Source organism: Giraffa tippelskirchi, chromosome 12 (genome assembly GCF_054371585.1).
Source record: "Giraffa tippelskirchi isolate mGirTip1 chromosome 12, T2T-mGirTip1v1.2.pri, whole genome shotgun sequence".
Lineage (NCBI taxonomy): Eukaryota > Metazoa > Chordata > Mammalia > Artiodactyla > Giraffidae > Giraffa > Giraffa tippelskirchi.
Window position 1 is genome coordinate 30,250,110 of NC_137286.1, and position 72,089 is coordinate 30,322,198.

Consider the following 72,089-nt stretch of genomic DNA (forward strand, 5'->3'; position numbering starts at 1 on the left):
CATGAAAAATGTGTTCTCTTACTACAGTGAAAGGACATTAGAAATAACAGATGCAAACTAGAGAATTTCAGAAATGGGTGGAAACTAAACAGTGCAGTCAAATTCCTAGTGGGTTAAAGAAAAATAAAAAATACTTTGAGATATATGAAGATGAATATACAACATGACAAAAATTAAGGAATTCAGTTAAAACTGTGCATGGAGAAAATTATTATTTATGAATACCTAGAGGCCTCCCTGGTGCCTCCCTGGTAAAGAATCCACCTGCAATGCAGGAGATGCTGGAGACACGGGTTTGATTTCTGTATTGGGAAGGTTCCCTGGAGGAAGAAATGGCAACCCACTCCAGTATTCTTGCCTGGATAATCCTTTGGACAGAGGAGCCTAGTGGGCTACATTCCATGGGAGTCACAAAAAGTCATATACAATTGAGCACACACATGAATAAAACAGAAAGATATCTAATCAACTTCACCTTCCACATTAAGAAATTAGTAAAGAAGCAATGTAAGTCCAAAGTAAGTACAAGGAAGGAAATAATAGAAATTAGAGTGGAAATAAACCAAAGAATAGAAAAAAAAATCAATGGAATCAAAAGTTGGTTCACTAATCTTTCATTAGATTGAACCAAAGAATGAGAGAGAGAATGTGTACGAAGAAATCAAATTACTAAAATAAGTAATTAGAAAGTAGTTGTTACTACTGACTTTATAGAGGTAAAAAGAATTATAAGAATACTATGATCAACTATATGTCAACAAAGTAGAAAGGAAATTTTCCTAGAAACAGACTACTGAAAGTGACTCAATATAAAATATGAAACCTGAAATAAATTGTAACAGGCAAAGAAATTAAATTTGTAATTTAAAAACTTTCCACAGAGAAAAACCCACATCAAGATGGTTCACTGGTGAATCTTACTAAACATTTAAAGAATCAACACCAATTTTTCACGTAATCTTCACGTTATCTTCCAAATAAAAGAAGAGGAAGAAATATTTCCCAACTCATTCTATTAGGTCAATATGACCATACTAAAACCAGACCAAGAAATCATAAGAAAAGAAAGCTATACACCAATATTCCTGTGAACATACATGCAGAAATTCTCAAAAAAATACTAGCAAACCAAATGAGATAGCATATTAAACTAATTATGACACTGACAGCAAACAATGCAGCTAACATCTTACTTAGTGGTAAGAGATTTTCCCTTCTAGAGAACAATTCAATCGTCACCTCTCTCTCCATTCCTATTCAGTATTGTGTGAGAAGTTGTAGCTATAGCAGCAGACTACAAATTTAATTTTAATATATGCAGATTGAAAAGGAAGAAATAAAAGTCTTTATTTGCATGCAACATGACTGTCTGTGTAGAAAATTCCAAAGAATCTTCAAAGAAACCTTGAAACTATGTAAGTATAGCAAGGTCCCAGGATGCACGGTCCATATACAAGGCTCTATTGCTTTTATATATGCCAGCAATGGGGAACTGGAACTTGAAATTCAAAAAGAATCAACCAAAGAATGAAACACTTAAGGATAAATATAAAAAGTATGCATGGTATCAGTATGCAGAAAACAACACCACACTGAGGAAAGAAATCAATATATAAATAAATGAGGTAATCAATTTTCATGAATTAAATAACCCAATATTGATCCCTCTTCATCTATACATTCAAAGCTATCATTAACAAAATCTCAATTGCATTTCTGCAAGAATTGGCAAAGTGATCCTAAAATTTATATGGAAATTCAACGGACCCAGAATAGCCAAAATCATTTGGAAAAACAAAATTGGAAGAGTTATTCTATCTTATTTTAAAACTTACTAAAAAGGTAGAGTGATCAAGAGAGTGTGGTATATATATAAAGGTACATATAAGTGATCAGTTCAGAAAGGGTAACATATAGATTAATTTATGGTTAATTGATTTTTGACATAGGTACCGAGACAACCCAATGGGGAAAAGAAAAACCTTCTGAACTATTGAATTGTGTGAGGACAACTGCATAGCAACATGAAAAGAATGAATCTGGACTCCCTACATCACACCAAAGAAAGTATTAACTACAAATGGCTCACAGACCTAAATGACAGAGCTAAAACTATAAAACTCTTAGAAGAAACCATGATCTTTGTGATTTTAGATTAGACAACAATTTGTGATCATTGTCTAATCTAATATAATCATTAGACAATGATTTATTAGATTATAATACCAAAAGCACAAGTAACAAAAGAAAATAAAAATAAATTGGTTTCAATCAAAATAAAATTTCTTTTTCATATCATATATCCACTATTTTTTTTATATTATTTTCCCATATAGGACAATAGAGTATTGAGTACAACTCCCTGTGCTATACAGCAGGTTCTTATTAGTGATCTATTTTATATATAGTAGTGTATATATGTCAATCCTTATCTCCCAATTTATTCCTCCCCACTTCTTATACCCTAGTAATCAGTTTGTTTTCTGTATCTGTGACTCTATTTCTGTTTTGTAAACAAATTCATCCATACCATGTTTTTTGATTCCACATGTGATATCATATGTTATTTGTCTTTCTGTGTCTGAGTTACTTCACTTAGTGTAACTGATTCACTTTGCTGTATACCTGAAACTAACACAACACTGTAAATCAACTATACTCCAATAAAAATTAAAAAAGAAAAAAACTCTTAGAAGAAAATATGGGGCATAAAGTTCATGATATTGGATTTGGCAATGATCTCCTGGGTATGACACAAAGGATGCAGAAAATAAAAGAAGAAAAGTAGACAAATTGGGCTTCACTAAAATTAAAAACTCCTGTGTATCAAATGGCACAATTAACAGAGTGAAAAGGCAACCTGTGGAATGGGAGAAAATATTTATATATGTATATCTGGTAAGGGATTACAATGCAGAATGTATAGAAACTCCAACCACAAAAAATCAAGCAATTCAATTCAAAAATTGGCAAAGGATTTGGATGATTCTCCAAAGAAGACATACAAATGGTCAACAAACACACGCAAATATGCTCAACATTTTTATTCACTAGGAAGATGCAAATCAAAATCACACTGATATAGCACTTCACATCAAATAGGATCACTGCAACAAAAAGTGTTAGCAAGGATGCAGACTTATATGAGGTATCTAGAGTAATAAAATTATAGAGACAAAAAGGAAAATGATGTTTGCCAGGAGTTGGAAGGAGGGTGAAATGGGGAGTTTATCAGTGAATGAATATAGTTTTAGCCTTCGCAAGATGAGAAGAGTTCTGAAAAGATGGTGGTGATGATTGCATAATATGAATGCATTTAATACCACTAAACTGTATACTTTAAAATGGTTAAGGTGGTAAATTTTATGTTATGTGTATTTTACCACAATTAAAAAAAACTGAGGGAACAAAATGAAATTTCTTTTCTGATTCAAAGGACACCACCAAGAATGTGATAAGACATGAAATTTATACCCAGAATATAAAAAGAATTCTTACAACCCAGTAATACAAAACAACCCAATTAAAAAATAGGCAAAGATTTTGAACAGATGTTATTTCAAAGAAGACAGACAAATGGCTAATAACTGCATAAAAGATGTTCAATATTATTAGTCATTAGGGAATTGCAAATGAAATCCACAATGGGATAGCCACTAAGATGGTTAAAATTAAAAAGAAAGGCAATAATAAGTGTAAACAAGAATGTGGAGAAATTTTAAACCTCATATATTGATGATGGGAGTCTAAAATGGTTTAGCTGCTTTGAGAGACAGTTTGGCATTTCCTCAAAATATTAGATATAAGTTACAGTATAAACCAGAAAACTCACTCCCAGATATATATCAAAGATAAATGAAAAAAAATGTGTACGTTAAAGACCATGTACTTGATTGTTCATAGACTCCTTGTTTATAATGGTCCAAAAGTGGAAACAAACTAATGTCCATCAACTAATGAATGGGTAAACAAAATGTGGTATACTCATACAATATAATATTATTTTGCTACAAAAAAGGAATGAAGTACTGATACATGCTACAATATAAATAAACGCTGAAAACATCCTAAGTGAAATAAACCAGTCACAACAGACCACGTAGTATATGATTCAATTTATATGAAATTTCCAGAATAATAAAATCCATAAGGACAGTAAGTAGATTAGATGTCAAAGTAGATTAGATGTCAGAGGCTGAGGAGATAGAAGGTGAATAATATACATGTGATTTATTTTAGGGGTGATAAAAAAAGTTCTAAAATTAGACAGCAGTGATAATTGTAGAACTCTGTGAATATACCAGACACCAATGAGTTGTGCACTTTGAAAGAGTAATCTTTATGATATGTGAATCCTAGCTAGCAAGTTAGCTAGCTACCTATTTAAAAGGATTAGAGAAGATGAAAGGAAGGCAGCTACAGTTCTCTTATATTTGAGGTTAGATCCTCCTATAATTGCTTGAGTCTCCATAACCACAAAATAACAACTACAATGTTCATTTCCTGATCATGTATAGCCAAAACACTGCATATTTATAACAAAGTACATACACTATATGCTATGCTTGAAGAATGTTATGTCAAAAAAATTAAGTTAATGTATAAGTCAAAAGCAACTTCTGAATAAGAAGTACAGCTAACGAATTTAATTACAACAGAACACGAGATGATACTGTCAGCTCCCTGCTTTCATCCACCAGGGAGAAAAGGAAGCCCAAAACAAGGAAGACTAGAAACACTGACCTGTATAGTTGAACCTTGGCTGATGATTTTAAAGATTTCCAGCATCAGAGCTTCTAAGGGAAGGAGAATTTCTGGATAGGAGACAAGGAGAAGATGTGATTTGCTGTGGACACAAAATAACCTCCAGGGCAAGAATCAATAAAAATACATCAAATGAGAAAGGAAAATAAAATGTTAGGAAAGATTTCTTACACTGTTTTCATTTGCAATTGTTTTTTCATATAATCTATACCAGAGTGATTGCTTTTCCTATCATGTAGCTTACTGTAGCTTACAGTGACTTGCAGACCATTGTTGTTTAGTCACTAAGTCCTGTCTGACTCTGCAATCCCATGAACCACAGCAGGCCAGGCTTCCCTGTCTTTCACTATCTCCCAGAGTTTGGTCAAACTCATGTCCATTGAGTTGGTGATGCCAGCGAACTATCTCATCCTCAGTTGCCCCCTCTTCCTTTGCCCTGAATTTTTCCCAGCATCAAGGTCTTTTCCCAATGAGCTGGCTCTTTGCATCAAATGGCCGAAGTATTGGAGCTTCAGCTTCAGCATCAGTCCTTCCAGTGAATATTCAGGGTTGATTTCCTTTAGGATTGACTGGTTTGAATTCCTTGCTGTCCAAAGGACTCTCAAGATTCTACTCCAGCACCACAATTCAAAAGCATCAATTCTTTGGCACTCAGCCTTTTTTATGGTTCAAACATTCACATCCTTAAATAACTACTGGAAAAACCATGGCTTTAACTATATGGACCTTTGCAGGCAAAAGAGAAGTCTCTGCTTTGTTGATATACTGTCTAGGTTTGCCATAGTTTTTCTTCCAAGGAGCAAGCGTCTTTTAATTTCATGGCTGCAGTCATTGTCCGCAGTGATTTTAGAGCCCAAGAAAATAAAATCTGTCACTGTTTCCACTTTTCCCCCTTCTATTTGCCACGAAGTGATGGGACCAGATGCCAAGCTCTTAGTTTTTGAATGTTGAGTTTGAAGCCAGCTTTTTCACTCTCATCTTTCACCTTCATTATGAGCCTCTTTAGTTCCTCTTTGCTTTCTGCCATTAGAGTGGTATCAACTGGATGTCTCAGGTTGTGGGTATTTCTCCCAGCAATCTTGATTCCTGATTAGGATTCATCCAACCCGACATTTTGCATAATGTACTCTGCATAAAAGTTAAGTAAGCAGGGTAACAATATTCAGCCTTGATGTACTCCTTTCCCAATTTTGAACCAGTCTGTTCTTCCAAGTCTGGTTCTAACTATTGCTTCTTGACCTGCATACAGGTTTCTCAGGAGACAGATAAGATGGTCTGGTATTTCCATCTCTTTAAGAATTTTCCACAGTTGGTTGTGACCCACACAGTCAAAGGCTTTAGCATAGTCGGTTGAAGCAGAAGTTTTTAATATTTCTTTTTCTGGACTTCCTTTGCTTTTTCTATGATCCAACGGATGTTGGCAATTTGATTTCAGTTTCCTCTGTCTTTTTAAAATATAGCTTGTACATCTGGAAGTTCTCCATTCATGTACTGTTGAAGTCTAGCTTGAAGGATTTTGAGCATTACCTTGATAGCATGTGGAATAAGCACAATTGTATGGTAGTTTGAACATTCTTTGACATCACCTTTCTTTGGGATTGGAGAGAAAGCTGACCTTTTCCAGTCCTGTGGCCATTGCTGAGTTTTCCAAATTTGCTGCCATATTGAGTGTAGCACTTTAACAGCATCATCTTTTTGGATTTGGAGTAGCTCAGCTAAAATTCCACCACCTCTGCTAGCTTTGTTAATGGTAATGCTTCCTAAGGCCCACTTGACTTCACATTAAATGATGTCTGGCTCTAGGTGAGTGACCACACCATCATAGTCATCCTGGTCATTAAGTACGGTTATTCTGTGTGTTCTTGCCACTTCTTCTTAATCTCTTCTCCTCTGTTATGTCCTTGCAATTTCTGTCCTTTATTGTGCCTATCTTTGCATGAAATGTTCCCTTGGTATCTCTAATTTTCTTGAAATCTCTAGTCTTTCCCATTCTATTGTTTTCCTCTACTTCTTTGCATTGTTCACTTATGAGGGCTTTCTTGTCTCTCCTTGCTATTCTCTGGAACTCTACATTCAATTGGGTATATCTTTCCCTTTCTCTGTTCACTTTTCTTCTTTTCTCAGTTATTTGTAAGGCCTCCTCAGATAACCATTTTGCTTCTTGCATTTCTTTTCCTTTGGGATGGTTTTGGTCACCACCTCCTGTACAAAGAATCTCCATCTATAGCTCTTCAGGCACTGTCTATTAGATCTAATCCCTTGAATCTGTTTGTCACCTCCAGTGTATAATCATAAGGGATTTGATTTAGGTCATACCCTAATGGTCTAGTGGTTTTCCCTGTTTTCTTCGAGTTAAGCCTGAATTTTACAATAAGGAGCTCATGATCTGTGCCACAGTCAGTTCCAGGTCTTGTTTTTGCTGACTCTATAGAGCTTCTCCATCTTCAAAGGATATAATCAATCTGATTTCAGTATTGATCATCCACTGACGTCTATGTGCAGAGTTGTCTGTTGTGTTGTTGGGAGAGTGTGTTTGCTATGACCAGCGTGTTCTCTTGGGAAAACTCTGTTAGTCTTTGCCCTGCTTCATTTTCTACTTCAAGGCCAAACTTGCCTGTTACTGCAGGTATCTCTTGGCTTCCTACTCTTGCATTCCAATCTCCTATGATGAGAAGGACATCTTTTTTTGGCGTTAGTTTTATGAGGTCTTGTAGGTTCTGATAGAACCTTCATCTTCTTAGCCATTAGTGGTTGGCACACTGACTTGGATTTCTCTGCTATTGAATGGTTTGCCTTGAAAACAAGCTGATACATTCTGTTCTTTCTGAGATTGTACCCAAGTACTGCACTTCAGACTCTTTTGTTGACTATGAGGGCTACACCATTTCTTCTAAAGGATTCTTGCCTATAGTAATAGACATAATGATCATCTGAATTAAATTTGCCTGTTCCTGTCCACTTTAATTTTCTGATTCCTAAGATGTCAACGTTCAATCTTGACCACGTCCAGTTTACCTTGATTCATGCCTTACGTTCCAGGTCCCTGTGCCATACTGTTCTTTACAGCATCGGACTTTACTTTTGCCACCAGACACATTCACAACTGAACATCATCTTGGCTTTGGCCCAGCCTCTTCATTCTTCCTGGAGCTATTTCTCTGTTTCTCCCCCATAGCATATTGGACACCTCCTGACCTGGGGGGGGGCTCATCTACTGGTGTCATATCTCTTTGCCTCTTTGTACTGTACATGGGGTTCTTGAGGCAAGAATACTGGAGCAGTTGGCCATTCCCTTCTCCAGTGGATCCCATTTTGTCAGAACTCTCTAACATGACCCGTCCATCTTGGGTGGCCCTGTATGGCATGGCTCATAGCTTCATGAGTTACACAGGGCTTTGATTCATGTGATAATTTTGGTTAGCTTTCTAAGATTGTGGTTTTTGTTCTGGAGGCTGTGGAATTGTACTTCTTGCATCTTATGTCTGTCTTCTGAAGGATGAGATGGTATAGACTATTATAGTATTATATGTGTACGAATGAAATCTCTAAATTGTTTCCCAATCAAGTTGATCAGAATAATCTGTGAAGTTATTGTAACACAGATTCCATAGCCACATCCCAAATTTACAGAATCAGAATATCCAGAGATGATAACTATTGATGATAATGATCAAAATAATAACATCAACAATAAAAATGAGTAATAATACACTTTGAGTATGATTTTGTGATCAGCCAGGTTTGAAAATCACCAGGCACCATTATGAACAATAAAACACTCACAAATCACAAAGTGCTTATATCTATAAAACATAATCTGAATTGTGTAAATTAAGGGTATAGAGACAAGAATAAGTTTCTGTAATATATGGCCAGTTGGCAGCAATACTGCATAAGAATCTTTCTTAAAATAGTCTTCTACTGATTGGGCTCATTGCCTCCCTTTTTTTTTTTTTTCAGATCACAGATTGTCCATGAAATTTAAGATATAACATTACATAGTACAGTAGTTCCTTGCAAGTAGTTCCTAGCTTTCACATCTCTCTAAAACCAAGGATCAATAAACATTTTCTTTTTGTACATGACAAATATTAGAAAAAGTTTTAAATAATTTTAAATCTCCCTATAGATTTATGAATTTGGAAGACTATTTCACCAGAGGTAAAAATGTGAAGCAGTAAATGGTGACTGCCTTTGCGGAGGAAGATGAAGCTGATACATGTATGTAGAGTGATACACTGTATAAAGCTTTGTGATTTTAATGGTTTCAAAAAGCTCAGATTCATAAATTTGTTTTCACATGTTTTAAAGAAATACAAAACAAGGAAAAAAATAGAATTTAGCCAAGGGAATTTACTAGATCAGTTTTCCTATTGCTGCATAACAAATTAGCATAAATTTAGCAGCTTATAATACATAAATTTATTATTCCATAGTGTCTGTGAGTCTGGAATCTAGTTATATCTTAACTGGGTTCTTGGGAAGAATGCTATTAATAATATAACGGCCAAATCTGGATTCTTGTGTGGAGGATAGAATAGGGAAGACTCTGCTTCAGAGTCACTAGAATTGACAGAGGACTTCATTTTCTTGTGCTTATAAACTAAGGGCCCTGACTTCTTGCTCCTTCTTGGTTGGAAGGTGCCTTCACCTCCTAAAGGCCTCCCTCAGGTCCTTGCCAACTAAGCCTCTCAAAATGGTTATTTACTTCTTCAAAACCAGCAAGGGAGTCTTATATAACATAATCATTGAATGAGCTCATTACTTTTCCCATATTTTATTGATTAAAAGAAAGTCACAGGGTGAATTTTGACTCAGTTTTTCTGGATCTTGTTGGCAGACTATATTTTGAAAGGAAAGAAAATATTGAGACTCAATTTTGTACTCTGCTAAGCACTATAAAATATTTACATATAACATTTCTTACAGCATTCCTATAAAATAGGTACTAGCAGTGCTACTTTCTGATGATTATTTTCCTTGCATGACACAAGTAGCAAGTGTTAGAGCATAAAATTTAACCAAAGACTTCTTCTAGTCAAGGTTTTTCTTTTTTCATTCTGCTGCTGCTGCTGCTAAGTCGCTTTAGTCGTGTCCGACTCTGTGCGACCCCATAGACAGCAGCCCACCAGGCTCCGCTGTCCCTGGGATTCTCCAGGCAAGAACACTGGAGTGGGTTGCCTTGTCCTTCTCCAATGCATGAAAGTGAAAAGTGAAAGTGAAGTCGCTCAGTCGTGTCGGACTCTTCGTGACCCCATGGACTGCAGCCTACCAGGCTCCGTCCATAGGGTTTTCCAGGCAAGAGTACTTGAGTAGGGTGCCATCGCCTTCTCTGTTTTTCATTCTACTACATTATTATATTAGAAGGCTAGAGGCTAATAACTAGTTTCATCTGCTTGTCACTTTGAACAAGACGGTATATGTTAAAAGGGCAGAAGTGAAAAGAAAGGGAAGTGAACACAACAGAAGCATTATTAAATTAACTCTTAAGATTTCACATATGTGAATTCACTTTGTATTATTTTTAATTACTTAATTGCAAATACACAACTTTGATATTGAAGACATTCTTTAGAAATGATCCTTGTGGTTTATGTAGCTCAATGGCTAAATCTGGGTTTTCTAAGGAACAGCTGAAGAACTTACAGCTTTCTCCAAATGGACTTTCTTTGACAATTAAATAGTAATAAAATCTACTTCGAAATATCAAATTTTTTCGTGATTGCCAAGTTTACGTTTTAGACTAATTACTAAGAACTTTCATATCTCATGGGTGGCAACATAAACTTCAACAGAATATTTACTATTAGTTATAGTTTTAATCTTCTATAATAATGGCTGTAAAGTACTATTTTGCAGGTTTTCTGATTTTATTGAGTTCATTTTTTGAATCTATTTAAATGCTTAAAAAAGTAAATGAGCAATTTATCTTGTTAAAGTACAATAGTAAGCAAAAATATAATTCTGTGCCATTTTCTGAGAAAGCTTTTAGCCTTACTATTTAACAATGAATAAAAGAAAATAAAAACTAAGAAAAAAATTTTAAAAAATGATAATTGTTTTAATTGGTATGTTTGGGAAGTCAATATACCACTGTCATAATGGACAACATAAGGAACCTAAGGTAATACTATAATGATCAAATGAATTTTCATCATGTATTGAATTGTCCTCTTTGTATATGTACAAGAATGCCTGTATATGTAATACTGTGTGCAATATTTTCTGATTGAATCAGCTCTCTCAAACTCTATTTTAAAAGTTTGTTCATTTCTTTGAATTTTCAAAGTAGTCAGAGAAATGGTTCATATTTGCATTTTAAGGAATGCCAAAGATTCAACCAACTGTATGCTGATTTTTACATACTCTTTGAAACAGTGGAAAAATTTTCACTCTCCCAGGTGTAATATTTAAATTCTACTTAAATTCAAAAAAGAAAAGAAAAAAAATGACTTCAGTTGTAATTAACCTTAGGTTAATGTTCACTTGGAAAGATGTTTTACCTTAAAGTGTCTCTGAATTTGTTTTCAATTTGTTTTTTGGGGTTTTTTTAGATCTATTTTCTTCTATCTTTTGTATTACATCAGCTCTTGATACTCCACAGTATTCTGGAGAAATGGAATAATTCAGAGAAAGCATCTTGTATTTTAAGATGGGAATATTTGAATATATTTGTCTTCCTTTAGGTATCCTGCTTTATGTTTCAAATGCATGGTAGCAGTTCAACACTCAAATATCTGCCTTTTATAACCTATCTCCTAGGATATGTTCCAAAACAATGAGGTATATTGTTGACAAAGAATTAGATGTAATAATCAGGCAATTAACCAAGGGTATTTGCAGCACTACATAAAAAGACAAATTAAGAAGACTACCATGGTATCCAGAAGCCATCTGTTAACCAATGTCAAATTGATGATAAAGAAAATTGAGTTCCCTTGGCAGTTGGTTTTTCTCCAGCTGCATGCAGCTATAAAAGAGCCATCAAAGACAAATCTGCATTTGTTGTTAATTCAGAAATGCAGTAGGAAGGCATTGGGAAACCTCTAGTGACAACTTTTTATTCTGAAAGTTGACTCTAAGATTCTCAGAAAAGTTATATATCGGACTTTGGATCAGCATTTAAGATCATTTTGATAGTATGAAACTAAGATGTTCAGAACAATTCTCAATATGTGCATTAAAACACACAAATACAGTAAAAATATGTTCAAAGTATGAAATACTGTGTAAATCACTTCTAATCAACCATAGTGATTAGTTAATAAACTTATATAAGCACCCTATTTATCCCATTTATTACTGCACATATCCTAATGTCAGCCTCACTTTAAGGAAAGCCTCACAATAGAGCAGTACCAGAAAATAACCATAAATTTGGATAAATTTGGATTATTACTAAGCCCTGATAAAGACCAATTTGAAAGACATACTAAGGTGCCCTTCAGAACAATTATTATCCTAATGTTCAGTGGAAACTTGAAGAAGTTAAGTTAATGCCTTGAAAGTGGTTAGGATCTGGAGTCAGGCAAAAGTGATGCTTCAAATTCATACTTCATTCCTTATTAGTTATATGACCTTGGGAATAATACTTCATCTCTTCTAATGTGTGTATAAAAATGAAAATGATAATAACCTTCAGGGATGTTGAAAGGATAAAATGAATTAATGTGTGTCAAAACTTATTTCTGTCAAATAAAGAATTAAATGTCTTATCAATGGATTATTGAACCAATACTAATTGCTAAGGACTTTAAGCTTATTGTGGAAAGGTCACTGGGCTGAAGATCAGGAAATCTAGCTTGTTCTTCCAACTTTACCATCAATTAGCTATGTGACACTGTACAATTTACATTTTCTGTACCACAGTTTGCTGCTGCTGCTAAGTCGCTTCAGTCATGTCCAACTCTGTGCGACCCCATAGACGGCAGCCCACCAGGCTCCGCCGTCCCTGGGATTCTCCAGGCAAGAACACTGGAGTGGGTTGCCATTTCCTTCTCCAGTGCATGAAAGGGAAAAGTGAAAGTGAAATCACTCAGTTGTGTCCGACTCTTAGCGACCCCATGGACTGCAGCTGGAGTGGGGTGCCATTGCCTTCTCCGGTACCTCAGTTTACTGTTTCCTAAATTAAGGTTGGGATGGACATGGAATTAAAATTTTCCTATTAATCCTAAAATCCTGTAATTCCGAGTACTTGAATTGGATTTCCAAACAAATGCCAAATAAAAACTCAGAAATTTGTAGGAAATTCAAATCATCACAATCACTTGTATGTGTTTATTATCGATTTACCTTTAAAAGGAAAAATAGTGGAAAAATTTGAAGTTTAAATTTCTTACACATATTATTATTAAAAACATGTAGTTTTAAGGAAACACATATTTAAATTAGTCACTAAAGCTGCTGAGTTGAACTAGATTAACCCAGAATTGTGTTTGACTTGTATTAGAAGTTTAGAATTTTAAAGCTGAAGAAGACAAAATAAAACCAACTACTTATTCACTCTCCAATTTATGTTGAATAAAACAGATACTTTTAAGTGACAGCAACATGGTTCTAGAACCCGTCTTTTGACTCTTAGACAATCTTTTTCCACATCATATTTCACTATTTTTACTTTTAACAGTCTTGCAAATACACTCTCTCTGTCACTTTCTCTGTTCCCAACACCGTATCTGGCATTGTTAACTTTGACTGAAATTACCACATTTAGTTTACTAGTGCAGTGTTGAACAAGCATTTCATATCAAATGGTATCAAATACAAAATATGTTTGGTCTTCCACTGCCAGTTTACAATGCATGCAGAGAAAGAGATTTACCACTATCATGGTATGAAAACTCAGTGATCCTCATTATTTTTAAGTTCATTCCTCAGTATCAAACATTTAACATTTTTCAGGTTATTTTATAGTTTTAACTCAGAAATGCTAACTGTTTCTTCAAAATAGTGATCAATATTTGCATCTTTACTAAAACATGAGAAATTTTCTCCTTTTAGGCACGCTGCTGCTGCTGCTAAGTCGCTTCAGTCGTGTTCGACTCTGTGCGACCCCATAGACGGCAGCCCACCAGGCTCCACTGTCCCTGAGATTCGCCAGGCAAGAACACTGGAGTGGGTTGCCATTTCCTTCTCCAATGCATGAGAGTGAAAGTGAAGTCGTGTTCTACTCTTAGTGACCCCATGGACTGCAGCCTAGCAGGCTCCTCTGTCCATGGGTGTTTCCAGGCAAGAGCAGGCATAGTTAGCCTCTATTTCCATTAGTTAGATGCTATACTGAACCTAAAAGATCCATGAATTTAGAAGGAAATTCTAAAAAGCTAGTAAGCAGAATCGTTTCTGTTTGGTTAGTTACTGATAATGAAGTAGCAAGTTTAAACTAAGGTTAGACTATTAAAAAAATGCATGCAAGACATAATAGTAGTTTGAATATAAGAAACAAATAACAAGAAACATTAAAAAAGTATGTTACCAAACCAGGTTGGTTTTGTCCAATGCACAGCAAGTCAAAACACTGAGGTTTAAGCAAAGAGGGTTTATCTCCAAGGCCAAGGAGACTGGAGAACTAGTCTCGAATCTGCTTCCCTAAAAGCAAGGAGTTCAGAGCTCTTATGGATAATAAATAAAGAAGCAGGGTGATCTGAGGTGTGGGAAAAGGTATAGGAATCATTCCACACACAGACATACCTGAGTTACAGGTCTCTGCATGTTCAAAAGGTCATCAAGCATGCCCAGTTGAAGGGTCAGTGGTCTGTGATACTATCCAGTCTCAATCAACTCATCTTGAACTAGATGCAGCTGACTCCAAGCTCCTGGAAAACAACTTGGGCAAACATCTTACTGCTTAGGCTAGTTGCCGCTTGGCGCCCAAGCAAGTCTTAAAATGACTTGATTAGTGAAGGCAGGTGAAATGGACCAATCATTACACTATTTCAAGTAAAACATTGATCTTTGACAAAGGAGGAAACACAATACAATGGAGAAAATATGGTATTTTTAACAAATGGTGCTGAAACATGTAGATATCCACATGCTAAAAAATGAATTTAAACAGACTTTATACCATCACAACATAGATCTAAATGTAAAACACAAAACGATAAAACTCCCAGAAGATAAAGTAGGAGGAAATATAGATGACCTTGGGTTGAGTAAGGATATTTTAGATAGTACATCTAAAACATGATCAATAAAATAAATAATTGATAAGTTGGACTTAATTAAAATAAAAATCTGCCATTCTGTGAGAGATGCTATGAAGTAAATGAGAAGATAAGCCACAGACTGGGAGAAAATATTTACAAGAGATAAGTTTTATAAAGGACTGTTATTCTAAATGTCCTGGGTTGGCTAAAAAGTTTGCTTGGGTTTTTCCACAACATTTTATGGAAAAAACCCAACTGAACTTTTTGACCAACCCAATACAAAAGACTCTTAACACTCAACCATAAAAAACAAACTGATTTAAAAAAAGGATCAAAAGCCTTAACAGACACATTACCAAAGAAGATACATAAATGACAGATAAGTATACGAAAATATGTTCAACATCATATGTCATCAGAGAAATGAAAGTTAAAATACCAATGAGATACCAACAAACACCTATTAGGATGACAAAAGTCCTAACATTAACAACACAAAATGGCAGAGATGATATAGAGCAATAGGAATTCTCATTCACTGATAGTGAGAATACATATTGCAGAGTCATTTTGGAATATAGACATACACTTAATACATGATCCAGCAATTACACCCCTTGGTATTTATGCAAATAAGTTGAAAACTTATGTCCACACAATAATCTGCACACAGATGTTTACATTAGCTTTATTCATCATTGTCCAAAACTGGAAGCAACCAATATGTCCTTCAATAGGTGAACGTATAAATAAACTACGGTACATCTAGATGATGAAATAATATTGAGTACTAAAAATAAATGAGCTACCAAGCCATAAAAATACATGGAGAAATCTTAAATGCATATTACTCTTGAAAGAAGCCAATCTGAAAGGCTACATACTGTATGGTTTGAGTTTCTGACATTTGGGAAAAGGCAAAACTATGGAGACAATAAAAGGATCAGTGGTTTCCAGGAATTAAGGGAGAAGAAGGGATAAGTAGGCAGAGCACATAGAATTTTTAGAATGAGAAACTATTTTGTATGATACTATGATGGTGGATATATGTAATTATATATTTGTTAATACCATAGAATGTACATGGATCATGGAGAGAGCAAGGGAGTTCCAGAAAAAACATTAATTTCTGCTTCATTGACTATGGTGAAGCCTTTGGCTGTGTAGGTCACAAGAACTTGTGGAAAATTCTTAAAGAGATAAGAATACCAGACCACCTTACCCGTCTCCTAAGAAACCTGAATACAGGTCAAGAAGCAACAGTTAGAACCAGACATGGAACAACTAACTGGTTCAAAATTAGGAAAGGGGAGTACAACAAGGCAGTATATTGTAATGCTGCTTATTTAACTTATATGCATGCAGAGTACATCATAAGAAATGTCGGGTTGGATGAATCCCACACTCGAATCAAGATTGCTGGGAGAAATATCAACAACCTCAGAAATGCAGATGATACCACTCTAAAGTAAGAAAGCACAGAGGAACTAGAGCCTCTTGATGAGGGTGAACAAGGAGAGTGAAAAAGCTGGCTTGAAACTCAACATTCAAAAAATTAAGATCGTGGCATCTGGTCCCATCACTTCATGGCAAATAGGAGGGGGGAATGTAAACAGTGACAGATTTTATTTTCTTGGGCTTCAAAATCACTATGGATGGTGACTACAGCCCAAACATTAAAAGATGCTTGCTCCTTGGAAGGAAAGCTATGACAAATCTTGACAGTGTATTAAAAAGCAGAGATATAATTTTGCTGACAAAGGTCCATATAATCAAAGCTAGGATTTTTCCAGTAGTCATGTACAGATATGAGAATTGGACCATAAAGAAGGCTGAGTGCTGAAGAATTGATGGTGCTGGTGAAGACTCTTGAGAATTCCTTGGACAGAAAGGAGATCAAACTAATCAACCCTCAAGGAAATCAACCCTGTATATTGATTGGAAGGACTGATGCCAAAGCTGAGGCTCTAATACTTTGGCCATATGATGGGAAGAACTAATTCTATGGAAAAGACCCTGCTGCTCGGAAAGATTGAAGGCAGAAGGAAAAGGGGATGGCAGAGGAGGGGATGATTAGGTAGCATCATTCTTCACTCCATGGACATGAATTTGAGCAAACTCTGGGAGACAGTTGAGGACAGAGTAGCCTGGCGTGCTGCAGTCCATGGGGTCACAAAGAGTCAGACACGACTTAGTGACTGAAAAAACAACAATGGAACGAACAACACCAAGAGAAAACCCTAATATAAACCATGAGCTTTGGATAGCAATAATTTGTCAATGCAGTTCATCTGTCGTAACAAATGTGCCAATCTAGTGGAGAAAGGTGATATTGGAGAGGTGGGGCTGGGGTGCTGCGTGGGCAGATAGTGTATGGCAACTCTCTATACTTTCCATTTAATTTTGATGTGAATATAAAACTGTTCTAAAAATTAAAGTCTATTTGAAAAGGTAAAACAGAAGAATCTAACTTGATATATTTAAAAAGGGGATTTTTTTTCAGAGAAATTGAAATTTTTCCAAGTAATAAGGTAATCATTACATAAACAGTTTGGGGCATATTCAGTAGGAGATAAGAGTAAGCTTTTAATGAATTTTTAAAATAGATGCATATCCTACTGCAAAATGAATTACACTACGAAACAAGGAGAACAAAAACACAGACAAGGCACTCATTGTAATTCATGTAAGGCAATCCATCTCAAGTCTATTTTGAAGAACCTCTAAAGATAAAAATTAATATAGATGATATATCCAAATATAGATGATTCCATCAAGATCACTCAAACAAATTTTTACAGAGTATGAACCAAAATATATCTACTTCACATTCATAAGCTAAATTGGATATGACTATATCATAATTATGGCTACCTATTCTAGTATTCTGCCTGGAGAATTCCATGGACAGAGGAGCCTGATGTCTATGGACTGGGCTACAGTCCATAGCATTGGAAAGAGTAGGACATGACTGAGTAACTAACACTTTCACTTTTTTTCACATATCATAAGTATACTGTATAGGGAAAAGTGTGAAGGCATCATAAATAGTTAGAAGCAAAATGTGTTAAACTGTGAAGATTCAACATTAGGATGTCAACTTTCAGACTAGCTAATAAACCATATTTATCCTTTAGAAGTTAACAGAACAGTAAATTAGTGCGTGCGTGCTCAGTCACTTCAGTTGTGTCTGACTCTTTGCAACCCTATGGACTGTAGTCCACCAGACTCCTCTGTCCATGGGATTCTCTAGGCAAGCATACTGGACAGGGTTGCCATGCCCTTTTCCAGGGGATCTTCCCCACTACAGATGAAACCCACATCTCTTGCATTGCAGGCAGATTCTTTACCACTGAGCCACTGGGAAAGTCTAGCCAATTAGTAAAGAATTGCAAATTAGATTATATATATATATACCATTGAAAGTTAAACAACATGGATTTCAATGGTATGGGCCTACTTGTATATATATTTTTTTACAATAGTAATTACTAGACAGTAAGTAGTTGGTTGAACGCTTAGAACCAAAACTGCACATAAGGAGTAACCATGGATATGGAGCAGAAGGGGATGGCAGACGATACGTGAAGATTACATAAGTTATATTTGGACTTTTGATGCACAGAAAGTCAGTGGCTGTAAACCTCTAAGACATATGGGTTTAACAGAGTCAGTTGAAAGGGAAAAAAAGTGACCAGAGCCGAGTAAAAGCAGTGTGCCAAAAAGCTTCCTGTAAACAGCTGTAAATAAGTAAGTTGCTATGACAAGATTTAGGGAAAAATGTTCCCTGAGAATTCTGGAAACCAAAAAAGACTGGGGCTTTGACGTTACTCATGGGCAAACAGTGAGATTATTATTCCATTGTCCTTCAAGGTATTTACTGTGTAGGTCATCCCTAACTGAGACAGGCACTGATGATGTGCGGTATAAGTACAAACTAGTCACTCTGATATGGGAGTGAACAGGATTAAAGAACAATGTTCTGTGTTGGTTTATTGCAGAAAATGAAGTAATCCTAATACAATAGACAAGATTACACGTGAAAGGCTAAAAAGAATATTCTGATGGAAAAGAAAGGAAAGTTACAGATTTTACATAATCTTGTGCCCTCTTTGCTCCTTCAGTTCAGTTCAGTCACTCAGTCGTGTCTGACTCTTTGCGATCCCACGAATCACAGCACGCCAGGCCTCCCTGTCCATCACCAACTCCCGGAGTCTACCCAAACCCATGCCCATTGAGTCGGTGATGCCATCCAGCCATCTCATCCTCTGTCGTCCCCTTCTCCTCCTGCCCCCAATCCTTCCCAGCATTAGGGTGTTTTCCAATGAGTCAACTCTTCGCATGAGGTGGCCAAATTATTGGAGTTTCAGCTTCAACAATAGTCCTTCCAAAGAACACCCAGGACTGATCTTTAGGATGGACTGGTTGGATCTCCTTGCAGTGCAAGAGACTCTCAAGAGTCTTCTCCAACACCACAGTTGAAAAGCATCAATACTTTGGTGCTCAGCTTTCTTCACCATCCAACTCTCACATCCATACATGACCACTGGAAAAACCATAGCCTTGACTAGACGGACCTTTGTTGGCAAAGTAATGTCTCTGCTTTTTAATATTCTATCTAGGTTGGTCATAACCCTCCTTCCAAGGAGTAAGTGTCTTTTAATTTCATGGCTGCAGTCACCATCTGCAGTGATTTTGGAGCCCAAAAAATAAAGTCTGACACTGTTTCCACTGTTTCCCCTTCTATTTGCCATGCAGTGATGGGACCAGATGCCATGATCTTAGTTTTCTGAATGTTGAGCTTTAAGCCAACTTTTTCACTCTCCTCTTTCACTTTCATCAAGAGGCTCTTTAGTTCTTCTTCACTTTCTGCCATTAGGGTGGTGTCATCTGCATATCTGAGGTTATTGATATTTCCCCCGGCAATCTTGATTCCAGCTTATGTTTCTTCCAGCCCAGCGTTTCTCATGATGTACTCTGCATATAAGTTAAATAAGCAAGGTGACAATATACAGCCTTGACATACTCCTTTTCCTATTTGGAACCAGTCTGTTGTTCCATGTCCTGTTCTAACTGTTGCTTCCTGACCTGCATACAGGTTTCTCAAGAGACAGGTCAGATGGTCTGGTATTCCCATCTCTTTCAGAATTTTCCACAGTTTGTTGTGATCCACACAAAGGCTTTGGCATAGTCAATAAAGCAGAAATAGATGTTTTTCTGGAACTCTCTTGCTTTTTCGATGATCCAGTGGATGTTGGCAATTTGATCTGTGGTTCCTCTGCCTTTTCTAAAACCAGCTTGAACATCTGGAAGTTCACGCTTCACGTATGATGAAGCCTGGCTTGGAGAATTTTGAGCATTACTTTACTAGCGTGTGAGATGAGTGCAATTATGCGGTAGTTTGAGCATTCTTTGGCAATGCCTTTCTTTGGGATTGGAATGAAAACTGACCTTTTCCAGTCCTGTGGCCACTGCTGAGTTTTCCAAATTTGCTGGCATATTGAGTACAGCACTTTCACAGCATCATCTTTCAGGATTTGAAATTGCTCAGCTGGAATTCCATCACCTCCACTAGCAGCAGACATGACTGGGAAATTTTTATCTGTTTAAACACTAAAGAGTTGTAAACCCATGTTCAACCATGGTGATTTTAATAAGTGAAATTAATAAATAATAGCCTGATTTGAAATTACTTGCAGAGAAGATATAGCCCAGGAAATACTGCTACCCATCAAAAGGAAGGAATAGGACTGAGACTCAGCTATCTGGTACCTAATATGATTCCCATGTCTTTGCAGAAAGAAAAATTGAAGAATATTTATGTGTGGCAATCAGCGGAAGCCAAGAATTTATCATGGTTCAAAGATAGTACGTGACTGGGTATATCTAGAATAGTGCCTCCTAGTGGGATCTCTTCATTTTGCTCTTTCCTAAGGTAATTTCAGCTTTGACAACTAACATGTGTGCATAAAATCAAGGCACCAATCTTGTCAAGTTGTAGTTAGCCATTTTAAAATGAAGTTTACAATAAAAATGAGTCAAGTTATTGACAAACAAAAACACATGTCATTAGAAAAAAGAAAAGTAGCTTGACACAGCTAGTACTAGATTCAGGCCCATCTTAGGAAGGATCTAAAACTTCTGATGTCACGTCATGTCATCTGAACACAAAATCAGAAGCCGGAATGAGTTTTTATGCTACAGAATAAGTCAATAAGTATTTGCAAAGTCAGGAGAACACAAAGGCATATCTTAGTTTTTTCAGTACAAGAAAAAGAAAGGATCAACTTATTGAATCTTCTCTAAATGAACATTATATTCAAAACAGCAAAACAAACATGAAAAATAGACAATTCCAAGACAGAGAAGAACACAGTAAAAGATTACCTTGGTATTTAGTTTACAGTTCTATGCCATGGTTAGTTATGAAACAGAGAACTATGAAATAAAAATAATAATTGGTATCTTTATAGAATCATTGAGAATCATTCTTCACCACTTTTTAGGTCTTATGTAAAATAGAAATTATACAAAAGAGACAAGTATTACCCAGCAGTTTAAGTTCTTTTTAATTTAATCATTTTTTTCCACATATAATAATTGTAAAATTTTCCCAATGGGAAGAAATTTTTTTAAAGTGATGAGATTTGAGGGCATGCCTTTTGTCACAATACATATTTAAAACAAGATGTTATTCTTTGTCTACAGATAGTGAGTTCCCATTTACAGAAATGGCCAAGAAAATAAAAACTATCTGAGCTATCAGAGACTGGAGTGTCTGAGAGGTTGGATTAGATGAATTCTAAGGCACATTCCAAATTTTATCACTACCAAGTGCTAACAAATCATCATAGTCATTGTCATTCTTATTATCTTAAGGAATCATGATATTTATTATTACATGTCATGTTCATGTTAAATACTAATGTGTATAATTTTAGGCAGAAAACTCAAATGAGCTAATTTGTTCCAGTCTCAGAACAGGTTCTATCACATATGGTAACTTTGAATGCCTCAATTCTCTGCTTCTTTTGTTCTTTTCCTAATTATATATGTTAAGCAAATAAGTGTAGGCTTTAAAGTGAATATGAGTGATGGCAAAACTATGATGCAATCATAGCACCCTTAATGTTTATTCTTGATAACTTGAGATTTTTAGTGCATCACATGGTTTAGCAAGCCATATGTTTGCCATCTATTTTGATTAATAAAAAGATAATGTAGGAATCTTTTCTAAGGAAGAACAAATGTAAAAGTATCTCCTCTTAATCTCTCCCAGATCAACAAAGAAACACCAACAACATCAGCACCTCCACAATAACTGCATCCCTTGCAAATGAGTGGTTATAGTATTATGGTGGGAGGAGACCGGATTTGAAGTCAGGAGACATTTGGCTTATGAAAACTGTGAACAATTTCTTTCTGAGATAGGTTTAAATGGGAACTCACATTATCGACAGAATTTTCTCATATTATGCCTGACAGGTAATCTCCTTAATTTTAAATTAAAAAAAAAAAAAAACACAGTCAAGAAATTTGGTTACTATAACATAAATCCTTTCATAATGGATATATATATATTACTGTGTATATTATAAAATTATGTTCTTAAATGTAAAACATATACAAAAGGCACTTAATAAATATGTTTGAAAGAACAGGTTAAGATTACCTCTTACCTCTAAGATTACCTCTTAGTTGTTTGCTAAAATAATAAACTGCAGTCTCCTCTAACTGACTTTCAAAACTAGTTGACAAATACATGGATATAGAAAACAATAAATTGTTTAATAACTTCAATACTTTGACCATCTGATGCAAAGAACTGACTCACTGGAAAAGACCGTGATGCTGGGAAAGATTGAAGGCAGAAGGAGAAGGGGATGACAGAGTATGAGATGGTTGGATGGCATAACTGACTCGATGGACATGAATCGAGTAAGCTCAGGGAGTTGGTGATGGAAAGGGAAGCCTGGCGTGCTGCAGTCCATGGGGTCACAAACTGTCGGACACAACTGAGCGACTGAACTGAACTTATACCAATTACAATGTGCAGAATCTTAGAAGTGGATTTTAACTTTCATTGGAAGTGGTCTATAATTTCCAGTTTTAGACATATGAACAAGAACAAAATATTAAAATAGGACAATTAATTAGTTGTCAACATGAACTATAAATCAAGAGAATAAACAGGCAAAATAAGTCATGCTGTGCTCAGTCGCTGAGTCATGTCTGATTCTTTGTGACCCCATGGACTGTAGCCCTCCAGGCTCCTCTGTCCATAGGATTCTTCAGGCAAGAATACTGGAGTGGGTTGCCATGCCCTCCTCCAGGGGATCTTCCCAACCCAGGGATCGAACCCAGGTCACCTGCATTGTGGGCAGATTCTTTACTGTCTAAGTCACCAGGGAAGCCTTTACAAATCTCAACTCAGGGATCAAACCCAGGCCTTCCGCATTGCAGGTAGATTCTTTACAAGCTGAGCCACAAGGCCCATATAAGCCATAAAGAAGTTGTTTTTGATAAATACAAAGCTGAAAGTACAGTCCTAAGCCATTATACTAGAATTATTTCTCAAAATAAAATTTAAGAGATTATATCTTTCGAAATTACCAATGGCTTCTTTCAATACGAGTATAAGCATAAGATTTTACACAATACATTGTTGAATGTGATTAAAATTTTGCGTGCTCTTCATTGTATTAAAACCACAGGCAAAAGTTTTTCTAAGACTCCAAATGCCACACTTTGAAGCCTATAGAGTGAGGAGTGTTTCAAGAGATGGTGGGTAGAAAAATAGAAATCAATATCAGCAGAAAAATCTAGGTTAGTATTGAATCAAGACAGCAAGCAACTAACTTAAGAAAAATGAAAAAGGAGGGATTTAAAAGAAACTGAACACACACACAAAAATCAGAGTTTCATGACAAACAACAGCACTATCTTGTGTTCACCCAGCCCATTTGATATATACCAAAAATCTTGGTAGAAATTATTGCATTAATCCACATAACAATTGGTCTCTGATATGGATTAGAAACTTATAGTATTACTCCTGTTTAACAGTTATTAAAAGTTGCAATTTCAAAAGCAATTCAGTGACTTTCTGAGTAAAATCAAAATCTAAGCAACCACAAATTTTAGTTTACAAACCTATTTCCTATTTCCTGTATTAAGGATATGAAAGGTTTTAAATTTCTTCCCCTATTCAATTGACTTAACACTTCACTATTTGCTAGTGTCAAGTTTGTTATTTTCAAACAACAACAAAGCTCCCAGTGAAAATCATTGTTTCTCTTTAACTTCTGAGGAGTTCAGAGTAAACATACAAAAGAGACATAAGCAAGGATGCTATCATCATAGGCTTGGAACATCCAGTAAACAAAACACATTACTTTTCAGCTCTTTTGAAAGGAAAATATGTATTATACATCTAAACATCAAACTGATGGAATAATATATACTGATTTGTGATGATGATTTAAAATATTCCCAACACCATTTTTCATATTAGACCTTCATTGAAAGAGAACACTAGCATAAACCACACTATTATAATAAAAGTCAGTGATTTTCTCTCAAGGCAGTAAGGCAGTGTTACTTTACTTCACTGTGGTCATCATAGGCACGTCCAGGGTAGCCATTTCTTAAGTCATGCTATAAAACTAAGTTAAAAAAATAAACAACTAACTTGCATAATGACTGATGGCCTCAGGGTAGCTCCATGATAGATAGATATAAGATAGATGACAGAGATAGATTAAAAAATGAATGTCTTCTTTTGATTATGTTGTGTAACTGATGCTTGTTAGATGAAAAACTATGATTTGTATTATTATTTTTTCAGCATCAGCAGAAGGAAAACAGGAAAATCTTAGCAGGGCAAGTTCAGCCTACATGTTAAGGATTCCTGAGTCTGCAAAGAACAATGCTCTCTAGTAATTATTAGCACAGAGAAGGTGCTCCTAGTGTTCCCAAACTTTGTAACACACAGGTATATCATCATGCTTCAAATGAAAACATTCTGGAGCCATCTTAAACTATCTGGCTTCTAAGCCATCCAGCCTGTCAACATCCAAAAATCAATGTTATCAGTGTCTCTTCTAGTGGGAGGATTACTTTAACAGGGGTATCTCCACAGTCATCCTTGGCACACTTGGTCACAGGAATGCATGATTTACACAGCTGCACAGTTGGGGTTTGTGTTGAAAGAGATTTTAGCAGATAAGGCATAAAATTTGAAAATATGCAGCTAGGGAGATGGGAGGTATGAAACCCTCTGTTCTGCAAACATTAGTCTTTTTCAGATTTTGTTTGTCAGTCTTTCCAGCTAAATAGAGAAGTGACAATACTCTGAAAGAGTATATGCAGCTGCTGAAAAATAAATAGATTAGCTATTACTAGCTGGCATAAATGCTTAGCATTTAGATATTTCATTATATGTAACAGAATTGAGTAAACACATTGGACAGGATAATATTGGACAACAAAGATACAATATGAATGCTGGTACATGAAAACATATTAGGGACAGATTTAGAAATGATAAAGAAAGGTACAAGAGCTTTATTTGATTTATTTTTTAAATGGCTTACATTTTAACAAGCAGTATTTTTAAACGGATGAATGATGCAGCAGTGATAAGTCATTGGGATATCTGTCAGGGATACTATTCTCTTCTGGGGCACCATATTAGCTTATGAGGTTGTGGACAAAATTCAGCTTCTTATGGTTGTAGAACTGAAGTCCCTGTTTTCTTGACACATTACTCTCTTAAAATTCAAGCAAAGAATCATTGAATTCTTCTTGTGCTTTGGATTTCTCTAAATTCCCTTTCTGCCTTGCCTTGTGCTTCTAAGGGATCATGTGATTATATTGGGCCTCTGCTGCTGGTCAATCTTCCTCTTTTGAATTCAATTGATCAGGAAATTTAACTACATCTACAAAGTTCTTTTTGACATGTTAAATAATATATTCACAGTCCGATGATCAGAGTGTAGAATCCTATTGGGAGCTAATTTCACTTGCCTGAAATTTCACCGTCTATTACATATTTATTTGAAACATAAGTAGACTTATATTAGATTATTATTCCTAAACATGACAACATAGTCATTATTCACATTACATTTCAGTGTGAGTTTAGAAAGAATCTTAACTTTAAAGAACTGAAATTTGCCTTAAGGAATAAGAACTGTAGACATGAGAAGAAAAATACAGGACGAAAGTCTGATTTTGTAGCACGGAGAGGTATTTCCCAGGGGAAAACTAAAGCCCTGCCTGAGCGGAATACTGACATGTGGCTTCCTGAAGAGGAGGCCGGAAGAGAGTGGGGAGAAGTGGAATGAATGGGCAGAGACAGTGAAGAACCAGAAAACAGTTTTCCCACGGGCTGTGAAAGATGGTAATGAGCTAAGTAAGTTACCCAGACCCTAGCCCTAGATGTCCCTCCTCTTTCATCAATAACTCAAACACCACGCACACACACACCCCTAAAGAGAAACAGAGATACAAGAAAAGATTCCAATAAATTTCTGGAGCATTGTATAGTGTTTCTTTCCCTTGGAGCTTTGTATAGTGTTTTCATAAATAACAGCAGAGTTGGAGTTGAAGAAAAGAGGCATGTAGCATAGAGGGAAGAGAGAATATACAACTATTTCTATTGGTTTTAAAATACCCCTTAACTTCCAGGAATAACTTTGTCTATTCAATTATTGTAATGCATATTTAAACAAAGAAACCATTTTCTCTTGGAACAAATATTAAGTTCACAATAATCCAATCATAACCTTAACAGGGAGAAAAACCAATCTCTGCTTCACTTCACTGCACTATAGTATTTAATCTTTTTCTATTGATAGTTAGTGCATGCAATTTTCATTAGAAGAGCTTTAAACATCAAAAGTAACATTTGGAGGCAGCAGCAGATTCACAGCAGCTTTTTAATATTTGGTCACTTTATAATTAGATTATAACTTTACAAGGAAGCATATACAAGACACTGGGTCACAGTTTTAAAGTTATAAAACCAATAAAATCATCCAGGGTGTGTTATTATTTTGAAATGACTTATAAGCAATTTCATTTTACTGCCAAAACATTTTTATCATTTCTTTCCCAAAGACAAATGTGTTCAGTTCGATTTGTGTTTGGCTTTGCATTTAATCACGTCTGCAGGGTTTTTTTTGAGTTTACAATTAATTCTCTTTATATTTATGTAACACTATTCAAAACGTTTTCCTCCCTAAATTTGTCCTAGTGGATAATTGCTTATTATAATTTTATAATGTTGTAATTATTGTGTATACATAGTGCTCTGAGGATCCTGACAGAAGATATTTCATAATTTTATTTTCTTATTGCTCAAACAATTGCAAATAACCTATTCATAAAGTCTAAAATATGTAAACGTAACACAGATTCAAATGGTGTTCAGAAAACCACTAGATCAGGAATATTTTAGATAAATGTAAAATTAGTATTTTACCTACTACTGGTCAAACTGCATCTGATGTGCTCCTGAATTTAGTCACCTTCCTTTAAATGATTAATAGACCAGGCATTTGCACATCAACACAGAATACAGCAATGGATAAGTGAGGTGAAAAAGGTATGGATAGTTTGTTTTGTGCAGTGGTGGTATTCTAAGGTAAATAAAGAAAATAGAAGTTTTAGGAAAACAATGGGTATGCAAATGAGGAACTTGGTAACAGTTCTTGTAATAATTGAATTGATCAACATATCATTTAAGCTCTAGGATTTTTGTTAGCATGCATGAGAAAGTGAAGTTAAGCTAGAGCTACAGCATTGTGCTTTTCAGTTCTAAAAATACAGGAGTCTGTGGATTGAAGTGTGTTCTCCATGTCCTTAAACTATCATGTGATTTTAAGACAGGTAACTTGGCAGAAAAATTAACTCTTTTAAAACACTGGAGTGATTTAAAGGAAAAGCATACACAATAATGGTTAATAATGTGAATTTCAAGTTTATCTTTCTGCCATAAGTTAACTTTCTGCCCTGAAAAGTTTGATTAACATCACTGCTTCATTCTATCAGTTCAGTTCAGTCACTCAGTTGTGTCCAACTCTTTGTGACCCCCGTGGACTGCAGCACACCAGGCCTCCCGGTCCATCACCAATTCCCGGAGTTTACTCATACTCATGTCCATTGAGTCGGTGATGCCATCTAGCCATCTCATCCTCTGTTGTCCCCTTCTTCCCCCGCCTTCAATCTTTCCCAGCATCAGGATCTTTTCCAATGAGTCAGCTCTTCACATCAGGTGGCCAAAGTATTGGAGTTTCAGCTTCAGCATCAGTCCTTCCAATGAATATTCAGGACTGATTTCCTTTACTATGGATAGGTTGGATCTTCCTGCAGTCCAAGGGACTCTCAAGAGTCTTCTCCAACACCACAGTTGAAAAGCATCAATTCTTCAGCGCTCAGCTTTCTTTATAGTCCAACCCTCACACCCATACATGACTACTGGAAAAACCATAGCTTTGACTAGACAGACCTTTCTTGGCAAAGTAATGTCTCTGCTTTTTAATATGCTGTCTAGGTTGATCATAACTTTTCTTCCAAGGAGCAAGCATCTTTTAATTTCATGGCTGCAGTTACCATCTGCAGTGATTTTGGAGCCCAAACTTCATTCTATACCAGTGGAAATATTTTGAGATAATTAACAAGCACATTTGTTATTTAAAATAAGAACATCAAGAAATGATAACTGGAAATAATATTAAACATTTATGCAATTAGTTATAGGAATCCTGATTGGAGGAATGAACATAATCAACAAACTAGTTCTGACATGTGGAAACTTGAAAAATGAGAGACACAGAAAAAAAAAGAAAGAGAAGTTTAGGAAAATTCACCCCCTCCATGAGATAATTCATTTGTCAAACTTGGTCAAGGAGTATCAATAATTCCTTATGGTGTGCATGCGTGCTGAGTCACTTCAGTCGTGTCCAACTCTACGCGACCCTATGCACTGTAGCCTGTAACCTGTCAGGCTCCTCTATCCATGGGGATTCTCCAGGCAAGAATACTGGAGTGGGTTGCTATGTGCTCCTCCAGGGGATCTTCCTGACCCAGGGACTGAACTCATGTCTCCTACATTGCTGAGTTCTTTTCCACTAGTGCCACCTGGGAAGCCCAATTCCTTATTATGAGTAGTTTAAAGTTCATAGTAGAACTCCTTTATGTGTTTCTGGTTCAGACAGTGAACTCTGCATATATGTCTTTTCTTCCTCCTTAACAAAAGCCCACTGAAATGGCAGATATATTAAAAAAAAAACAAAAAACAAAAAACCACATGCATTGTGAACAGGAGAACCTGTAGATATAATCTTCATAGCAGATGAAATAGAGTAAAGAAAGCTATAGCCCACAAAAAAAAGAGCAAATGAAAACAACAGTCATGGGAGCAATGATCTTTAGTGGGCCTGAAAATTTCAGGGGTACAAGCCTAATTACAGTGGTTATATTGTGCAGAAGTCTGAATGGGACAGAAAAAATTTAAATAATTTAAAGGCTTTGTAAGTAATTGCAGGACCAGGCTGCTTTATGCAAGCTGTCCACATGCAAGTCCTGCATTGGCAGAGACACTGGTTACTTTCAGACATAACTTAAGAACTCTCAAAAGAAAGTGAACAATGTCTCGGAGAGCACTAGGGATTCTAGCATTGGTGTTAGTATGTCAGATATTTTCTACTTTTTATTTAATTCAATTTTATTAATTTTTTTTTTGGAAATTAGAGTAAAAGCTAGCTTTTATATTTGCTACCTATTCACATGTCATTAATGGAAATGCTGAGAATCAGCCCTCCCATCCAAAAGAGAAACAATTTGGGAAACTAATTTACACAAAGGTAGAAGTCAGTGTCAGTCGCATAATATGAGAAACTGTTGAAGATGTGCCTCAGCCTATGTGATGTAATATCAGTGGAAGAGGAGGCATAATCTACAAGTGTAAAAAAAAGAATTCTAGGATGACAATAGTGCAGCTTACAAAGAAATTAATAAAATTTAGTGTAAGTTTGTCCAATTTTTTTCCCCTTTTTCCAGCATGTAAAATGAAAGTCACTCAGTCATGTCTGACTCTTTTTGACCCCATGGACTGTAGCCTGCCAGGCTCCTCTGTTCATGGAATTCTCCAGCCAGGCATGCTGGAGTGGGTAGCCCTTCCCTTCTCCAGGGGATCTTCCCAACCCTGGGATCAAACCTAGGTCTCCTGCATTGCAGGCCTATTCTTTACAGTCTGAGTCACCAGGAATATGAACCTCTTATTTCATTTGGGAACTGTGTTAATATGTTACCCTTGGGGGAACATAGTAACCAATCAACAACTCTATAGGGCATTCCATTGGTGATGATATGGTATCCACTATCCAGAAGCAGTAATGTCATTGTTGCCATGTTGTCTGATGGTATTTGAGTTAGCATCAATGCCCAGTTAATGCTACAGTAGCTCTTCAACCAGTGCACTGTAGTGACACTGGCTTAGTCCTGGCTTTTAGTGTGGGCTTGTACTGTCCATACACATTTCTCAGGAATTTTTTCCTGTCTCTATAACAATAGGATTATTGTAAATATTAACAAGATGACTCTATACTTCATATAGAAAGGAAAGAGAATCAGAATAACAAGAAGTTTTTTTTTTTAAACAGCAAAGTTGGAAGATTCACACTATCTGATATAAAGCTGCAAAGATCACAACACCATGGTATCAATGAAAAGATGGACATGTCAATCAATGGGAGAGAATATTAAGAAATAGAGAAACACAACTATGGTCAATTGATTTTTGTCAAATATGCAAAGACAAGCCAATGTCTAAAACAAATTTTTTAAACAAAATTTGATGAATTATTTCATATCTGCATGCAAAAGAAGGAAAAAGAAGGAAAAAAAGCTTTGACCGATCTCTCAGCTTATACATTGGGTTGGCCAAAAATTTTGTTCATTTTTTAAGTAAATATAAAAGACATATTTTTCATTTTCATCAAGAACTTTATTAAACAATGTATTCACCATTTTGTTTGACTACCTTCTTCCATTTGTCAGGCAAATTCATAATTTCATCTTCCCCAAACTTTTTATTTTTTTGAGCAAGGAACTGTTCCAGGTGCCTTTTATAGTATTCCAGAGAATTGAAATTTTTTCCATGATGAAAATTTTATAATAGAAGTGAATGGAAAATCCAAAGGTGCAGTGTCTGGTGCATATAGTGAATGAATCCAAATTTCCCAGGCAAGCTGTAACCATTTTTGCCTGATCATCAAAGAGACATGTAGTCTTGCATTATCCTGATAGCAATACTTGGAATTAATCATTTGGTTTTCCAGAACGGCTCATAATAGAGGACTCCCTTCCAATCCCACCATACACACAACATCATCTTCTTTGGATGAAGATAGGTTTTTGGTGTGATTGGTGTTGGTTCATTTCACTTGCTCCACAATCTCTTCCATTCCATATTATTGCACAGTATCCACTTTCATCACTTGTCATGATTTGTTTTTTAAAAGTGGAATGATTTCATTAAGTTTCAGTAGAAAATTACATAAGGAAATACAGTCAAGAAGATTTTTTTCTCTTAACTTATGTGGAACCCAAACATCAAAATGATTAACCTAATCATGCTGATTTGAATGATTTTCAACGATTAATGTGTATATTTTGAGTATGTCAACTATCTCCTATGTGGTATAACAATGATTTTTCTCAACTTACTGTCTCAATTTGACCACTCTCAACTTCAACTGGTCTACCTGACCACAGAGCACCATTCAGTGAGAAACCTCCAGTACCAAAAACTTCTCAAACCACTTTTGACACAACTCATCAGTTGCAGCACCTTCTCCATAAACCGCACAAATCTTTTTTGTATGTGTGTTTCAGTTGCATTTTTACCTTTCTTGAAATCATAAAGCATAATATGCCAAAAATGTTTTTTTCTTTCATCTTCAATATTAAAATGGCTACACAAAAATTCACCAGTTTTGATATTTTTTTAATTCATGCTGATATGATACCTGTTATAATACAACCTAACAAAATTGGTTTGAATGAAACTAACGACAATTATGCACTACTAGAGTTATCTCATAGGGGAAAAAAATGAACATTTTGGCCAACCCAATAATAGTTAACTCAAAACAGATCATAAACGTATAAAATGTAAAATTTTAAAACTTATAAAGGAAAACATAGAAAATCATTTTCATGACCTTTGGAACAGACAAGGAATTCTTATATGGAATATCAAAAGCATGATTCTCCCAAAGAAAAAAGTGATAGATTAGACTTCATTAAAATTAAAAACACTTTTTTTCTGTGAATGATACTGTTAAAAGAATTAAAAAACAAACTACAGATTGGGAAAAATATTTGTAAATTATTCCTCGCAAGGAACTTGGATCCATAGAATATAAAGAATTTCCAAAACTCAAAAACAAGAAAACAACCCAATAAAATAATAAAATATTTGAATAAAATAACCCACTTTACCGTAGAAGACATACCAGTGGCAAATAGATATATGTAAAAATGTTCAATATCATTAGTCATTACGGGTAATGTGAAGTAAAACCAAAAACAGACACCACTGCACATCTATCAGATCAGCAAACAACAGATACAAAAAGAACCTGATAAAGTCTCATGCCCTGGCAAGTTTGCAGAGCATTCAAATTTCATACATAGCTGCTAGCAATGCAAAAGTGATACAGTCAAGAGTTTAGCTAAGTGTTTATTGAGGTACAAAAATATAAAGGTACTGTGATACATATAGTGGAACACTATTTAACCATTAAAAAGATTGAAATCTTACTGCAACAACATGGATGAATCTTGAGGGTATTATGCTTAGTCTGAAGTAATTCAGACTAAGAAAGACAAATACTGTTTATTTTCACTTACATGTGGAATTAAACAAACAAAACCAAGCTATAGATAGAGAGAACAGGTTGGTGGTTGACAGAGGTGGTAGGTGAGGGGGTAGATGAAGTAAATCAAGGGATCAAAATGTACAAACTTCCAGTTATAAAATAAAAAAGTCATGGGGATAAAATATACACCATAGTGACTAGAGTTAATAATATTTTACCTAGAAAATAGAAAATGCATATTGTTATTAAGAGCCATACATAAAATCTCCTGAAAAATTTCACAAAGGTAAAAAATCTTTGATGTATATAATACATACTTCTTTGTTGCTTTAGCAATACAAATAAAATTAATGACTCCTGAAATTTACCCAAGGAAATAATACTTATGTTCAAAAAAATCCTGTACATGAATGTTCACAGTAGTTTTAATCATGTGTTCTAAAAACTGGGAACAACCTAAACACCCTTTGACTGATGAAAGGATAAACAAACTTAGGTAAATTCATACAGTGCAATAATACACAGCAATAAGAAGGTGTAAATTATTGATACAAGCAGCAATATACACACTGAAAAGTGAACGTGAAAATATTAGTTGCTCAGTCATGTCCAAATCTTTGTGACCCCATCGTTCTAGCATATTATAAGGGAAAGATGCTGGGTTAAAAGGCTATGTGCTTCCTGATTTCATTTGTATGACATACTAGAAAAGGCAAAACTACAGAGAATGAAGTTAAGTGGTAGATGTCAGGTTTTAGGGATGAGGAAAGGGGTTGATTACTAAGGGCAGAACTGGGGAATATTCTGGATGATAGAATTGCCCTATACCTTGCTCATTTTGGTAGTTACACAACTCTGTGTATTTGTCAAAACTCAAACAAATATATCAAAACTGAAACCAAGCAGAACCCTTCAGGACCCTCCCAAGCATGAAGACTCCTCCACGTCCCCCGCTTCTGTTTATAGAAAAGCTAAAGTGTCTCAGACCTCCTCACAAAAAAGTATGCCCAAAACAGTCAATGATTTGCACGATAGAGGCACAGAATCTTTCTGTGTCTGATGCACATTTCTGAGTTGTTTTACAGATACTATAATTATCACCAGAGGGAAAAAAGCTAATCCTATTGTTAGGTAGTTAGAATAGGCAACAGGAGTCCAAAATGGTGGTGGCTAAAAGACAAGGAAGGGAAAAGCCCACGAAAATAGAACAAAGGAATGTCAAAGGAAGGTCCGAGGACCGGAGTGAGGACCTCAAGTAGAACAAACAGCACTCCTGGCTAGCCCAATTTACATAGGGCAGACCCGGGGGAGGAAAAAAACATATAAAAAGAGAAGCCAAAGGGCCGGGGGGTCTCTCTCTCTCGCCCGTGCACTGGCACGCTTCCCCACTCTCTTCTCTTCACATCTTCGGGTCAGCATACCCTCACATCTCGAGAATGAGAATGGATTTTTCTGCTATTTTCTAAATAAAATAGAGCTGTAACACAGAGCTGTAACACTGATCTAAGAGCTATAACATGGTCTGTCCAGGACCCGAGAGCTGTGACGCGCTGAGGGCTTTAATGTCTGCCACTCCAAATCTTTGTTGTGACGAGACAGAACCAAGGAGAATACACTCGCCTGACACTATGATGACCAGACTGCAGCCATGGCAAATATAAGCTGCTCCATCTTGAGCAGTACTGAATCTATGGTTAGCACAATTCTAAAAACAGGTCTCAAGAGAACAGGATTAATAAACACTATTGCTCATAATAATGTGTATCTTTGTGGACATCATCAAAATAATTACAGCTTGTTCTACCAGTATATAGGACTTCCCTGGTGGCTCAGAGGTTAAAGCGTCTGCCTCCAACGCGGGAGACCTGGGTTCGATCCCTGGGTCAGGAAGATCCCCTGGAGAAGGAAATGGCAAACCACTCCAGTATTCTTGCCTGGAGAATCCCATGGACGGAGGAGCCTGGTAGGCTACAGTCCAAGGGGTCGCAAAGAGTCGGACACGACTGAGCGACTTCCCTTCCTTCCTACCAGTATGTATAAGTAGGTAACTAAAACTGTTAGCAAAGAAACACTACAGACCCACATCAACCCACTCTATGCATGTGGTGCCCTGTGTCAACATGAAGAAGTTACATAGGGAGACTTTTACTCATAATCCAATAGAAATGGAATAATGTCTGAGTGTGGGGATTTGTAAGCAGCTCTTTGCAGGCAGCAGCTTTCTCCAGAAGGCCACTTTCATCTCACCATTTTAGCAAAACTATATATTTACCAACCTTTATACCAGATGCCCCCATGCTTAACTAACCCCCAGCCCACGCACAACTTTCAAATCTTTTGATAACAGCGCACCTTGCCTAACCTGTTGGTTCCTTTTTTTAAATTAAAGAAGTAGAAATGAAGAATAAATAATTAACAGATGACTATATCTTTTCCCCTAGTTTTTTCCTTTGGCAATCTCATAAGCAGATGGTGAGAACAAGATAGCATCTAAAGATCACAAGGAATCAACAAGCCTGTGCATAATGGGAATCAGCAAAAAATCCAACCCCCTAACTCAGTGATTAACTGAGATTACTCCCCGTTTTCCCTTTAAACATTTCTATGGTAAAATCATTAGAGCAGGTTCTGGACAGGACACAATTCTGCCTTCTCCCTAGATTACCAGCCACCTAAATAAAGCAGTCTTTTTGTTCCTACCAGCACCTGTCTCTTGAGTGTTGACTTATGAATAGTGAGCAGCCAGACCTGAGTTTGGTAACAGAATGAATGAATTTTATTGTACATAAATTTAAAATGTCTAAGTAGAAATTAACAGGAAAAATGTTTAAATATACTACTTAAATTATTAAACATTATCAATGATAATGGAAAGCTGGAAAGTTTTGCTGGAAAGCAGCAAAACTGTTGAGGAAATACCATAATAATAATGTCAATAGATGTTTATGTTTCATTTATAAAGAGAAACAGTAATATAACCATATTTTTTAGAGATAGTAAACACAAAATTAAAAAGGGAAAATGCTAATCCTTGAAAAGGTATTATGGAGAGAGTTTTATATATATAAATATATACAAATATATATAAATATATATGCACACACAGTATGTATTGTTGACATTTTATAGGTGTATTCATAAGAATTATATTGAGCTAAGATAACAAATGGATAATAGCAAACTGATCTTATTTAATGATGTGAGTTTAGTAATATTTATACAATCTTCATATTATTTGAATAAAGAAACCATTTATTTTTGTTTGTTTAAAGTTTCTTTCTGGATTTGTTAGACCCCAAATCACAATTATTTGTGAATCTTATAAGTAAAGCAAAGAGACAATTTTAGCAACATTCCTTATACAACCATATCTTAGTCTTATTTTTCTCAATTCGTGTTGTATTCTTTTTTGCAGTTTGTAAAGCAGTTCATGTGGGTACTTGGGGAGTTCTGAAAATTCTAATAAACAGTAATTATTCCACTAAATGATGATTGTGTTATAGACTTTAAAATTCTCAGTACAGCAAAAACATTATGGCTCATGCCACAAAGGACACAGATTGCAAGACCAGGCTGGAAAGACAAGCTGCTGTTTGGAAGTATAGCATGCATCTTTTACATCCTCATCCAACATTTTTTGTACATTTTTTTTTTTCCTTTAAACTCTGAAGAACCTCTGCCAAATATTCGGGCCCTGATAAATATATTCTTGTCCTTTCTAAATATATGATGTTTCTCATAGCAAAGATGGTTTCCATCATAAAATATTATTACATAATATACCACTGTCATGAGAAATGCTTAGAAAGCTGTCCATATTTTCTTGGTATTTGTTTTGCATATTTCAACCCTATTGAAACCAACTTCCTGTCAACTATCTTCTTGGAAATCAAAGAATACCTATTGATCCTGAAAAAGACTCTCTGACTACTAAAACAAGCCAAAGTTATAAGACCCAGTAAGTTAAAATCGCTGATCTATTTATAAAACCTTCAATTTTATTTTGGGGAAGGTATTTTTTATTTAACTTGGATTTTCTACATTTAATACAGTTCTTGGCATGTATTTACTGAATCCAATTAATTTCATGATAAAACCATAAAACCAGAAAGATCCCAAGTGTGGCATTATGCAAACAAAACGTTTGTTGAGAAATAATTCACAGTCCCCTTTATCCTTTTTCTTATGATATAAGGCATGCTGATTAATATATCAGAATTCTGAACCTGTCTTTTTATTTGAACAACATTACAGCAATAAAACAGAGATAGAAAGCTTACTGAGGGAGGGGGAAAAATTACATTCCAACAAAGAAATAGATTTCATTATAAGTACCCAGGGGGTTATTTTATAAGAAAGTAGAAAAATATATTTTTTAAAAATATAGCTTGGCAATGGCCTTTATGTCTAGAATATTATTTTCTCAATATAACCCCCATTGAGGCAAAAGTAATATTAACAAATAATAAAGTTTTGCTGTAATTCTTAGTATTTTAATAAACATAGTTATAACATGCCAAGTAAATTAAACTCCTTAATCTTTTCCTTCTATTTTACTACACCATTGCATTGCTGTACTTGGAAAATGATCATTCCACAAGCAAAGTTACTAATCATCTCAGACTGATTAAAAAGAAAATGTCTTCTTGATTCCTCATGACCCCTAAGCTGAAGTCTTTGAATCAGAGATTAAAGCTTAATTATTTTGATGTACCAGTTCAGTGTTATCAACCTGGCCTCTTTACCACTTTGAAACTGTAAATTGCTTGAGTAAAATAGGTGAATGCTCTGTCCTTTGCTTTTTTTTTTTTTTAAAGAATGCATATTTTCAGTTTCTAGATGAAAAATAATACCTTCACTAAATTCTAATCATACTTTCTGCTGACAGAGATAGAATAAACCTGGAGATTATCTAGAATACTAAGGGAAGATCACTATGCATAAATCAATATTGCCTCTACCTGTATTACTAATCTTCTTTTAGACATAAAACATAATGTTTTTTTAAAAAATGTAGACCACTTTGAGATAAGGTTGAAAGTGCTCTCTCAATCTTATAATACAGTTTTCCTTACTAAACTACTTTAAGCATAACTGTTTTAAGTCTTAAAAATAGTTTGAGTACAGTCAGTGTCACCAACCCCAAAATTATCCTCTACCCAGTACTTCTGTACACAGGTAACCACATCAGTTTCATGTATGAACTTCTAGAAATATTATGTGCTGTACAAATATTGCTTTATAGAAATTCCAACATGAAACAACATATTGAATTTCTTTCTTTAAAAACATAGCTTAAAAAAAGATCCATATCAATACGTATAGATTTGGTATGTTATTCTGTTATATAAATATTCCATGATTTGTTTAAATCATCACTTAGGATGTGTCCAGAAACAGTTAAGTCCTAATATTGATCCAAGTCCACTTTTTAAAATTAAGTATAGTTGATTTACCCTGGAGAAGGAAATGGCAACCCACTCCAGTATTCTTGCCTGGAGAGTTTCATGGACAGATGAGCCTGGCAGGCTATTGTCCATAGGGTCACAAAGACTCAGGAACAACTGAGTGATTAACACTAACTAACTAACTATAGTTGATTTATAATACTATATTAGTTTCAGGTGAACAACATGGTGGTTCAATATTTTATAGATTATATTTAAAATAATTATAAAATATTGGCTGTATCTCCACGTAACTTATCTTTGTAGCTTTTTTGTTTTATACATAGCCTGTCAATTTTTGTTCTTCCTTATGGTGACTTCTCTCCATGGCCTCTTGATTCCTTGTCTGCCAGCCATGCACAAGAAAAATCAATCTCATGTAAGCTTGCTTGAGTTCAAATTTTGGCACCACCAGTTTTTTACCATGTGAATGTGGGGTAAGTTCCTGAGCTTATCTGAGCCTTAGTTTGTACTGGTATAATAATGCCTCTTGAGTTTTATAAATCATAAATTTCATGAAACACAGCCTTGGTACATTCCAAAGTGCCTTATAAATAGAGTGAATATTGATCTGATCACTCCCAGAAGCCTTCTGGAACAGGAGGTAAAATGCTCACTATATATTATAAGAAGTTTCAAACATAGTATCCTCCAAAAGTATCTATAGACCTGGCCTTGACCAATGCCAGTCTAAAGAATGGACTTCTTTTCACTACTCTCCTCACAATAGGAAAGAGTATTCCTGATATCCAAAACCACAATGAGCAGGTGGGTCTTGTCATAATAGAATCCAGCTCTAAGAATGATTATGCTCTTCCCATTCAGGGGGAGTAAGTTGCCAATATCTCTTAAATTGCAGATTTAAGCTCCAAGACCTCACAGGCCCAAGTAATCTCTATATGAAAATTAATTTACACAGATCAAACAGTCCAACTGACCAGTTTACATTCAGGTAACTTGTATGCATAACGATTAATGTCTCTCTCCCTGCACTGTAGATTCAGCTGTGCCCTCCCTGTAAAGTGGTATGTCACTCCCTTGTCCCCAGAACTAAACAGACAATCCTCACTGGACTTGCATTTAATTACTCTATAAGTAAAGGAGGGTGGCAATAGGGTGAGATTGGTCTCCAGTCCCTTTTGTATGCATGTAGCTTGGAGTGAGCATGAAACAGAATCTAATTCTCACACTCTCGTGTAGTCTTGGTTCTTGTGTGGCACTAATGTTTGTGTTTTATATCATCTCATTTATTTCTATGATATCCATGTGTAAAGTGGCTACTATTATTCCCATACTATAGAAAAAGGATCAGAAGCTTAAAAAGCATAGATAATTTCCTGAAGATGAGAGGAGCATTACATGCCAGAGCTAGCACACAAATTTGGGTTTCACTGACTTTAAGGTCCGTGTTTTTCCATGACATTCTTATATTGTCTCTAATGAATAAAGAAAGATATTCTGTGTGCAACTGACTAAATTCTATAAAGGTCTAAACTAAACTTTTTTTTCTCTTTCACCAGAGAAAAACTCTATGTCCAGGAAATCTAAATGCAATGCTATGTAGAACATTATGTTAAAATGTAAAACACAGTAACTGAAATTGATCTTAAAAACCTGTGAAACAAAAAAGAAGCATGTAAAACCAACTTGTGGTATATTTATACAGCTCAGCAATTAAAGGAAAAAACCTTCAGTGCATGCAAAAAACATGGATGAATCTTGAAAATGTTATGTTAAGCAAAAGTAGTGAGACACAAATTACAATATTAAGATTTAATTTATATAACTATCTAGAATAAGTAAAGCTAATTTATAGTGTTAGAAATCAGATGAGTGGCTGTCAAGAGCAGAAAGAAGTGGGTAAAGGAGAACTTACAGACAGTTCTTAGGGACAGTCTGAAGCCTTTGGGAATGGTGGAAATTATAAGCAACCTGATTAAAAAATGGTCAAAGACCAAAGAAGATACAAAGATGGTAAATAAGCATATGAAAAGATGCCCCACATCATGTGCATTTGGGAAAAATGCAAAAACAACAATGACAAAGCACTATACACTCATTAGAATGGCCAAAATTCAAGACACTGGCAGCACTAAATGCCGTTGAGGATGTGAAACAATGGAAACATTCATTCCTGGAGGGAATGCAAAATGGAACAGCTACTTTGGAAGATAGCCAGCCCAGCAACTGAACTTTTTGGTGTTTATTTGCCCAAAGGAGTTGAAAATTCACACAAAAACCTACACAAAGATGTCTATAGTAGTTTTATTAATAGCTGCCCAAAGTTGTACAAATCAATATGTCCTTCAGTAGCTGAACAAATAAATAAATTGTGATACATTCAGACAACAGATATTTAGTGTTGAAAAAATGAGACTTCAAGAAATGGAAGAATCTTAAATGTTAATTACTGAGTGAAAAAAGTCAACCTTAAAAGGCAATATTCTATATGATTCCATGTATATGATATTCTGGAAAAGTTAAAACTATATAGATAGTAAAAATCATCGATTGCCAGGGGTTCAGAGGGAAGGAGAGATGAACAGGCAGAACACATAGGATTTTTAAGGCAGAGAAACTATTCTGTATGGCACTAAAATGGTTGATACCTATCATACATTTATCAAAATTCATAGAATGTGCAACATCAGTAGTGTAAAAAACTGAGATTGATGATTATACTTTAGTTCATTGGGTATAATTGAAGAATCTTGCTGCTAATACTACTGTAAATGATCTTCACTAAGTATTTTTAAAAGTTGCATGTTATATGTGATTTGTCACTCAAATAACCTGCTTCTATTCCTGAAAATGTTCCATATCTTCACAACTGTTTCAAATTCAGAGGAGATTAGTAATCTCTTCTGTGTATCCAGTAACATTCAATATTTCATTCGCCATTGGAGCCTGAACTGATTTTAATGTACAGATATTACAGCAGACTAATTTTATAACATTTCAACAAAATTTATGTTTATGTCATTTGTGATTAGTAAACACAAAGAGTGAATGTCATAATATTCAAATGGTTTAGTATTTAAAGCACTTTGGTAAGTTCAAATGGGATAATATTGCTTTTGGAATACGTCTCAGAGTTTTGAAGAGGTTTATATATAATCAAATGGTTTGACTTTATATAAACAGTTACACTGTGTTTACACTTTAGGTAGAAGTCACCATGTGCCCCAACATCTGTCAGTTTTTGAGTGGCTCTTACAAAGAGGATATCACACACTGAAAACATAACTACACAGTTTGGTTATCTGTCAAAACACAAAGTTATCAGAGCTGAAAAGGGACAGAGCAAATATATCACACACCTGATTTACGGCAGGCTGCTAGTATGAGGGAGAAAATTGCTCAAGTTCTATGCTTGATTAGAGCACAAGATGAATAGGATATGTCTGATTTTAATCTTTAGACTCTAGGGATATTTTCCCATATTTACCACTAAGAATATTCACAAAATAAAACAATGGAATCATGCCCAGAAAAGAAAATTAAAAGTCCAACTTTAATTATTCATACAATTTAACATGGAAACTGGAAAACGAATGGCAGCTGGAAAATGAAATGAATGGAAAGGGAGAGCTAATAAAGATGTCTATTCTCATTAGAAATGTTTTATGAAAAATGAGAAAAATGAATATTGCTAAAGTAAATATAAGTGTACTTACCTCTTACCATGAAAACCAGTTCAGAAAGATCAATAAGTGGAATGGAAGCCCCCTTAAAATTGACAACAATAAAGATATAAATAACACCAGATAATTTCGTGATTGCAAAACTTTCAGACGTCAGGATAACTTTAAGAAAAATAAAAGTGTATTTTATCATTTTCTAAATAAGGGATGATTGGCCCATAATAAAATGATGAAAATTCACAGCCACAGAAGAAAATGTTACAGCTAAGGACAAGATAATCAGTATAATCACAAATCTGACAAATCCCCAGAAAAAGAAATTATCCACACATCTTTTCTTCTTTAGTATAAGTAATATCTTCTACTCTATTCACCCCAATCTATAGTTATCTAGTATAATTCCATAAGAGAAAAGAGAATGATTTTACTCCTGTCTCAATGGGTGAAAGTACTTCATCATGAATTGGTCTTACATCCATTAGACTGACCCTGTAAAACTGTGTGAATCTATATGTGATTCAGACAAAAAGAAAGAGAATTTGCAACTTATCTTCAGGTCAAATTCATTTACTTTATTTTTTTAGGGTTTATTCTTTCATTCAAAATATCTAGAAATAATTTTTATGTTCTAATGCTTAACTACCTTAAATTTTATTCTAGACAAGAGACATAATTTGTAACCTCCTAAGAGCAGATGCAAATCAGTATTGTTTAAATTTTCCACAGCTGTTGGTCTGGCAAAAAAACTCACAATAATATATAACTTTTTCCTTTCCTCAAGCTTTATTGAGGTCATCAAGGAAATGCAAATCAAAGCCGCAATGAGATATCACTTCACATCTGTTAGAATGGCTACTATCCTAAGATAAGAGATAGTAAGTGTTGGTGAGGATGTAGAGAAAAAGGAATCCTGGTACACTGTTGATGGAAAGGCAAATTGGTATAGCCAGTATGGAGAACAGTATGGACATTTCTCAAAAAACTAAAACTAAAAATACTATGTAATCTATCAATCCCACTTCAGGGATTCAAACAAAGAAAATAAAATCACTATTTCAAAGAGATATCTGAACCATCATGTTCACTGCAGTATTATTCACAATAGCAAAATATGTCCATTGACACATGAATGGATAAAGAAGATGTGGCATGTATATACATAATGAATATTATTTAGCCATGAGAAAGAAGAAAATGCCATTTGCAACAACTTGAATAAACCTAGAGGACGTTATGGTTAAGTGAAGTAAACTAGACAGAGAAAAACAAATACTATATGATCTTACATATTTGTGGAATCTTAAAAATAAAAAAAGTCTAATTCATAGAAAGAAGTAGAATGGCGATTACCAGGGGCTGCAGGCTGACAAAAATAGGGATGTGCTGGTCAAAGGGTACAAGCTTTCAGTTATAATTAGTAAATGGATGAATAAACTACCAATCTTTAAAAAATTAAATTGTCGAGCAAATAGTCAAAGAATAAATAATTTAAAATCCACAAACACCATAACATAGAAAAGACAAACTTCTCTACTCATTTTTGTGAGGCTAGTAAAAGCTTGCTACCAAAACCTAAGAAGGGAAAAAAATTACAGTCAAATCTCACTTTTGCATTTATATGCAAAAATCATATATAAACTAATAACAAATTAACACTAGTTACAAGTAAAGAAATATCAAACTTTATATGATGACTGCAATGATAGAATTAGATATCTAAAGAGTATACTTTACAATATGAACAAAAAATAAAAATAATATCAACAATTAATCTAGAAATTTGATAAAATTCAATATACATTCATGATTAAAAAAAAAAACAGCAAACAATATAAAAACATGGACATAATGCTAAAAGCAACTATTTAATTGTTCTGCAGTGTGGACAGAAGCCAAAAGACTGTTTAGGAGGGCATATTTTCTTGGAGAATGGAATATGGGTAGTTAACCAGTTAAGTTATAGTTTCCACCACTTTCAGACTTGACTACTGGGAGCAGAGAGCATGCCTGCAAAAGACTATAGCTCTTCCAGCCAGGGAGAATTGAAAACTGAAGTCAGGAAGCCAGAAACTGCAAACATAGTGGTGAAATCATGAATGGGAAAGAGCTAGAGAGGAGAACCTTCAAACTTCCCATCCATGTGTCTGACTGACCCCTCAACTACAAATGTGTGGATCAGACTCAATGGCAGGTAACTAAGGTCTGAACTAGGACCAGAATTGCTTCCCAAGAAACAAAATTTAAAGTTCAAGCACAGGCAAGGAAAACACTTATTAAAAAAAAAAAACACAACAAGAACAACAACAACAACAAAACTACATAATAGTCATTGGAGGATAATAATAGAATTAAGAATCTGAAAAATGTAATATTCATAATATCCAGGATATAGTCCAGAAGGTCTTGACATACCAAGAACCAAGACAATGGAATACAGTATTAGAGAAAAAGAAATCACTTGAATGCAAAACCAAGAAAACCTAGATGTTAGTACTAACAGAAAGAATATAGAAGTGGCTACTACATTCTCAATGAAATAAAAGACCATTTATTTAATCAATAAAAATTTCACCCCCCAAAATGGAAAATCTCAACAAAGAAATAGAAATAATAATAATAAAGGAATTCTAGGAATGATAAATAAAATAAATATACAGTAGGAAACAGAAGAAATTCTTTTTGATCTTGTAGTAGGACAATATTTTTAAGAGTACACAAATCACAAGAAAATTTATAATTTGGAATTGACAAGAAATGTGCTTTAAAACACATTGAAATAAGGAAAATGTAATTCACAGACTGGGAGAAAATATTTGCAATACAAACACCTGATAAAGGGTGTGTAACCAGAACACATAAAGAACATTTCAATTAAATAATGAAACAAACTACCCATTATGACAAGTATGACATTTAAACAGATAATTCATAAAATAATATACCTATATATTTATCCAATTGGTAGATATTAAAATCCTCAACATTGCTAGATATCAGAGAAATCAAAATTAAAATCTTATGATTCCTCTGTATACTCATTAGAATATCTAGAATAAAATTGATTTAAAATAACCAATGTAGATATGAAACAACTGAAACTTTCACATATTGTCAGTGAAAATATTAAATATAACAATTTTTAAAAAGTGTGTTAGATTATTAGTTTTTATATTATTATAAATTTTAGCATCTACTCAAATCACACACAACCTTGAAATTCTACTCCAAAGTGTTTCCCCAAGAATAATGAAAATATACAGCTAAAGACTTGTACATCATTGTACGTAATAATTTCAACAATTATCACCCCCAAATGGAAACAACACAAATATGTCCATCAGCAGGTAAATGATAAACAAACTGTGGTATAATCATAAAATAAAATGATGTTCAGCAACAAGAAATGGACTACAAATAACCAACACATCCCCAAAATGTTATGTGAAGTGGGAGGAACAAGACACAAAAGAGCATAAATTGTATGGCTTCATTTACATGAATTTATAGGTCAAGTACAATGAATATATACTAATAAGAATCAGATCAGAGTTTGCATCGCACTGGGCAAGGGTTAGCTGTCAGTGGCTACAGAGTCGTGAAGGAAATTTGGGGGTAACATAAATAATTCTAAAATTTAATTGGGGTCATAATTATAAGGAAGAAATACATTTGAAAAGCACATTGAACTGTTTTAAAGTGAGTGCATATTTACTGCATGTAACTTACATCTCAATAAACTCAATTAGAATGAAGCTTTGATTTCACATACAAAACAATGTAATCCACTATATTAACAAAATAATAAAGGAAAATTCAATATCACAGTAATCCAAGTCTATGCCCTGACCAGTAATGCTGAAGAAGCTGAAGTTGAATGGTTCTATGAAGAACTACAAGACCTTCTAGAACTAACACCCAAAAAAGACGTCCTTTTTATTATAGGGGACTGGAATGCAAAAGTAGGAAGTCAAGAGATACCTGGAGCAACAGGCAAATTTGGCTTTGGTTTACAAAATGGAGCAGGTCAAAGATTAACACAGTTTTGCCAAGAGGATGCACTGGTCATAGCAACATAAGAGAAAACTCTACACATGGACAACACCAGATGGTCAATACCGAAATGAGATTGGTTATATTCTTTGCAGCCAAGATGGAGAAGGTCTATGCAATCAGCAAAAACAAGACTGGGAGCTGACGGTGGCTGATCATGAACTCCTTAATACCAAATTCAGAATTAAATTGAAGAAAGTAGTGAAAACCACTAGACCATTCATTCAGTCAGTCAGTCAGATCAGTTGCTCAGTCATGTCCGACTCCTTGCGACCCCATGGACTGCAGCATGCCAGGCCTCCTTGTCCATCACTAACTCCTGGAGTTTACTCAGACTCATGTCCATTGAGTCAGTGACGCCATCCAATCATCTCATCCTCTGTCTTCCCCTTCTCCTCCCGCCTTCAATATTTCACAGCATCAGGGTCTTTTCCAATGAGTCAGTTCTACACATCAGGTGGCCAGAGTGTTGGAGTTTCAGCTTCAGCATCAGTCTTTCCAATGAATATTCAGGACTGATTTCCTTTAGGATGGACTGGTTGGATCTCCTTGCAGTCCAAGGGATTCTCAAGAGTCTTCTCCAACCCCATAGTTCAATAGCATCAATTCTTCAGCGTTCAGCTTTCTTTATACTCCAACTCTCACATCCATACATGACTACTGGAAAAACCACATCCTTAACTAGACAGACCTTTGTTGGCAAAGGAACGTCTCTGCTTTTTAATATGCTGTCTATGTTGGTCATAACTTTTCTCCCAAGGAGTAAGCAACTCTCATATAAGTACTCTCATAATCATATTATGCTGCAGTCCATGGGGTCTCAAGGAGTCGGACAAGACTGAGCAACTAAACTGAAGTGAGCTGAATAAAGGAAAAAACATATAACCACCTCAACAGACAAAGAAAAACCATTTAACAATATCCAACACTTTGTTTCCTGATAAAACATCTCAGTAAAATAAGGATAGAAGTGAATTTCTTCAACTTGATAAAGGCTATTTCCAAAAAGTCTAGAGATAAAATTATCCTTAATGGTGAAATACCAAATGCTTTTCCTATAAGACCAGAAAGAGTAAAGCTGAGGGGTTACAAAGCAAAGAAAGGGGGTGAAAAAAATACAAGATGTCAGAATAATTACCTCTTGGTACCCTTGGGGAAAGTTACTTAGTTGATTTCAAAGATAATTGTAATGCTCTTTTTCCTTAAATCAATGAGTGCTTTTTGAATTATTATTCTTTATGTGTTACATGTATATAACACGTTCTTTTCTGTATGCTTTAATATAATACAAATTTTATTTGGAGTACATCTTAATTGCAAATACATCATATTTATCTTAATTCTAGTAAGACAGTATATAATTAAATAAAAGATATAGAAGTTTGAGTAATATTAGATCATTGTGGATTGTCATAGGGAATTGTTTATGAAATCATAAAAGAACAATTTGAAATTTTGGATGGTAATTCAAACACAAGAGGAATAGCACCAGTTATAATTATATACATGTATATATGTTGTGCATTGTTGGTGGCACTGTAAAGTGGTATACAGAAAGTATGGAAGACAGTACAGAATTTTCTCAAAAAGTTCAAACAGAACTACCATATGATTCAGCAATCCCACTTCTGGGTGTATATATGTTTCCTTAGCTCTTCTTAACTACATTAAGTGGTACTGTCCTGCTAGAAAGACTTTTTACATAGTTCAAGGTGGAAATTATTCTTTGAATTGCCCAGATGCTTAGTAATAACATCCAGGTAAGTGGCTCGTAATAATACTAATGACATTATATGGTGGTTGGTTTATATATCTCTTGTCATTTTCCCCTGAGTCTGTGTATGTGTGTGTTAGGCGTTCAGTTGTGTCCAGCTCTTTGCAACTTCATGAACTGTAAAATACTAGGCTTCATGGTATTCTTCAAGCAAGCATACTGGAGTGGGTTGCCATTCCCTTCTCCAGGGGATCTTCCCAACCCAGGAATCGAACCTGAGTCTCCTGTGTTGCAGGTGAATTCTTTACTTAAAACAGCAGAAGAACTAAGATTACAGAGAATTTTTACTTTCATACATGGTTATCAAAATGTTTATTTCTCTTCTTCACTAAAATCTTACATATTGAATAACAAAACATCATGAGATTTTAAAAATAATTTTTATCATGTTATGGGTCATGGAAGTATATTTTTAGTAAAATTTGATTTACTACAAATCAGTGTTTTACTGATGGAAGAGTATCTTTGACTCCTACCTTCTACTTTTTTGAGAGAGTCTTAAATTTGCAACATCATTGTCATGTTTTGATATTAGGTTTTCACTGACCTCATAAAATAAATTGGAAAGTGTTCCCTTCTCTATTTTCTGAAAAAGTTTGTATAAAACTGCTATTACTTATTCATTAGATGTCTGGCATAATTCCTCAGTGAAAGCATCTAGGCCTAGAGTTCTTTGAGAAAAACTTTTTGATGATGAATTCAATTTTTATTATAAATATTGAACTCTTCTGATTTTCTATTTCATCTTGTGTCAGTTTTCATGTTATAATTATAAGAAATATGTATATTGCATCTATTTGTCAAATTTACTGGTATTAAGGCTTCCCTTATTATCATTGTAATAACGATATGATGTGTAGTGACATATCTTTGCAGTTTAAGAGTGAAATCAGATCATTATATGAGATGAAAAGAAAAGAAATGATTAATTGATTAATACAATTAACTGATTGATGAATTCAATTTTTTTTCAGTTCTAAGCATTTTCATTCCACATGAAAAACTAGGAAATAAATGAATAAGACTAGTTGATATTATATATACACATACATGTATATAACTTTTATATATTTATCCTTTATATAGATTCATTTACTGAATGAGAAGTTTAGATATTTATATATATAATATTATTCAATTAGTGTATTAATATAATACTTTCAAATAAAAGTGGAAGTTCTCAACTTCTTTTTAGAACTTACAACTGTCAATGTGAATATAGAAATATATAGACAATGCCTGTTTAGTGAGTCAATTTCTATTTTTTTTATATTGACTTAGCAATTAGCAATCACAGCAGGTCATACAGAGTGTTACAAATTCTTAAACAAAACAAAGTAAAATAAAAAAAGTAAAAACCTCATACAATTTATCCTATGTGTTTTATAAGAATTCAGTTAATATTTTTGTTTACTATTTACTTTCTTAACTGGAGAAATAGAAAGATACAGGAGATTTTAGCAGGATGCCAGGGAAAAATAATATATTATTTTAAAAAACAAAATAAAAAGATACATAAGATACTGTCTCTCCCATTTTCAACACCAGATGGCTCACAGAGATGACTTCAAAAATAATTTTTTAAGAAAGCCCATTAATATCATGCATTGCTCAGATTAGACCGCAACCCTTCACTTCTTACAAGAGATGGCCAATTTTGTTGCTGTTGTTGAAGTTGTTTCTCTCATAGACAATCCCCTAAGTTTTAAGAAGTATGAATTTAAAGCTTTATTTTTGCTTCACACTTTCTCCAAAAATCAAGTCCTCTGGAAAATCTGTGTCCTGATAGATACTTCTGTTTTCTCCTAATCATCATACAGATTACCTCTTTCCAAGTGCTTTGGGGAATGTTAATATTATATACAATACAAAGTACATGAAATGCATCCAAGAAATATGCTGCAAGAAATATTCATCCAGCGTAAGGGACAATGCCAAATTTGACAGGGGGTTGGCACTTAACACGTTATTAGTAACTACAGAATGAAAACATGTTTTTGTCTTTATTGCTTTAACACATATGAATAAACACAGAACTGAATCATAAAACACAGAAAATATTTTCCTTATGCCAGGGCATCCTCTGTCCTTAGACTCAAAATAGGCCCATTCTTCAAGCGTTTTGTGTGAAAGGCTCCTTTGAGGGACATCTTGAGATCCTTTTTGAGGTTTTTCCTGCATTTCTTAGCATTTCATGTAAATGGTAGGCCCAATAATAATCTTCAATATTTAGAATAAATAATCATCTAATTACTTTGATAAAAACACTGATTATCCTCCTTTACTGTTCAGTCATTTGGTTGTGTCCGACTCTTTGTGACCCCATGAACTGCAGCACACCAAGCTTCCCTGTCCTTCACCATCCTCCAGAGCTTTCTGAAACTCATGCCAATTGAGTCAGTGTTGCCATCCAACCATCTCTTCCTCTGTCTTCCCCTTCTCCTCCTGCCTTCATCTTTCCCAGCATCAGGGGCTTTTCTAATGAGTTGGCCCTTTGTGTCCGGTTTTGGAGTGTTGGAAATACTGCCTAAATATTGGCGCTTCAGCTGCAGCATCAGTCCTTCTAATGAGTATTTAGAGTTGATCTCCTTTTGGATGGACTGGTTGGATCTCCTTGCAGTCCAAGCAACTCTCAAGAGTCTTCTCCAACAACACAGTTCAAAAGTATCAGTTCTTCCGTGCTCAGCCTTCTTGATGGTCCAACTCTCACATCCATACATGACTACTGGAAAAACCATCTTCCTGTAGGCAAGAGCAATGACAGTTCCAAGTACATTCTTGTAAGGCCTTTATTCTTCTATTCCTTTTTTAAGGGGACATCTTTTATAAAAAAATTTATTTTTGTCTGTACTGCACCTTCATTGCTTTGCATGAGCTTTCTCTCACTGTAGTGAGGAGGGCTAGTCTCTAGTTGTGGTGTGAAGGCTTCTCATTGTGGCAGGCTTCTTCTTTTGTTACAGAGCATGGGCTTCAGGTTGCGAGGGCTTTAGTAGTTGCAGCACACAGGCTTATTTACCCTGAGGCATGTGGAATCTTCCCAGACCAGGGATCAAACCCATGTTCCCTGCATTGGCAGGTGGATTCTTAACCACCCACTGGACCACAAGGGAAATCCTCCTTTATTCTTTATAATCATGCTTTCTCCAAAATTTTTTTAGATTAGCCCATCAATCAGGAAATTAATATAATGTCACCCAAGATAATTTTCAAAGTAACCCACTAAGATTTGTTTTTTAATCACAAAATAAAATTCAGCTAGAAATATGGACTTTTATTATCTGGAGTTTTTTTGTTTTGTTTTGTAAAGAAAACTTTTCGAGAATCTGGAAAATCAATCTTAACTCTCATCAGGAATGTAATCTAATATTATGCAAATCCCTAGATAAAATCCTAATGTGTCATTTTTATTACTAATACTCTTAAAATAGCATTACATATGCATTGTGAATAGTGTAGAGATGATTTTTCAATCACCTTTATCTAGAAAAGTATTTAAACTTAGAGATATTAATTGACTAGCCACTCTTTTCTTTTCCCTATAGTTTATTGAGTGCTTATGGGAACAAAGGAAATAAAAATGCCTTTTTCATATACCTATTAATAAAATAGGATGACTTCTTAGGTTCAGTAGTGAAAATATTTCATTTAATGGTTAATTTAAATACCTCTTTGAGCACTTTTTGGTGTTAGAGTGTAGTTTAGACACTGAAAAGTATAATGCTAAAGTAACTCTTCAACACTTTCTATATCAGTTAGAACATCGGTTTCAAGTTACAGAAATTCGAATTAAAATGGCTTAAACAATAAGTGGATATATTATCTCAAGAAATGAGAAGTTCAAATATCAGGAATATTACACTGTTGGTGAATTTATACTCACTGTCAGAATCAAGAGTCCATGTTTTTTCCATGTTTTTGTTTTGACATGTTTTTCATGATTGCATGATGGCTACAATTCCATATAGAGCCAACAACATCCAATATTTTCATGATTGCATGATGGCTACAATTCCATATAGAGCCAACAACATCCAATAAATGAAGAAAGGATATTTCTTATTGACTACTTTCTACACCAGTAGAAACTCTTAGCTTGAGAAAATTTCAAATACTTTAACATTGGCCAATAATGGTCACATTTCCTATCTTAATCTAATCCCTGGCAAGAAAAATTTCATTATCAGAAATGCTTTAAAGTAATAATTTATCTGCTCCTTGGACTGCAGATAGTATGATGTTTTATTAACATGTGGCCAAATAACAGAAATCTTTCCATCAAAAGAATCAGATTGGTAAAAACAGGCTTAAGTACATTGCCCTGAAAGAATTAGTTTCTCAGGTAAACTTGTTCTTGATACCTGATTTTCCTCCTTTCTTAAACTTCTCCCAACTCCAGTATTATCTATCATTTGAACTCCTTTTCAGCATTCAATATTCAACTGTAAGTTAAAAACTAGATAAAAAATCTGATTAGAATTTTTTTAAAAATCACAAAAACAAATCACGGGAAGTCTGTGCATCATTTTGTTCTGAATGTACCAAGAACTGTTTACTCTTTTAGAAAATTTGCTCTGCAATGGCAATTTTGCTCATAACTTTGAGTCATCATCACAATTCAACTGTGTTAGTTTAGATTTATAACAGAGTGTTTCTACTTTTGTTATGTCTTCTAGTACAGTTGTGTCTGAGTATTTACATATTGAAATATCACTATTTTATTATAAATTGATTTTTTTGTTTCTTATTTGAAAAATGAGTTATCATGAGCTGATAGGTTTCTGTTCTACCAGGATATGAAACTAGGTGTGAATAGGAAGAATCCATTACTGTGAGAATATGGTGAGAGTCAGGTTATACCTGAGTAGCTCCAGAAGACATAGTTACATTTGGCTTAAACTCTACAGTATTGCCACCTTGCTTTCATCTTACACTTATGGCCCCATGAAGATTTCTTAATGACAAGTCTATGGAGTAAAAAACATCTGGCCTGATTTAAAGATGATTGCATGTAATATGTTGCCACCACGTAACTTCTACATGACCAGGAAAGACAGTGATGAAGAAAGATCCTACAAGCAAATGAAATATGAGGTGGTACTTCTGATTGCTCACTTTTGTTGTAAGGATACTTAAATAAAAATGTGGATATACTGATTTATGATATTGTTTTACACTTTTAAAAGATTTGTCAGGAAAATGGGTAAAATATGTTTGGAACTTTGAGAACAGAAAGCCTAGAGTAGAAGCATATGGCATACTGCTCAAAATTTTCTGTGAAAATATTTGTTTCCCAAATGAATATTCACCAAAAGGCACCACTGCAGTGGAGGCTTCCCTCTATACATGACAGACTGTCTCTTTTACCAGGTACCCTGCTTCCTGTTTAATAGACTCAAGTATAAAATTTCATGGTGGCAAATATGGAGGTTATGAACAAGCTTAATAAAATAGCATTCCTTTCATTGAATAATTCAACATAGAGTTCTCATCATCATACTTTAATAAACATCAGGGCTGACCTCCGCATATAGCATCAAGAGTAGAAAATCTTTCAGTCACCTGATAGCATGTTGAGCATGCTCATCATTTGTTCTTATTGAAAAAGAATCTTAACCTAGATAGACATTTGTAATGATAATCAGTAATAGCCAATAATGTCACCTTTTATCTTTTACACAACATTTGCTCCAAAATGTCCTGCTTGGGAAGTCTCTTCCAAGATGACTCAAGTAAAATCATGACTTCCATAATTTTACTTAGGCAAGAGTGAAAGAAACAAATCATACACGCTTTTCTTTCCCTTGTTGGAAATACAACTCACTAAATGTTTCGCCCTTTCTATTTTACCACTCAGGGTACTTTAATTAGTTATTCTAGCCTGAAACAATTACTTCTCAACAAGTGCTTTATTTGGGCAGTATTCCCAAGGTGCAAAAGTAACAACAGAGAGACTGAGATAAGGAAAGAAAACTAATATGAGTGCTTTATCAAGGGTTGCCATTACTTGACTTAGTTCTATCTGGGTCTTATAGTAGTTCTATTTTTTATTTTTTGAGGAACCTCCATAATATTTTCTGTAGTGGCTGCACCAATTTACATTCCCACAAACAGTGTACCTGGGTTCCCTTTTCTCCACATCCTCACCAACATTTGCTATAGTGATCTTTTTGACAATAGCCATTCTAACAGTTGTAAGGTGATACCTCATTGGAGTTTTGCTTTGTATTTTTCTGATAAAGATGCTATGTTGAGCATCTTTCCATGTACTCATTGGTCATCTGTATATCTTCTTTGGAAAAATGTTCAGATCTTCTGCCCATTTTTAATAGGGTTATTTATTTTTTGATATTAATTTGTATGAAATTTTAAAATATATTGGATATTAAACCCTTAAGAGTTATATTGTTTGCAAATATTTTCTCCCATTCAGTAAGTTGTATTTTCATTTTGTCAATAGTTTCCTGTATTGTGTAAAAGCTTTTAAGTTTAATTAGATTGTATTTATTTATTTTTGCTTTAGTTTCCTTTGCCTTAAGGAGACAGATCCAAAAAAATATTGCCATGATTTATATCAAACAGTATTCTGCCTATGTTTTCTTCTAGGAGTTTTGTGATTCATAGTGGGGGCAATAAACTGGTATTTAAGAAATTTGGACAAGTAAAAATTATAGTACCTATGAAACTGAAGGGCTTTCTGTAGATACTTCTAATGCGTTGAAAAAAAGTTGATGAAAAAGGTGAAACTGATTATTTGCCAATTAAAGTTATAGTTTGAAAGCTAAAGGACTTTCAGCATGTAAGTAGACTCTCATCCTAAGGAGCCTGAGTGCATGAAAACATAAGGATTTGACCCAGGAATTATTTATAAATTTGTTTATAATAGTAGTTACAAAAGTCTGTCAATTCTCAAAGTCATTTAGCATATTTTAGGCACTAAGTTCAGGGTACTGGGAGAGAAGGGGACATTAAGAAATGTGACAGAGATATCTAGACTGATGCTTTCAAAAATCCTGAATCTCTAGATTCTTCTGAGTCCTACAGTGCTCAGAAGTGGCCCCACTACTCCCTATTAAAGGTAAATGCACTCCTTTGATTGAAGGTGATGTGGAGGCCTCTGGCTTACAAGAAAGCATGCCCCTTCCTCAAGATCTACCCTCACTACATATATGGACCACCAGGCTTGTAAGTACAATTAAGCTATAACAGATCATGACCAGGGAAGTACTAAGAGAGGAGCAGGAGTATAGCTGAAAGGAGATTCAGGATGTAGTCATCATATACTGACAGGATGCTAGGGAGTTTACATGGTCTGAACAAACAGGGGAAGAAGTGAAAGTTGAATAATTGGGGAGTTTACAGGTATGAGACTATCTCATAAAACAAAGTTTATCATCTTAGCAAGACTTCCAGAATATGATAAATAACACCCTGTTAGGATGGCTCTTGGAGGTTAGAGAAAGTGATGGCTAAGAGTAAATAAATAGAAATGTCAGAATTTCTATAAAAGACAGTTGAGGAAAAGATTAAAATTCTCAGAGAAATGGATATGCTTAAGTAGACACACTACCTAAGGTCAAAAAAATTCACCAACTGTCTAAGTTTTATACCGAGGGCTCAGTAAAAGACACTTAAAAAAAAAAAAAAAGGAATATCCTAGGGAAAGAGGCATTAACTATCACCAAGAAGCTCAATGTGATTCATTGGTATAGAACTTAATAGAAGATGCTGTTTCAGAACAGTAAACCCTGATAGCAATGTGGATGATAGGAACCCTAAGTGATAGAGGCCAGATGGCAGTACTAAAATGACTTTGAACGTCAAAGTGGTAGCCAAAGGGATATAACCCCTTGAGAATTAAGGAGATGGTTACTATATCACTATGTCCCAAGTCACAAACTAATGAGCTTCCAATAAAGAAACTCTTCAACCTAAAAATTAAAAAAAAAAAAAATTAAGGAAAGGTTGCCAAGATGTTGAAGTTGGCTGTCCTTTTAAGAATTGGTCCCTTGCCCAGTTGTTTGCCTTAAGCCAGTTTCAACCTTGAATTTCATGACCACAGGAAAGACTGAGTTTCCATGAAGAAGGGCTCTTCAAATCAATAGCAAATCAATAGAATAATGACTTCCCCATTCTTTCCCCCAAAAGGACCTACAATGGGTTTACAGACACAGCAGCCATGGAGACAGCAATAAAGACTATGTATAAAATCCAACTGTAGGGACTTCCAACCTCTGCTGCTGACAAAGTCAGCAATAGAGATTAATTCTGAGTTCCTGATATAATGCCATCCTTTGGGCTTCCCTTGTGGCTCAGCTGGTAAAGAATCTGCCTGCAATGTGGGAGACCTGGGTTCAATCCCTGGGTTGGGAAGATCCCCTGGAGAAGAGAAAGGCTACCCACTCCAGTATTCTGGCCTGGAGAATTCCATGGACTGTATAGTCCATGGGGTCACAAAGAGTTGGACACGACTGACTGACTTCACTTCACTTTGAAGAGACAACCTGTCACTTGAGAGCAAGTTAATTACATTGGATCCCTTCCATACTGGAAAGGACAGAGATTCAGCTTGAGTAGAATTAACACACATTCAGTAGGGTATGCTTTACTCCTTGTGAGGCCTCAGACAGAATCATATCTGGTGTGATCCACTTATCCACGATCTCATATAACATGACTCCTCTTTATAGAAAAGAAAGTATGAAACTTAACTGATATACAGAAGTTCCATAGGTTCTATTATCCATCTCACTGCCTAGAAATTGTTCACCTGATGGAGTGATGGAAATGCCTTTTAAAGGCATAACTGAGACAAGTAAGTTTGGATGTGATAGCTGATAAATATGGGGAGACCTTTGTCAATATTCACTTTTATGCTAAATCAATGATTATTTAATGTTCCTGTGTCTTAAATAGATAGGATAAAACATGGGTTTGGTTACCAAAGATAGAAGTCATTGTAGCCTTGCTTAGCATCAAACTCAATGTCTTTGTTGGAGAATTTAAGCTTCCTGTCCCCATGGCAATATGGGTTTAGACGTCTTGGTTCCCAGAGACAAATATTTCCCCACGGGGAATAGAAAGAGTACCACTAAACTTTAAATTATGCTAATCTCTTGGTCACTTAAGGTTCCTTACATCAAGAAAGAAGCAGGCAAGGAAAGGAATTATCAGCTTGGAAGATATAATTGACCATAATCATCATGAGGAGGTAGGGCTGTTCTTAGATGGAGAGGTAGTAAAGATTATGTTTGATACTCAGGGCATCCATGTGTATGTGCTTTGATATATGTTTGCCCATTTTTGAAAATAAATGGACAAATGCAATAGCTATGATTTGAGAAGATGTTAAGAATTCTAAAGGATAAGGGTCTTGGTAGGTACCCTATACTGGCAGAAGTGCTATCCAAAAGAGGGCATCTCAAATGGACAGAAGTGAATGAAGACACGGCATATCATTTTCACTCCTGAGACCCGCTACAGCAGGGCTTGTAATCTTATCACACTAATCTTCTTATATCTCAAGAAAAAAGACCAACCAAAATCATAGCAGAGCTTCTCATTGAACTTATGATATAAAATAAGAGGCTGAGAGCAGCATAAGAGTAGGACAGTAATAGATGGGGGTACAGTACCCAGATTATTCCTCCTAGATTGAAACACTCATGCCCTCAATTTTGGGGAGTGCTGGTGGCTAAAGGCTCTCAGTTGAGTCTCCTTCTATACTGAATGGAGAACATCAAGAGGAACTTGGGTTGCTCCTACACCATGTAGGAAGGGAGGAATGTGTTTCGAACACATTTTATGAGGAGTCTTCTAGTACTTTGATGTCACGTGGTAAATTCAATGCAAAACTGCAATAACCAACACAAACAGGTCCCAAAAGAACTGTTAATAACTCAGATTCTATAAAAATGTAACTTTGGTTTGGGGTCACTTTCCCAAAGAATGCTTACCAGCTACAGTACTACTGAGACCAAAGCAAAAATGTGGCAGAAACCATTATTTTTTGAAGACTGTCATACAAGCTTCATTATACCATCATAGCAATATTCACAGACCTCCCTACGAGCTTCTCTAAATCAATAAGCCAAATGTGAAGACTTTTCTAAAACTTTCTTCAAGCTTCAGTTTCTCCAATATATCTAGATACTCCAGTGGAAGCCATTTAGTTACTATTTCTTTTATACCCCAATTGGAGCCCCTCTGTGCTTTCATCCCCCCATCTCTTCCCCCATCCTTGTGAATTCTAAAGCCTATATTAAATCCCTAATTTTTATAATACTTAAATTGGAATAATATGACATGGAATGAATGATAATGGAAACTAAATTATATCCAAAACTGTGAAAAGCTGTGCAGGACTTAGATGTATATATTAGAAAAGAATAGTTTATTATAGAAGAAAATCTTTGAAGTAGTTGAAGATTTCTTAAAAAGGCAATGAGAACAAAGGTAAAAAGCAAAAAGGTAAAAATGTTGCTTAACTGATCTTCAAATTAATCTAGATTAAAAATGTCAAGAGATGTCATTAAGCAAGTAAAAAAAGGACTTTACAAACTGGAAAATACTTCCAATACCTGCACCCTACAATAGATCTATACCCATATATATATTTAAAACTATATAAAGTTAATTGGAAAAATACAGACAACACACTTTAAAAAACAGAAAAAGGACTTAGACAATTCTCAAAAGAGAGTATCCAAACCACAGACAGACTTTAAATACATAAATTATAATCAAAATGCCCAATTACTGCAAACCAATTATAATGATCAATTATTTTAGTTGACAAAACCAAGTGTTGTTGAGAATGTAGAGCAAGTAGGACTCTGATGGACTGTTGGTGAGAGTGTGAGATAATAAACCAGTTTTTGAAAATTGGCATGATCACTAAAGCTGAACATACCTAGAGCATGGCATTTAAGTTCCTTTTTTTTAACTGAGATGATACACACAATAGGAGAGTTAAATGAGACTTTAAATAACAGAGATATGACTCAGTATCAAAACATACTAATAATTCAAAGGTTAGAGGTAACTGCATAATGCAAGCAAAACATGAACTCTAAAACATCTTAAACATAATGACTCACTTATTGGTGCCTGATTCCAAGGGGCTGGGAATGTGCCTAGAAAAAGAGAGAACCAGACATAGATGGTTTTTAGAATTAGTTATGGGGTCTGACAGAAAGCAACATACACAGTTCTTGGCAAAATCTGAGTAAACTGTGTTGGATTAACTTATAGATATTAGAAAAAAGAAATAATCATAGCAGAAGGGAGTCAATGTAACCTACTCAGACTTTTAAAATTATTTCTAAAAATTCTTTCAAAAGTCTTTTAAAGGATTACTGAATGACTGCAAAAAAATCACAATAAATCTGAGTGTTGACAAAGCTGTTTAATATGTTTCTGTTGCTTTTAAGAAATGCTGTGGCCAACATAGACAGTATATTAAAAAGCAGAGACACTACTCTGCTGACAAAGGTCTATATGATAAAAGCCATGGTTTTTTTGGTAGTCATGTATGAATGTGAGAGTTGGACCATAAAGAAAGTTGAGCACCAAAGAACTGATGCTTTTAAACTGTGGTGTTGGAGAAGACTCTTGAGAGTCCCTTGGACTGCAAGGAGATCCAATCAGTCAATCCTAAAGGAACTCAATCCTGAGTATTCATTGGAAGGACTGATGCTGAAGCTGAAACTCCAATACTTTGGCCACCTGATGCGAAGAACTGACTCACTGAAAAAGACCCTGATGCTGGGGAAGATTGAAGGCAGGAGGAGAAGGAGATGACAGAGGATGAGATGGTTGTACGGCATCACCAACTCGATGGACATGAATTTGAGCAAGCTCCAGGAGTTGGTGATGGATAGGGAAGCCTGGCATGCTTCAGTCCATGGTGTTGCAAAGAGTTGAACAGGAGTCAGTGACTGAATTGAACTGAACTGATAGAGATTAGGGTGTATCATGATCTTTTCAACCCACAAAGTCTATAAGATTTGAAATCTTGAAGTTGCTGGATAAAGTCAAACTTCTTGGTAAATGAAGACAGTGATGAAATAATTATAAGGTCTCACAAATAAGCAGAAGAATGGAAGACACAATCTAGAGTAAGGAAGTTCAAAGAAAAGATTATACAAGCACAAAATTCAAATTATGTATAATGACCTATAACTCAGAATAAAGAGAGATAATAAAAGGAGTTTAAGTGCTATTGCTATTTGTTTTTGTTTGCTATCCTTTTCTTACCACTAGTATATTAACCCTGTGCTGGTAATCAAAACATTTAGCAAATTCTTATGCGTTAAAAAATGACCGTGGTAGATATAAAGTCAGTGTCCTGAATCAACGCAAAACAATGTGCTTCTAGAATCTGATGTAGACTCATGTAATATATTCACATGATGGCAATCTTTTAGTTCACAAAGATAAAATTATAAAAGAAATAGGATCAAAATCATGTATATATGAACCTAATAGATAAATTATCAATGGATTTTTTTTTTTGGCCTAACTCTGATATAGTGGTGGTAAAACATTGAAATTGGGCAAAGTTACCTTACTATGAGGATCAGGAAGCCCTTATTCAAAGTGGATAATAAACTTAAAGAACTATTTGTTCCAAGAAGTGGCAGTGGCAGCAAATTAAACTGGATTCAAAATGACTTTCATCAAATTGATGAATGACAGAACTATAAAAAGTTACTAAGAAAAAAATGGGGCATGATTCAACTTTCAGGTTAAAGTAAGAAAAATTAATCCATACCACTAATGACAGGTAACTTGTGGTAATTATCCACAACAGAATTGCTTTGAACTGAGGTGTCTAATAAAAAGTCACCAGCTACATATGCCTTATATTTAAATCAATTAAAATTGAATGAGAAAGAGTCAGTTCTTCAGTTGCAATGCACACATCTCAAGTTCTTAATAGCTGCATGATACTAGTGGCTTCAGTACTGGACAGCACAGTTTATAGACCATTTTCATCATCATAGAAAGTTTTACTGTGTAGTGCTAGGAGAATGACCAGGAATATTACCCAAACTCTTTTTGTCTCTATACTACTCATATACTACTAAAATACTGCATTTTATATCTCACTGAAAGATAAATTTTGGGGTTAAATATAACTTTCCAAACTCAATCTTAATGACTGACTCACAGAAAAATAGTGTTCTGTTAAATGTGAAAAGAAGTTCCATGAAAAGTGGTGGTGGTTTAGTTGCTAAGTCGCATCTGACTTTTGAGACCTCCTGAACAGTAGCCTGGCAGGCTTCTCTGTCCATGGGATTCTCCAGGCAAGAATACTGGAGTTGACATTTCCTTCTCCAGTGCATCTTTCCAACCCAGGAATCAAGCTTGTGTCTCCTTCATTGCAGGAAGATTCTTTACTGACTGAGCTATGAGGGAAACCTGGAAAAAATTCTATAGTAACATTTCTGGAAAAATACTTTATTATTACATTTTAACTGGTATTGAAAAAATATAGTAAGCATACTGTTCAAATTTGCTTACCCAATTGTTCAAAGAGAAAAATGTTTTTCTTAGACTTCTCCATTGAAAAAAATACTGAGAAACCCTACAGCATGATTCTTCGTACCTATAAATGCAGATCTCTTATATGTAAATTTATTCATCCAACTTATAATTTGGTTCTGTTTTGCAGTATCATTTAATACAAGAATGATTAAGCTACAAAACTGTGAGTTTATGATAAAAATATTACCTTCATTTTACTTTTCCCAACAATTATGCTGTGTATAGATGGTAAGTCTTATTTTAAAGACTAAATATTCAGTAATTTGCTCAAGGATAAATAATTACTAGTCATGCTAGAGAGGACTTATAGTAAAATTTGTTTCACTCCAAATTTTGTTCTTTTTCTACTATTTTAAAAATTTAAATACTTTCTTCTCCAAAATATTGTGCTATAGATCAGTATGCAAAACAGATAAACAGACACTTTCTGAAGCTGAATCTATATGGGCGAATCAGAGCCTACCACCAAAGTGAACATATCCAACTCCACTCTGGCCCCCAAAGAGATTGGATATCATTGCACTAGCTTCTGTCACAGGCTAAGCACTATGCTAACTGGTGCATATATAACAAAACATGATCTTTTACTTAAAGACAGCTTAAATCTAGAGAAAGAAAAACTGAGATATTGAACCTTAAGTTGGTAGTTGCTCTAGTGAAATTAATGGCACCCTTGGTGAGAGGAAGGGGGCATACGTTCACCATGAGTTGTCAGAGGTGACTTCACTAATGAGTTTTGACCGAGATGTAAAACATATTTATTGAGCTCCTTGTCAGAAAAGCAATAGAGAACTTTTCAGGCATGGATAAAGACATGTACAAAACCGAAGTGGAATGAGAAAACTGGCAAGTTTAGAACAGAACAACTATTTTGCTAAAGTGGTAGTGCAGAATGCCTTGTTGAGATAGTTCTCTATATAATACGTCATGAATTTCTAATACGTTAAATTGAGCTAAGGGGCCACTTCAGCAATTAAAGCACAAAATGGCACAGTTTTATTCATGTGTCAGGAACATAACTAAGTATAGATATTAAGCTGATAAAAGGATAAGAAGTAAGCCAATCAATAAAGAGACAATTGCAACAGTCCCAGAGGGAAATTTTGGGTCATGGATAATGAGAAGTGTCCAGACTGTGGCAGAGGCAAGGACAGTAGAAAGCAATTTGAAGGAAATCAAAAAATAAAGATGCTGAGGTTTAGATGTACTATTATTGAAGATGCTTGTGGAACATTCTCGTGAAGACATGCAATAGAAAATTTGACTCAGAAGTCTGAAGTTCACAAGAAAGTTCAAGTCTGGAGATTAACTCTAAAGTCAATAATTTAGGTGGAGATGGCATATGTAGTAAGGGATAAAGAGACCCCTGTAAAGCATGGATGATAAAAAAGAAAAAAACTATGACTGAGTCCTGGAAAACACTAATATTGTAATGGTTGGTTAGGGGAAATAACCGACCAATTGCTTTTTTCACTGAAGATGCCACTACTCTAGTATTATGAAGATCATCATGGTCACTGAGGTCACTTGACAGTTTTTACATATTAGTATTAACATTTTTATTAGCATCAAGGTGGATAAAATACAAATACAGCATTCTAAATATGTGTTTTCCCTGTCACAATGTTATAGCTTTATCTTCTGGATGAGTGATCATTATGTAAGATTACCCAACCTAAAAAGCAAGAAATTATTGATTTATGAGAAATTTCCAATCTGTACCTTCCTAAGGCCACTTTTCATATCTTTAGTTCTGCTTATATGTTTGAGCAGGTATATAATTGGTAATTAATTTCATTATTTTAAAAATTAGTATCTTATAGAGGTTGCTGTCAAATCACTAAATTACATAGATACTTCTATATCCACTAGAAAAAGAATCACATTGTATTTTATTTCAGTTTTCAAACTATGCTCAAGTGTATTTTTTAATTAAATTTGGCATGAGAGGCAGACTGTAAACATGTAGAAGTGAATTTATTTGAATAAGAAAAAAGTTTCTTCTAAGATTGCAGCATATGTTTTAAACAGAAAGCAAAAACAAGGAACAAGATATGCTTGAAATGCAAATCAAAGCTAAAATGAGATATCACGTCATATCTGTAAGGATGACTTTTACTGGAAACCCAAAAAATAACAAGTGTTGGTGAGACGTGAAGAAAATGGAATCCTTGTACACTGTTGATGAGAACAGTGCAGCTGCTATGAAAAACATTATGATATTTCTCCAAAAAAGTGAAAAACTGAACTATAGTATAATTCACCAATACTACTTCTGGGTATATTCAAAGACATTGAAATCATAATCTCAAAAAGATATCTGGCTTTTATGCTCAAAGCAGCATTATCCACATAGCAAAACTATGGATGGATAAAGAAAATGTAATATATATGTGTGTGTGTGTGTGTGTGTGTTTATGTCTGTGTCTGTGAATTAATGAATTATTCAACCTTAAAAAAGAAGAAAATCTTTGCATTCATGACAACATGGATAAACCCAAGGCACATTATGTTAAGTGAAATAAGCCAGACACAGAAAGACACATACTGCATGATCTCACTTATATGTGGCATCTAAAACAGTCAGAGTCATAAAAGCAGGGAGTAGAATGGAGGTTGCCAGAGGTAGGGAATTGGGGGGAATAGGAAGATGTTGGTCAATGGGGTTCAAAGTTTCTGTTATAGAAGACAAATAAATTTCTGGACATTTAATGACAACATGGTGAACATTAACAATACTATATTGTGTTCTTGAAATTTGCTAAAGGATATCTATGTGAAGTGACGGATATACTGATTAGCTTGATTGTGGTGGTCTTTCACAAAATGTATAAATACCAAATCATCAGGTTGCACACCTTAAAAATATTAAATTCTTATTTTTCAATTATATAACCAAAAAAGCTGAAAAAAGGCTAAATAGTCAATCAAGATATTTATGTTTAAATTTTGAGGAATCTGAAAGATTGTATTTGATAGAAATTAACAAAGTACATGTCCAATGACAGTACTTTTCATCAAAAAGGCATTTGTTCATGTGGCATCTTTTTCACAAGAGCATTTGACCAACACTCATACAACTAAACACAACTACTAGGCTCCAAAGTTTTGTGATGTACAAAATCAAAATATAACTACAACTAACAAGTTATTCAAAAGAGTACTTTAGAGCAAGTAAAGATAGTTCCAAAGCAGACAATTTTTAAAGGAAGAAGGCAATGGCACCCCACTCCAGTACTCTTGCCTGGAAAATCCCATGGACAGAGGAGCCTGGTGGGCTGCAGTCCATGGGGTCGCTAAGAGTCGGACACGACTGAGCGACTTCACTTTCACTTTTCCCTTTCATGCACTGGAGAAGGAAATGGCAACCCACTCCAGTGTTCTTGCCTGGAGAATCCCAGGGACGGGGGAGCCTGGTGGGCTGCCCTCTATGGGGTCGCACAGAGTCGGACATGACTGAAGCGACTTAACAGCAGCAGCAGTATTATTACAGTCAGCATAGGAACTTTCAGAATTAAACACTGAAGAAAACAATCCTTACTTGGATGTGCTCCATCATGTTCGCTGTTTTTTAAAAAAAGTATAATTGATTTAGAAATACAATCAATAACATACACCAAACTAGTAGCTAACAGTGTTGCTGAATAGGCTTCTTTTGTCAGACTTGCTTATTAAACAGACGAGAAATAGCTGAAGTTAGCATATAATATATGTGCATGTAAATTGTGTTTCTAAAACTATTAAAAATAGTTTATTTCAGTAGATTAAGTATTACCCTCTTTAAAATTTACAAAATCAATTTGCATATCCAGACCTTAAACTGGTAATGAAATTTTAAATGGTGCATCCTGTAGATGAGTAATTATCCACATTCTAGTTTATTAAGGTCTAACTTCGATAATTTTTATTTTATTAAACCAAAGACATATTTTTAGTGAGGAAAACCATTTCTGATGGTACTTTGTTACACGTCGTTGTATGTTACAGAAAAAGACAATTTTAATTTCTATATAAGTTATTATTTGAAACAGTTTACTTTGAAAAATTGAGGTGATGAAATAGCAGAACAAAACAACTAAAAGAAAAATAGGTAACGTAAGCAAGTTATTTCCCCTTTGCTCTTCAGTTAAAGGCTATGTTTAAAATCCCAAGATGTTTGTCAGTATCACAGTTTATACCTAAATAGAGCAGTTCCATAAAAAATTTGGAAACAAAAGAAAAAATGTCCAGTATGAGTTCTATGTCTAGACATCATTCTGGTTTATACCATTAATGTAAAAATATAAATTTTAAATCAGAAATACAAATGACAAACATCTGAGTATATATTGAATATAGCCTATGAGTTAAATATTCAATTAAATAGCAGTTAGGTACAGTTTGGCTGATGAATTATCATACCTTTTAATAATGAGAATAATAATGTTGCCTAGAGTATAGTGAATATGTCCTCCTAGGTATTCATAGGTTGGAATTAAATTAGTACCTCTAGTTTGAAATCATCTTGGCAGTGTTTATCTCCCCTCTCCCAGCTTCCTCCACCATGCTCCCAAAAATCAGTACAGTTCCTAGTATACAGCAAGACTTTAAAAAGAGGTTGCTATTCTGTGACCATAAAATTTCATCTCTAATAATCGATAATTGTAAGGAGTAAAAACTGGACCACAGAGTTGTGAACAAAGATATTTAAAGAAAAAATATTAATAAGAAGCAAAACAGGAAACAGTAGATGTTTGACTACAGGTAAATAGATGACTACACAATATTTCTACGTAAAAAATTCTGTGAAGCTATCTAAAATTATATTTTATAGGAATATTTAATGATATGAAAAAAATACAATATATATGAAGTGTGCAATAGAGAAAATAAAATTGTATAATCCAATTTCCTAAAAATAAAGAGGCATATACAAAGCTTAGAAAGTTTGAAAGCACACACAGAGGATATAGATAGATATAGATATAGATATAGATATAGATAGATGATGATCGATGGCTAGATAGGTAGAAATGAGTCAGACAGAAAATTGATTATTCCTTGGCAGAATTACGGGTAAATTTTATTTTCTTCTCTTTTGCCCTCCTAGGATGAATATGTATTAGTTTTATTGTTTTTTTAAAAAAGAACATGCTGTAAACTCAAGGACATGCATTTTATTACATAATTTATCACATTTTAATTGCTTAGAAGAGTAACAGCTGTAGTTGTAACATTTAATAAACACTTTATTTTGGTGAAATCTGGCCCGTTCTCCATTTGGTCCTTCTTTCAATCCTATATGTATCTTTAGAACATGATTTACACAGAAATTAGCAGAGTATAGTTTTTAAATAATGACACTGCTCTTGAATGCAGCAATTCAAAAATAAAATGTAAGTTAATAAATTCTTCATAAAAATGACACTGTTTCACAGAAGGGCACTACCAGAGATTGCTGGTTGATTAAACTTTCAGCAAGATACATTTGTTTTCTAGTTCCATACTTATTGATTCTGTAGTAATAACTGCAATGCAGAATTACTGCTTGTACTTACCTCAGCACAAGAAGCTTGTTGTTTTCTTATCAGAATATTATGTTTCCTATTTTACTTTTTAATTTCCTAGATATATCAAGAAACAGAAAATGAGGCTAAAAAAAAAAAAAGAAAACAAAAAACTGGCACCTGAGGCTCCAACTTATATCACCTAAATATAAAATGGGAGATGTAAGAGTTTATATGAAAACAAAGAAAATTTTAACACATCAGAAATTGAAATGACAAAATTATATAATGCTGAAATAAAAGTATTAACTTTAAGTATTTTTATTTCCATATTAGAAAAATATCCAATATTTGGGTCCAACTATCTCCTTTCCATGTTACTGATTTTCCATAATGAGGCTTGTAATGGAAAACCTGGAACAAATATGAATGCTAAATTGTGTATTGCTTTATTTTCTTTTTTGGTTTGCAAAATTTTATGCTAATATGCATTCCGAATCATGGTAACATATTCAACTTCCAGGGATATGAAGATTCAGTAGGAAAAAATAGTTTATTTTCAAATGACATCACAGTAGACTTCTTTCTAATGCTTCAGTATCTTAGACTACAACAGCAAAGGGAACAAGTAGTAATAGTGTTCCCTGTTCATTCTACATATAGTCATAAATTAACTTGGGGATTATTTCAGCTTTTATTTTTTAAATTTAAGACAAAGAAAATTCAGGATGACTGTTAAACATTATCATTATAGTGTTAGGAAATATAGGAAACCTCTATAATTTTTAAGGTGTTTCAACCTGTTTATCTCACATTTACTATATAAATTTTGAAACATTTTATAGGTAAATTGAGAGTTTTAAATTATCCCCTACATTAGAGTAAGATTAATCCATTTCTTAGATCTTGACAGTTTCAATTAGATGTTATAGATTTTATCCTTTGTATTAATTAGCGTAGGATAGACTGAAAAAAAAAAAAAATACTGGACCCAGATATGCAAGAGATCAGCATAAGAAAAGTTATTTCCCATAGATTTTTTTTTTTTGAAAGTCATTCAGTCGTGTACAACTCTTTGCTACCCCATGGACTTATACAGTCCAAGGAATTCTCTAGGCCTGAATACTGGAGTGGGTAGCCTTTCCCTTCTCCAGGTGATCTTCCTACCCAGGGATTGAACCCAGGTCTCCCTCATTGCAGGCGGATTCTTTACCAGCTGGGCCACAAGGGAAGCTCAAGAATACTGGAGTGAGTAGCCTGTCCCTTCTCCAGCAGATCTTCCCAACTGAGGAACTGAACCAGGGTCTCCTGCATTGCAGGCAGATTCTTTACCAACTGAGAGCTATTTCCCATAGTAGTCCATGGAATTTCCAAGTATACAGAGTATGGGAAGTGTCTTCACCCCAAAATCATGTGAATTAAAAGTGAGGACAACTTCTCTAGTATCAGTTTGCAGTTTCCAACACTGCCTTGGGGATCATATTCTAAGTCAAGCAGCTCTCAGAACCCTGACCTTTTGGGTTTTTATAGAGGTTTAATTACACAGGCATGGCCTTTGTTGGCCATTGGTGATTGAACTCAATCTCCAGCACCTCGTCCTTCCCTGGAAGTCAGAAGTTGTAGTGAAAGTTCCGATCCAATATCTTCTGCTTCTGTTCCAATCCTAACAGAAGCAGGAAATAAAAGAAGAAATGGCAAGAGTACACAGAAGAACTATACAAAAAAGATCTTTAAGACCCAGATAACCATGATGCTGTGATCACTCACCTAGATCCAGACATCTTGGAATACGAAGTCAAGTGGGCCATAGGAAGCATTACTATGAACAAAGCTAGTGGAGGTGATGGAATTCCAGTTGAGCTATTTCAAATCCTAAAAGATGATGCTGTGAAAGTGCTGCACTCAATATGCCAGCAAATTTGGAAAATTCAGCAGAGGCCACAGGACTGGAAAATGTCAGTTTTCATTCTAGTCACAAAGAAGGGCAATGACAAAGAATACTCAAACTACCGCACAATTGCACTCATCTCACATGCTAGTAAGTAATGCTCAAAATTCTCCAAGTCAGATTTCAATAGGACATGAACTATGAACTTCCAGATGTTCGAACTGGATTTAGAAAAGGCAGAGGAACCAGAGATCAAATTGCCAACATCTGTTGGATCATCAAAAAAGCAAGAGAATTCCAGAAAATTGTCTACTTATGCTTTATTGATTATGGCAAAGCCTTTAAGTGTGTAGATGACAACAAACTGTGGAGAAGTCTTCAAGAGATAGGAATACCAGACCACCTTACCTGCCTCCTGAGAAATCTGTATGCAGGTCAGGAAGCAACAGTGAGAACCAGACATGAAACAACAGACTGGTTCCAAATTGGGAAAGTAGTACATCAGGGTTGTATATAGTCACTATGCTTATTTAACTTATATGCACAGTACATCATGAAAAATGCCAGGCTGGATAAACACAAGCTGGAATCAAGATTGCCAGAAGTATCGATAACCTCAGATATACAGATGACATCACCCTTATGGCAGAAAGTGAAGAGGAACTAAAGAGCCTCTTGACAAAAGTGAAAGAGGACAGTGAAAAAGCTGGTTTAAAACTCAACATTCAAAAAATAAAGATCATGGCATCCTGTTCCATCACTTCATGGCAAATAGATGGGGAAACAGTAACAGGCTTTATTTTCTTGGGCTCCAACATCCCTGCAGATGGTGACTCCAGCCATGAAATTAAAAGATACTTGCTCCTTGGAAGAAAAGTTATGACCAACCTAGACAGCATATTAAGAAGCAGAGACATTACTTAGCCTACAAAGGTCCATGTAGTCAAAGCTATGGTTTTCCAGTCGTCATATATGGATGTGAGAGTTGGACTATAAAGAAAACTGAGTGCCAAAAAATTGATGCTTTTGAACTGTGGTGTTGAATACAAATGATACACTTTACTACTTGCTTGTATGGAACACACTTTAATTCTGGTGTTGTGAGTTTTACAGTGAAAGGAAGACATATAATAGAACTCATTTCTGAGCATACTGATGCCTAGTTAGCTCCATCAGCTAATACTAAAGTTTATTTCTCTTTTCAGAAAGTACTCCTTTCTTCTGCTTTCAGGAATAATTCTGTAGTTTATTGGAACCCTCTATGTGCTGTCGTTGGTTCATACCTTTAACTCTTTCTTTGAGTCCCAAACCTGTTATAGCACTAAAGAAAGACCAACCCATAAAGAAATCTAAGTATGCTGCTGCTGTTGTTCAGTTGCTCAGTCATATATAACTCTTTGCAACCCCTTGGACTACAGCATGCCAGGCTTCCTTGTCCTTCAACATTTCCCAGAGCTTGTTCAAACTCATGTCCATTGGGTCAGTGATGCAAGACAACCATCTTATCCTCTGTCATTCCCTTCTTCTACTACCTTTAATCATTCCCAGCTTCACAGTCTTTTCTAATGAGTTGACTCTTCACATCAGGTGGCCAAAGTATTGGAGTCTCAGCTTCAGCAGCAGACCTTCTAATGAATATTCAGGATTGATTTCCTTTAGGATTGACTGGTTTGATCTCCTTGCAGTCCAAGGGACCCTCAAGAGTCTTCTCCAATACCACAGCTTAAAAGAATCAAGTCTTCAGCATTCAGCATCCTTTATCCATACATGACTACTGGAAAAACCATAGCTTTGACTATACCTTTGTTTGCAAAGTAATGTCTCTGTTTTTTAATACCCTGTCTAGGTTTGTCATAGCTTTCCTTCCAAGGAGCAACCGTCTTTTAATTTCATGGCTGCAGTCACCATCTGCAGTGATTTTGGAGCCCAGAAAAATAAAGTCTGTCACTGTTTCCTTTGTTTCCCCATCTATTTGCCATGAAGTGATGGGACCGGATGCCATGATCTTTGTTTTTTGAATGTTGAGGTTTTTTTTTTTTTTTAATAAATTTATTCATTTTAGTTGGGGGCTAATTACTTTACAATATTGTAATAGTTTTTGCCATACATTGACATGAATCAGCCATGGGTTTACATGTGTTCCCCTTCCTGGACCCCCCACCCACCTCCCTCCCCATCCCATCCCTTTGGGTCATCCCATTGCCCCGGCCCTGAGCCCTTGTCTCATGCATCGAACATGGAATGGTGTTCTGTTTCACATATGATAATATACATGTTTCAATGCTATTCTCCCAGAACGTCCCACCCTCACCTTCTCCCTCAGAGTCCATAAAATTGTTCTATGCATCTGTGTCTCTTATTCTGTCTCGCATATAGGGTTATCGTTACCATCTTTCAAATTCCATATATATGCACTAGTAGAACCGATTCAAATGTATTTTTTTAATGGCTGAGTAATATTCCACTGTGTATATGTACCACAGCTTCCTTATCCATTTGTCTGCTGATGGACATCTAGGTTGCTTCCATGTCCTGGCTATTGTAAACAGTGCTGCAATGAACATTGGGGTGCACACGTCTCTTTCAATTCTGGTTTCCTCGGTGTATATGCCCAGCAGTGGGATTGCTGGGTCATATGGCAGTTCTATTCCCAGTTTTTTAAGGAATCTCCACACTGTTCTCCATAGTGGCTGTACTAGTTTGCATTCCCACCAACAGTGTAAGAGGGTTCCCTTTTCTCCACACCCTCTCCAGCATTTATTGCTTGTAGACTTTTGGATAGGGGTTTTAAGCCAACTTTTTCCCTCTCCTCTTTCACCTTCATCAGGAGGCTCTTTAGTTACTCTTCACTTTCTGCCATAATAGTGGTGTCATCTGCATATCTGAGGTTACTGATATTTCTCCTGGCAATCTTGAATCCAGCTTGTGCTTCATCCAGCCCAGCATTTCACATGATGTACTCTGCATATAAGTTAAAATAGGCAGGGTGACAAAACATAGCCTTGAGGTATTCCTTTCCCAAATTTGAACCAATCTGTTGTTCTATGTCTGGTTCTAACTGTTGCTTCTTGACCTGCATACAGATTTCTCAGGAGGCAGGTCAGGTGGTCTGGTATTTCTATCTCTTGAAGAATTTTCCAGTTTGTTGTGATCTACATAGTCAATGTCTTTAGCTTAGTCAATGAAGCAGAAGTTGATGTTTGTCTGGAATTCTCTTGCTTTTTCAATGATCCAACAGATGTTGGCAATTTGATCTCTGGTTCCTTTGCCTTTTCTAAATCCTGCTTGACCATCTGGAGGTTCTCGGTTCATGTCCTGTTGAAGCCTGGCTTAGAGAATTTTGAGCATAGCTTTCCTAGCGTGTGTAATGAGTGCACTCATGTGGTAGTTTGAACATCCTTTGGCATTGCCCGTCTTTGGGATTGGAATGAAAACTGCCCTTTTCCAGTCCT